Here is a 70146-nt window from a genome sequence, read left to right on the forward strand (position 1 = left end):
GGGGTTTATTTCAGTTAGAAACTCGTGGGGCGGTGGGGGGACATATTTCCGTTCGTGCACCAAAGGCAGACGGAGGACACGCGGCTCAGGGACCGAGCGCCTGACACCATGCACAGGGGACACAAGCTCTGAGCAGACACTTGAGCAGAGAGGTTGCGCGCCCGGGGCTGGGCACGCATCCCGTGGTGGGGACAGCGCGAGGCACCAGCGCCCCATGCCAGGCCCGTGCCACGGATGCGCTCGATGCTGAGCACACACCTTGGCCGCCTTGGGCTCAGGGAAGGAAGCCAGATGGCGTCTGGTCGCGTTGTCCGCGGGATCTGGGACAAGCCAGACCACAGGGAAGAGAGACCTTAGGGGCTTCAGGGAGTGGTGCGGGGGGAGTGCCTGGCCACCAAGGGGACTTTCACAGTGGGGCCGCTGGTCCAGGGCCAGAGGGCCCAGCTGGCGGCTCAGGGGAAACCCAGGAGCTGCCCAGCCCACGGCGGAGTTGTCATGGAGGCCGACGGAAAACACCAGAATGAAAATCGACTCTGTCACACTGGATGTCTGAGGTAGCTGCCTGTCATTGTGTGGAGACGGGGCCCTAAAGACGTCAGCCATCGAGGTGCCCTGAAGACCCCAGGCCCCCTGTGGCTGGATTCCGCAGCGCACAGAATGAGTGACAGAACCAGGTGAGGGAGGGCGCAGTTACGGGAGGGAGACGTCAGGCTTCGTGATAGAACATGGAAAAGTAGGACGTAACCTTTTTTTGGAGCCTTATTCAAACAAGCCAACAGTTAAAAATTATTTTTGAGACAGCCAAGGTAATTTAGAATATAGACCAGGTATTAAGTAGAAAATAATTACTAGTTTTGTTAGTTGTAATGATGTACACTAGTTAGATTATTAAAAAAAGTGTGGCTGGTGATTGGTGGATGGTGTTCGTGGTGGTGGATGCATACTTAAGTATTTGGGTAAAAGTATGTGATGGTTTGGATTTCTCTACAAACTTTCCAATAAGAAAAAAGGAAAAGAAATAAAGGGAATGAACAGATGAAACAGTGATCGGAAAATTGTTCTAATTTTTCTTGCTGAACAAAAGGACTCCCATGAATTCATTATGCTGTTCTGTCTCTAAACTTTCTGTCTGCAAAATTTTCCATAATCAAAGTAAAAAACAGAATGATTAAGAGATATTGTTTCTTGCAGTCATCAGAACCCAAAATATCACGGAGTGTGCACTTGATGCCAAGGACTCTGGGACAGGGTGGGGAGACACATGCTCGTCTTCTGAGACGGGATTGTGCGTGTATTAAGGTAAAATGTCCTAGGAAGGAGTCCAACAGTCAAAGAGTCCCCACGTGAAGTCAGGCCGACTGACTTTTGAGCAAGGGAGACAGCACCTCAGGAGAACCAAATGGAGGGATAGCCGGGGTGATCAGAGGACATGGAAAATGATGGGTTGGGGCAAAATTGAACGAAGCTGGGATAGAGATACTCTCTGCAGAGCAGATCTGCGTGTAAAAGTGCTTAACATTGGGCCCACTGGGGAAGCTGACTCAGAGTCCCCAAAAGTAAGATTAATGTGGGATGTTGTGTCCAAGACACCTCCCCCACACTGAAGCTCTGCATGTAGTTGGAAATGGAGGCTACTTCTTTGTGTCAGAGCCCCCCCACCCCGTGGCTCCGATCTTGCAGGCAATAGAGAGATGTTCCATTCTTAATGACACGGCTTCAGATGGTGGAGATTTATGGGGGCGGGGGGGGACTCTCAGCACAGTGTCCTTGATGTTAACAAGAACCACGGCCCAAGTTCACGGTGGTATCCCCAGGATTTACCAGTCGGCCCTGTTCCTCCTCAAGAGCATTCCCCACATGCACCCCTGCCCCTAGTAACAGTGAACTTGAACTGAGAGCGCAGCATAACACATGCACCAATAACAAGAGCCACAAGCCTTTCCCAGCATTTACCACTTTCCCGGGACTGGCCAAACACGTGACAAGGTGGGTCCCATTTCCTCTATCATGCGTGAAACCTTTAGACCCCGAGGTGTCTGGGCATGTTCCCGTTTGGGGAAATCTCAGCTTTTGGAGGCTAATTCCCCGAGCTCAACACCACCACCAAGCCCAGATGCCCTCACTGCCCTTGAACACGAGGTCTTCGGGTGGGCACAGCACTTTTAGAGGGAAGGGAAGCCTTCTGCCCTCCCAGAATCTCATCAAGCACGCTGAGTTCTCCTCCTTCCTATTTCTCCTTCTGCCTAACAGGTATTTACAAGTCTCCATACACACCTGGCCATGCAAGGACGGGCAGATAGGGTCCTGGTCTCTGAGGAACTCCGCCCTCCAGTGGGCATCCCCTAGCCCGAGTCGTTTACCCTCCATGTCTGGGTAGGACTTGTTCAGGCAAAGCGCATTCCTTCCTTAGAGGCAGGTAAAGAAAGCTGCCTGCTTTATGCTGGCGTTATGGTCACCGCGTGCTCCCAGGGCTCCTACTCCCTGCCCCAACTTCACCCGCGGGCAGAGGACCTACTGCCCCAAAACTTCCCTTCTGAATGGCGGCAACCCAGGGAGGGTCTGGAGCTTTGCTGCCCCCTAGAGGTAGGCCTAAAGAATATCACCTGGTGCTTCTAGGGTTATGCTTGCGTGCAGAACAATTTTTCATTTTTTGAAATTTGGTTTGCTTTTATTTTTGAAAAGCTACAGCAAAATATTGAAAGATGTCATCGCTGTATGGTAGCAAGAGCTATGGGACTGGACATGTGATTCCAACAATACCACGCTTGTATGGGTAAACATTTCAGCTCAAGAGCCCTGAGGATGAAGTTGATGAGAACTTAACTTTATCATTTTATGGAGTTCGTCAAATTCACTTGCAGTTGGTGAAACCAGACACCTTGTGTCTAGTCACTAACCTAAATGATCTTTAGGACATGCATGCACATTTTCAGGATTAAAATTGACTTTAAAACAAGGGTCAGTCTGTCTGGCCTCCTTAGGTGAGACTGCCCTGTCTTCGTGCGGGGGGCTTTGCGGCCAGGCCAGGCCTGAAACGCTCTGCATTGCCCAGACTCACCTCCTTTCCATCTAAACTTGGCTCACCAGGCTCTCTGGGAAGCCTTCCCTCCCTGGGCAGGCTGGATTGTTCTCCGTTCCGAGTCTCGCACACCCTTCAGGGGCCAGCTGCTTTGTCCCTGTTACTACTGGCGCACTGACTCGCCTCACTCGACCCCTCGCCCCTCAATCCTGGGCCCTTTTCTGCTGCCTTTGCAGCATTCGGGGGGCCCAGCCTTGTCTGAGCGCCTTAATAAAGACCTGGTGATCGAGCGAGGGGTAGGGGAGAGCCGAGGAGGCGAGCACACCAGGGGATGGGCGTTTCTGATTCCCATTAGAGCAATGAGGAAGAAAAGGCCCTGGTGCGGGAGGATTTAAAGCGATAGGAAAGGGGGAGGAAGGACATTTTGGGCTGTACTTTCTCCTCACATGTAGAGCAGACCATTGGCTCTCTGTGTGTGACCGTTGGGTCTCATTCCCCTCTTTTCACACGTCTCAGGCTGGTCCATGCCGGGGACGAGGGAGTCATGGGGACAGGTGGGCGGTACAGTGAGGTTGGCCTGAAGGCCAGAAAGGGGGCAGCGAGGTCGTGTCGGCACAGGACATGGCAGCCTCCAGGGACCGCTCCCCGTCCCACCTCCCTCTGCCTGCTGTCCTTCCTTCTCGGCAGTCGGAGGCAGGGCCTTCTCTAGCTCACAGACTAGGGCCTCACTCGGCTCTGGTTCTTACTCTTCCAAGTGTTTAATGTATTTTGACTAATTCTCATCTCAACCTGTTGAACTGTGCCCCCCGCCAAGCTAATCCCTAGTACCGGTGACTATGCCCTTAGTTGGACATAGGGTCTCTGCAGATCAGGTTAAGATGAGGTCATTAGGGTGGGTTCTGATCCCATATGGCTTGAGTCCTTGTAAAAACAGCAGAGTTTGGGCCAGAAAAACATACACAGGGAGAGCAGCCGTGTGAACACAGAGACTGGAGGGACACAGCCACACGCCAAGAGTGCTGGGGCTGCTGGAAGCTGGAAGCAGCAAGAACACATCCTCCCCTAGAGCCTGCGGAAGGAGCGTCGTCCTGCTGACACCGACGGCCGCCTTCTAGCCCCCAGAGCCATGAGAAAATAAGTTTCTGCCGTTTCAAGCTGTCCCGTTCGTGGTACTTTGTTGTGGCCGCCCCGAAAGCTATTCACAGCCCTGTTACGATTTATGATCTTCCCCGTGGCCACAAGGCCCAAGGCCATCTGTCAGCAGGTGGGAAAGCTGGAGCCCAGGCTGGAATCTCAGCCACTGCGCTCTACTGAGCCTCAAGACTAGACTGGAATCTTCTTTCATCTCTCGTGATGGATGAAACGGGCAGGACACTCAAGCTCGCAGAGCTGGTGCACGAACCTGCAAAGTGGGAACAAAACCCAGATCCGAAGGCCAGGGACTCGCAGGAGCTCGGCTGGGGAGCTCAGCGGGGGCTCGGCGTGGGCAGAGCGCGCGGAGGAGCGGGGCTCCCTGATGGGGCACGGACTCGCTGGTGGAAGGGCCCGAGCGCCCCACTCCAGAGCTCAACCCACTCCACCAGCCGGCATCCTCGTCCTCGTCTTCCCCGAAACTTTAACCTGAGCTCTGTAAGGGCTGCCCCTCCCAGAGCAACTAGCTTGTGGACCCCGGAAGTAGGGGCGGGGCAGGCCGGGTGAAGACGTCCAGTCGGTGTGGCGCGGGTATAGCTACTGGGTGAACTGGCTACCTGTGTAGGGGCGGGGCTCAACCACCCCCATAAAGGTTGGTCTGCGAGGCTGGCGAGGGGGGGGGAAGGAGAGCTGTCAGAAGAAGAAGAAGGAAGGAGCAGCAGAGAAGAGTCGGCGGGAGCAGCAGAGAGGGGAGCGGCGGGAGCAGCAGAGAGAAGAGTCGGCAGGAGTAGAAGAAGGAGAGTCGGCGGGAGCAGAAGAAAGAGCTGTGACAGCTCTTGTAAGAGCTATAGGAGCTGTCGCAACTCTCCTTAAGAGCTGTAGGAGCTGTGAGAGTGTGACAGCTCTTGTCAGAGCTAGAGGAGCCGCCAGTGGGCCGAGCCGCCCGCAGCTCCGACGCCTGCCCCCCGCCCACACCGCGGCTTCGGCAGCGGCGCCCCGGGGAGCTGCGGAGCCACCTGCAGCGGAGCCGCCGTTGCACCTGAGACGCCAGTGGTCCAGATCCCAGCACTCCAGCAGCAGTCCAGACGCCGGCGGTCCCAGCACTCCAGCGGTCCAGACGCCAGCGGTCCCGACGCCAGCGGCCCCGCTGACACACAGCAGGGAACGGCCTGACGCCGGCAACCTCGCTGCGAACGGCCTCGCTGCCAGGAGCGGCCTTGATACCCTGAGCCGCAGCCTCGCTGGAGCTGCGCTATTCCGGGGAGCGGCTTCATCTGGAAAGAGGCTTCCTCGGTGAGCAGCCCTGTGGGAGGCAGCATCATCAGGAAAGAGGCTTCCTCCAGAGTGGCCTCTTTCTGTGAGCAGCCTTTCCGGGGAGCAGCCCTGAGGAGCGACCTCATCAACTGTGGCCTCGTCCTGGGAGTGGCCTCGTCCAGAGCGGCCTCATCTACAGAAAGGCCTTATCCAGAGCAGCCACGTTGGGAGCGGACTTGCCGGGGTCTTCGTCGTCTTTTCGTAAGAGACAGCCCTGACCGGTCAGTTTGATTTTTGATGCTTGGCGTGAAATAAAGCTTTGTTGGATTTTTGCTTTAATCCGTCTCGTTCTTTGATCACGGACCCTAACAACCTCAAAGGGGCGAGGACGCATCTGGCCCGGGGGACATTCTGATTTATTCCTGATTCAAAATTCAGAAGCTTCTCTCTCTCAACCAAAAGCCCCACCCCAAGCCCCACCTAAAGAAATTAACTTTTACATCTTTACACCTTAGAAGAATAAATAGCTCCATTTCCAAAGGAAAACATTCTCTTATTAACTGAAGAGTCATTTCTGCATAATTCTGTAACTTTCCATTTCTATGCTTAGTCATAGTCTCTTTTCCACTGTTCTTTCTCCTGACCACGTACAACCGCCTCTAACAAAGCAGAAAGAGGGAAATAGACAAGATTTCTTCCTTATGCTTGTTATAAGAGGAAGCGAAGGTCTCAAAAGGAAATACTTTGGGCGCCTGGGTGGCTCAGTTGGTTGGGCGGCTGCCTTCGGCTCGGGTCATGATCCAGGTCCCGGGATCGAGTCCCACATCGGGCTCCCAGCTCCATGGGGAGTCTGCTTCTCCCTCTGACCTTCTCCCCTCTCATGCTCTCTCTCTCTTTCTCTCAAATGAATAAATAAAATGTTTTTAAAAAAAAAAAAAAAGGAAATACTTTCAGTCAGCAAATAACTACCATAAAACAAAGATTGAAAAGTAAAGACACTCATTACGTTCCTTTATTGTACTCGACCAATAGCTTCATGTATAAAAGTCCCTCTAAAAGTATTAAATAAAAATAAAAATTTATTTTAAATTTACCACTGGTAAGTGTATACACAGTATAAGGAAAACTAGACCCTTTCCAGATCACCACAGTCCATGAACAAATGGCTAATTCACCATGTTTGTTCTGGTTTTGTCCTGAGTCCCACGAAAACACCAGTTCTTCTGAGTCCTAAAGCCAGTCTTCCTTCCTGTTACCAACGAACGCCCACCTTTTGAGGAAATAGTTTTCTTTGTAAATACTCCACCAATTCCACTCTTGATTTCAGCAACTCAATCTCATAATAGGGGATCTGTAAAGGGAGGGAAATAAAAGACATCATAATGGGTCACATTGTGAAGTCACCTTGGTGTCCTGGTTTCCTGAACTCGCCCCCGTGGCAGAGTGCAGGCTCCTGGGGGGCGAGGCTCACAGTCCTTTGCTGTGTGGCCCCAGAGCCTCCAACAGTGGCTGGCACACAGTTGGCACATAACTGGGACTCCGGGAGCCTGAACACGTGGGAACAGTGGTGCTCTAGGGCCAGCGGGAGGACAGCCGGAGCCAGAGCATGGATACTCAGAACAGCAGGGTCCAGTCTGATGGGGGAGGCAGCACGGGCAGAGGTAGAGCCTGTGGGGGCACGGGGGGGGGGGAGGAAAGGGGCCACGGAGCTCGGGGTGGTGGGCCTCCTGTGGAGGGTCCTGACGCTCAGGTGCAGAGGGCTTCTCGCTTTCTCCCGTGAGCGGTGAATGAAAAATAAAGGCTCTGGACACGCAGTGGGGTGCGGGCTTGAGAACATCTGTCTGGGGACGCAGCTGAAACAGGGCGTGGGGAAGGAACCAGACAGGACAGCAGCCACTGGGCAGCTCCAGGCACCTTCCTCACAGAGCCCCTGGTGGGCCGCGGCTGACGCAACCACGAACAAGGGCTGAGGCACAAGGGTGGGAGAGGATCCTGGATTTAACGGGTCCTCTCGCCTACTCCCGGCCGTTGGATCGGGGGGAACGAAAGCAAAACAGATATTCTAATAATTTAGAAATTCTAGAAGCAGAGGTTAGCATAGCTTATGGAGAATACAGGGACAGAAGGTGTGAATGTTCTATATTTCACATATACATACAGAGATTAAGCCTAATGAACAGAGTTGGCATTTAAACTAGATGGAAGATTCTGTTGTCCACTGGGACCAGCGCCCTGGAAAGAGCCAATCGCAAGCAGCAACTGCTTTCCGAGCGAAGGCACCTGAAGTCCTACCTGCACCACGTGGAAACCAAGCAGGCGCAGGTGTCTCTGTTTCACGGCTTCCTTTCCCAGTAAGTGTTTGGTATTCAGAGAAAACCTGTTTGGATCATCAATGCACAGCGCTACCCTGAAAAATTGGAGGGAGAAACTTAATTTTTTATTTTTTAAAATTCTTTATTTAAATTCCGTTTCATTAACAGTGTATTATTAGTTTCAGAGGTAGAGGCCAGGGACTCCCCAGTCGCGTGCATCAGAGCTCCCAGTGCTCATTACATCGAGTGCCCCCCTTAATGCCCATCACCCAGTTACCCCATCCCCCTACCCACCTCCAGCAACCCTCAGTTTGCTCTCCAGTTAAGAATCTCTTATGGTTTGCCTCCCTCTTTCCCCTGCTTCCCCTATGTTCATCTGCTCATTTGTTTCTTAAATTCCACATAAGTGAAATCATACAGTATTTGTCTTTCTCTGGTTGACTTATTTTGCTTAGCATAATACCCCCTAGCTCCAGCCACGTTGCGAATGGTCATCCTTTCTGATGGCTGAGTAATACTCCACTGTGTATGTACACACCGCATCGTCTTTATCCATTCATCTGCCAGTGGGCATCTGGGCTTTTCCCACAGTTTGGCTTTTGTGGACATTGCTGCTATGAACATTGGGGTACATGTGCCCCTTTGGATCACTACGTTTGCATCCTTTGGGTAAATACTGAATAGTGTGGTTACTAGGTCATAGGGTAGCTCTATTTTTATCGTCTTAAGGAACCTCCTGTTTTCCAGAGTGGCTGCCCCAGCTTGCATTCCCACCAACAGTGGAGGAGGGCTCCCCTTTCTCCACATGCTCACCAACACCTGTTATTTCCTGTCCTGTTAATTTTAGCCATTCTGACTGGTGTGAGGTGGTATCTCAGTGTGGTTTTGATTTCTATTTCCCTGATGCCGAGTGATGTTGAACATTTTTTCATGGGTCTGTTGGCCATTTGTGTGTCTTCTTTGGAGAAATGTCTGCTCATGTCTTCTGCCCACTTCCTGACTGGATTATTTGCTTTTTGGGTATTCAGTTTGAGAAGTTCTTTACAGGTTTTGGATACTAGCTCTTTATCTGATAAGAGGGAGAAATTTAATTTTTAAGACAATCCAAAATACTTATATATTCTTAGTGGCACAGATTCGCTTGGGATTCGGTTATTCCTCTATGTCGGCATTATTTTCAGTCACTCACGGATGTGCTATCCTTTCCTGTGTTGCAACGGCACTCAAGTTTATTAACATGAATGTCTATGTTACACGGAATTTCCACAATCGGGATGCTGCATGCCAGTGTCTTCACTTCTAGAACCTCGTCTACTCTCCCACCCTGGGAAAACAGCATCGGTTACCAAGCCTGCCGAGTCTCGCCACATCAAACCACACCAGTTTTACCTCTTATGCACATCTTCATTGACTGTAAATGGCAGTACTAATCCTTCTTCGTCTAATTTAATTTCAACATCTGGTAAGAGAAGAAAGGAAACATTCTCCGTGTGATACCCTCACAAACACTACATGCCTGTCCTCCTCCTCCTTCTGTTCTGAATTCTTCCACACTGTGATGGACCAGCCGGGCTGAAGTCTGCGAAGTAATGACCATACCAGACCATGGTGAGAATTTCACTTTAACCAGCTCTACAATCACCCAAGTCAGCCTTAAGTTAAGGATGCTCCGCCATGAGAAAACCAGGAGTGGAGTCCTCTAGATACCGGGCATGACAAGAACCTTGCCTTTCTTCTTCTCCTTCTGTAGAAAGTGGCAGGAATCCTTCAACCCAGAGAGTGAAGGAAGCCCTTTAAGCGAAGCAGGAGTATAACCTCCGCAAGTTAAAACTTTCATCACTGCGGCTCCCAGAGCCTCCCAGAGCAAAGCCTCCTGCACCCTGATGTGTGGTCGCCGGGCACAGTGGACCACCGCTTCCTTCCCTCTGACATCCTGCCATTCCTTCTGTAGAAAGAGCCCATGTGAAGAAGGTGAGCTATGATCACCTGAAACCAATAAGACACTGTCACCTTTGAGCTGATTTTCTTTTATTCATTAATTAAGAAAAAAAAACCGTGACGGGCATAAGAACGTGAACTCTCCGGTCAGCCCCGTGCAACAGAACTTTCTGTTGCGAAGCAGGTATTTTCACCTTTGCTGTCCACCACGGCATCCACCAGCCTCCTGGGTGTCTAAGTGCTGGATGTGTGGCTCACGCAACCAAGGACTGAACTGTGGATGGGTTTTCAATCGAAGTTGATGGAAACTTAAGGAGCCACGAGTACTACTGGCCGCTGCACTGGCCAACGCTGCCCTGGACGACGACAGCAGCTAAGAGGGACGCAGCACGTACTACATTCCCGGTATCACTCTATACTCTCCCTTGGTCCTTATGCAATTCTGGGTCACTGTGCTTCTTACATTCATTTTACAGAAAAGAAGCAAGCAGAGAAAGGTTACTCTGCCCGAAGACATTCCACTACCACGTGGGACCCCCCTGACTGTCCGGACTGCACAGCCCTACCCCTACCCCGCGTTCCAATGTGCCTTCAGGGAAGGGCCACCTCTGCTACATTTCCAGACCTTGCAGGGGCGACTAAATCCCACAGATTCCCAAAGAGGACAGCATGCTGAGGCTGGTCAGGCACAGCAAACCCCCTACTACTTACCTATTGTGTAACAATACGGCGTTAACACTTTCGGAGCAAAATACAATCTTGCTCCCAAAAGGTCAACCAGTCCAATCTTCACAAATTTGTAAAGCTGGAAATCCACAGGCGTCTCCAGGGAAGAACATGGAGTAAGAAATGATCTCACTCGGTATTTAGGAAGAAGTTTCTGACCCTAAAAATTGGATGATTAAACATGAGAAAGGAAGAAACGATACAAAACAAGAAAATAAATCCAATAGTTCAATGTATCTTATAAATATGTTTTAAAAGTAGTCAGTGGGGGCGCCTGGGTGGCTCAGTGGGTTAAAGCCTCTGCCTTTGGCTCAGATCATGATCTCAGGGTCCTGGGATCGAGCACCATGTTGGGCTCTCTGCTCAGCAGGGAGCCTGCTTCCCCCTCTCTCTCTGCCTGCCTCTGCCTACTTATAATCTCTCTCTCTCTCTCTCTGTCAAATAAATAAATAAAATATTAAAAAAAATTAAAAAAAATAAAAGTAGTCAGTGGTCACAGAAAGAAAGGGAAGGGTGGAACAACAATGCTATTACAGCTCCAGAAACATCTTTAAAACTCTTAGAATTACTTTAAGGGCCTTGAGGACACTCATGTTTTCAATAGAGGACAGTATGAAAAAGGTGACATTTCAAATCAGGGAAAAAAGGATGGCTAAATGCTGCAACTGGTAATCCACCTGGGAACGAGCTAAGTGAGAGTTCCAGCGTGCACTGTGGACTATCATAAATTCCAGGTGAGTTAAAAAGCTAAATACAGAAAGGGAAATGATACTTTTGAAAATTTAGAAAAATATTTATACTACCTTAGGACAGGTAAAATATTCTCAGTGAGAAAAGAAACCTTAAAAGATGGATAGATTTTACTACAGAAAATTTAAAAACTTTTATATAGTAGAAAGATACCATAAACAATATTAAATTAAAATTAAAAAGTAAGAACTATAGGGGCACCTGGGTGGCTCAGTCAATTAAGCATCCAACTGTTGATTTTCAGCTTAGGATCTCAGGGTCCTGAGATGGAGCCCGCCACCGCAGGCTGTGTTCAGTGTAGGGTCTGCTTATGTTTCTCCCTCTCCCTCCCTCTCTGCATCTGCTCCTCCCCTGCACCACGCACATGCACACACGCAACCTCTCAAAAAAAAAAAAAAAAAAAAAAAAAAAAAAAAATTAACAACTACAAACCAGGAGCGCACCTGGGTGGCTCAGTGGGTAAAGCCTCTGCCTTCAGCCCAGGTCATGATCTCAGCGTCCTGGGATCCAGCCTGCATTGGGCTCTCTGCTCAGCAGGAAACCTGCCTCCCCCCCCACCCCCGCCTGCCTCTCTGCCTACTTGTGATCTCTCTCTCTGTGTCAAATAAATAAAATCTTAAAAAAAAAAGTACTACAAACCAGGAGAAAAAATGTACAACATACACAGATATACAGGAACTAATATCTCCATCTCACAATGTGTTCTAGGATGAGACAAAGAAAAAAAGGACAAGCAACCGAACAGGAACGTGAGTCAAGAAACGGATTCGAAGAGGATTCGTAGCAAACGTAAATGACCAGGAAGCACTGTGGAAATACATTAAACTCTTCTTCATGGAGCCGAATGGTAACAATTAAAGGACTGATAACACGCAGCGACAGAGGGGCAGGGCCATGGCCGGGGAAGGGACATCTACAGCCATCAGGCCCAACAAGTGTGTGGGTAACTCAGTCATCTCACTTTCAGGAATCCAGTCTCTAGACTGAAAAACAAAAAGGCTCCAGTAGGGAAGGACACATAAGAATGTTCACTACAGCCTGCTGACGGAGAGAAACGCTGGGGAAAAACCTGCGAGTCCAACAATGATGGAAAAGAATAAATATCTGGAAATGGCATGCCATTCTTAAGAACAGTGCATGTCACCTTTGTGTACTGTGCCCAAGGAATGTCCATGATGTACTGTGTATACATAAAAGTATACTGTCCTTGCAGTAGCCCCATTCCAAGGCAAGAGAGAAACCAGGACAGTGTTCGTGCCTTTGTGTCCATTTGGACATAAAAACTGCTATCAACACTGCTCCTTCAGGGATGGAAGGAGGCTGGGGTAAGTCATTGCTCTTAATATGCCTTAGCACTGCTCAAGTTGCTTTAAACAAAATAGTTGGCGGTGGGGGGGGGGAATGGGGGTGGCCCGGTTGGTTAAGCATCTGCCTTCGACTCTGGTCATGATCCTGGGGTCCTGGGATGGGGCCCCGCATCGGGCTCCCTGCTCAGCAGGGAGCCTGCTTCCCCCTCTCCTGCTGCTGCTCCTGCTGCTTGTGCTCTCCCTCCCTCCCTGTCAAATACGTAAATAAAATCTTAAAAAAAAAAAAAAGAAGAAGAAGAAAATAGTGGTATCTCCATTCTTACACCTTACTCTGAAATGAGCTACTCTTAAAGGTGAATCAGTGTGGCCCGGAGGACCAGGCAAAATGAGCAAGTCCGGAGATGCCATCTGGGATCCCACACAGGGGGCCTGATTAAGTCAGGACAGTGAGTCCCTAGAGGTCTAGACCGGAAGCACAACCTGCACCTCAACTGAACAGAGAAGAGGGAAATTTCTGGTCTGGCCTAAAAACGTACTTGCAATCGTTTAGGATTTGCTCGGTCCAGAGATTCGCACGTCTGTATCCAACAGCTGTGGGAGCGCTAAAGCCCTTCGCAGCCCTCAGAGGGAATCTAGGGGCGCTCTGACTGCGGCACTTGACGAAATCTTCTAAGACACCCCGCAGCAGGAAACGGTCCTTCAAAGACCAGACGACAGCAATAGGGCCAATTTATCAAAGAAAAGGTTACCTGGTGGCAAGTAACTCCAAGTGAATGAACGTCCTGCTTTCTGACGTGGTTACTGAGACAGATCAAAAGAGGACAAGCTTCAAAACTGGGGGTGGGGACACGAAGAACGCTGCCTCCACGGCAGAATCAGGCAGCACGGCTCTTGCTCTTACCTTATAGAAAGGGCATTCTAGGACCGAGGTTAAGAACAGTTGGGTCAGCTGTGCGAGGCTCAGTCTGTCCAAATAGGATTCTTCACCTGAAATAAAAAGCGTTCCGGTTGTGGTTACTTTGGATTTTGATCTGTGTGATGAAAGAAAGGAACATCCAGGAACGTACAATGTCCACTAACCGCTCCGGAAGGCACGTACTTTTAAACGACCCTGGCAGAAGAACGTGTCAGAGCTAAGTACGCTTGCCATCCGTGCGATCTCGTTTTAACTTCCAAGGAACTCAAGCTCCAAACGACAAAATATAATTAAAAGAAACAGGTATGTTAAAATCAGTACGGAGTCCCTTGAACTGGAGACGTGGACACCTGACATGTCTGGGTGGCCATCCACTGAGATGACTGACGCCAGCCTGTCAAAACCGGGAAGTCTCCAGTTGCCCTCACAGCTTCTGACACGTTGTGACTATGACCGGGGCCACGTCATCCCACAAGACTCAGGCTGGCAGTCTGTCGAGCCGAAACTGTTTTCCCTGTGTGTATTCCATCACCCTAGACCTCTGTGTTTTGATTCGCACCTGACACTCTTATTAAGGTTATTACGGAAGAGGAAAGAGGGGCACATTGCTCAGTGTATGGGCAGACAGGCGCCTCAAAAACCTCACATGTTCCAGGGTTAATTTCCCCACTTGAAGTTATAACCAACCCACCTTGCAGCTTTTGAAGAAAATAAGGGCTGAATATTTTTGCCATGAAGTTGACCGGATGGCATTCAATTAGTGAACATGAATGGAGAATTTTCAGTAGTGTTTTGGGTGGAAAATAATTGAAATGAGTGAGCAACGTGTCTTCTAGCTTTCTAAAGAAAGCAGAGGCATTCGGGGGCAAGTAATTGAGTTTTCCAAATGGTTCGATTAACTCAGAGATCTGATGAGGTGAAAATTTTTCTGATTGGCAAACAAAGGTTTCTGCCACTGCATCGAGGATGGGTTTTGAAAGAATCCGCTTCCTACCGCAGTACTCCGTGACCTTGCTGACAACCTCAGGATCCAAAGTGAGACACACTGAGGCTACATGCTGCTCGAGGGCTTTTGTAAAAAATCTGTCGTTGTGCCCAAAGTATATGAAAGCCTCTAAGACTTTTCTGAGCTCTTCATTAGTAAAACGAGGGATATGCCTCACAACATATTTTCCCAATTTTATAACCAGAGGAAGTGCCTGGGTTTGATCAAGAACCACCAGGGCACTGAGGATTTGGCTCATTGATGTTGGAGTCAAGCTGTAAACTACAGACAGAGAAAAGTTGTTTAGCTTATTAAGAAATGCTTGGTGTTGGCCCACTTTTTCAGTACAAGCCTGCAGGATTCTATAAAGAGCCACGATATCCTCAGGGGTAAATTCTTCCAACTTTTCCCTTTTCAGCTGACCTATCACCAGTTCTAGCGTCGCGCAGCCCGGCCCCTGCAGTATGATCAGACTTTCCCCAAGAATACAAAGACTGTGGACTTCCAGGCCACCCCCTTTGAGGCGACGCTGGCATTCTGCCACCAGGCTCAGAACCAAGCCTCTGTGGGGATCCACATGCAACAGAGTCAGAGCTTGCAAAGTGGTCACCAAAACCGTGTCCGGCAGACCTGAAGGTTCCTGTTCACACTGAATGCACAGCGCCTGAAAGACACGGTTCTTTAGTATTTCTTTTGGCAGCTTTTCATCACCATCTTTTCTCCCCACTTCACAAATCCGCTGTAAGGCGCCTGCTGCTAGAGTATCAGGCAAAGTCTGCAGTTTGCAGCTTATAAAACTCAACACTTCTTCTGAGGACGTGAAGCTGTTTAGTCTCCTGTAAAACGTCGGCTCATCCACACTTGTAAGACTTTGTTCAGGCCTATCCCAGACATGTGCTTCAGAGAACACGGGCTCACCAGCCGGATGAAGGTCATTTCCGTTTTCTGAATGGAAGTTTTTACAACAGCTGTGATGGAACCTGACCCCGAGAGGCTCAGCCTGCGGTGAACAGAACCACGGACACAGACGCTCCTCGGCTACCTTGTGAACATGAATTATAGGATGGTTTTTCAGAGCGGCCAGAGCTCCGTGGATCCGAAAATCAGACAAATGGCAAAGGTTCCTCCACAAGGTAATTAAGGCCATGTCATCAGATCCTCCACTCTTCTTGATTTACAACTAAAGGAAATTAAAAAAAAAAAAAAAAAAACATGGTCAAATATATACAGCGCATAATCCAACCACATGAATGCTTAAGAAACCGAGCAGGAGTACTGGTGACAAGTGACTCATAAACACAAGTACCCAAACATCAGTCTCTGCATCGGCAGCTTGGAAAAGCGGCTGGCATCTAAGAGTAATACCCCCCGCCACCTGGCATCCTCCCACCTCCCCCTGCTTTGCCGGTAGAGCTAACCCTCACCACACAAGGCATCAAGTACTTCTACTCATTCTACAGATGAGAAAACTGAGCCCAAAGAGGTTATTTTATCCGGTTTGCACAGCTCATCCGTGGCAGAGCTGGGACTCACACTCGGGCGGTCTACACCCCAAACACGCCTCCTGCGTGTTGGCTGACAGCACTGCGTTTGGTAAAACACACCCAAAAGGAGCAACGGGTAAAAGGGCCCAAATCCGTAGAGGTCAACGCAAAGCAAGGCTCAAACACGTGGAAAACGCCCGAGGCGTCGCTTTCCTCTCCAAGTTAAGATCCTGCCAGGGCCGAGGAAGAACGGGGTCTAGTTTGGGGAAAAAGGCAGATTTGAAAGAAGTGAAACGATGCAGCGCACAAATGGGTAAGATGAGAATTCCGTGTCCACCTAAAGGCTCGCGTGGGACTTGGGGACACGAGTGTGCAGGCCAGAGAGACGGGGCGCCCCAGGAACCGCGTCTTCTAGGAGTGAAAGGACCCCACGCGCCGGGCGCCTGTAAACCCGGCGACCCGGGAACCTGCGCTCCAGCCCGGGGAGTGCAGGGGCGGCGGCCGGAGAGGAGCGGGAGGGCCATGGCGACACGGACACCTCGGCAGCGCCGCGGGCTCATGTACGCGGGGCCGGGACACCTACCAGGCTGGGACACCTACGGCGCTCAGACCGCGGGAGCTCCGAGCGGCGCCGAGCCACCGGAACCTCGTGGGCCTCCGTACGCGCATTCCGTAGCGGACGCCCCCCCCCGCCCCCGGCAGCCCGGCGCATGCGCAGAGAGAAGGCCACACCCCCGCGCCGGGAGCGCTGTGATTGGCTCCGTTCCTTCCCGAGCTCCTCATTGGTCTTGGGCGCCAGAAAGGTGTTCGCCGTGACTGAGAGCGCAGCGCAGGAGCAGGCTCGCGTTCCTACTCTTGCCGCGGGTGTTTCCGGCTGGGCACGGTCAGGTGAGACCGCTGGCTGCGGTTCCCCGGGCTCTCAGTCCGCCCAGTTGGAGCCCGCGGGGAGGCGGTACAGGTGGGGGAAGGCACGGGCCTCTGCGCCCGCACGTCCCTCTCGCGGCCGGGCTGGGCCCTCCCCGGTGGGTCAGGAACCGGGCCCGGCTGGGCGGACAGCGGCTGGGCGGGCTGCGCGGGAGGCTGGGTCCTGGGTCTCCCGTCGCTGCTCGGCAGCTGGTCGGGCCCCTCAGTGGCGTTAGCACGAGCGGCGCAGGCCCCGCAGGTCCCTGTGGGCGCCTCCGTGGGCGTCTGTGTCCCGAACACTTCCCTAGACTGGGGGGCGAGGGGACCCAACGGGGCGACCCCAAAGGGGTGCGGCAGCGAGGGTCACGCGGGGTGCTGCTCCCCCGCTTCTCCGCCTGCGGGTGCCGGGGATCCGTCTCTGAGTAACGGGGGTCACAGACCTTTGTAAGGTGGTGGTGGGCCTGAAGGGGTTCCTCCTCCTCGGGAGCGCCCGGGGCTGTGCATGGCGCCCAGGAAGAGCTCGAGGTACTTAGCTGTGGTGACGGTAAGCGGTGACATTTCCATCACTGCATTTCCACAGTTGTCGCTGAGCCCAAAATGTGTGTTGTCTTCGTAGCAGGCATTTATTCGTTGGTTCGGCTGACTTACTGAACGCCTGCTCGGTGCCAGGCAGTGTCCTGTTCCGTAAGGGCATTCCGTGCGTTCAGTGTTCCCTAACACAATCCTTTTAATTTCTTTGTGGCTTAATTTATCCCTGGACGTAACTGGTCAATGACATAAAGCTGATGGTCCATTCCGAAACGCCAGGATTTGATACTGATTCATTGAAATCTGCCCCTACAAGTTGGCAGTCAGTCCCCTGGTTTTGTTATTATTTTTTTAAGTTTAATTTACTGAGTAATCTGTACACCCATTGCGGGTGCTGGAAGTTCACCACCCGGGGATCAAGGGTCTCACACTCTGGACTGAGCCAGCCAGGCGCCCTCCAGTGCCCCAGCTTTAGATCCTGGATGAGGATAGGAAAACAAGTCTGAGAGTCCCGTGTCTTACTCCTGGTTTTCTCTTCAGGAAACACATTTTGAACTTGAGTGGATTGGAAATATTTCCTCTCTCTCCGTACATGTATACGTGTGCACTCGCGTGTGTGTATCTGATACTGAAGTAGAGCGGGGTATGTAGCTTGATTAACTGCTGTGATTAGCGTATTTGGCATTCAGAACGGGTAGGAACAGAATCGTATACTTCCAATGGAATTTTTACATTTAAAAAAAAAACATGTATTCATCTGAGAGCGAGAGCACGCGTACAAGTTGAGGAAGAGGAGAAGCAGACTCTCTGTGGGCGCTGGGAGACTGCCTCAGGGCTCCATCCCAGGGCTCGGAGTTTATGACCTGAGCTGAAGGCAGGTGCTTAACCGACTGAGCCTCCCAGGCGCCCCATTGCATTTGTTAACATGAAAACATCAGATTTATTGAGCACTGCTGTGTCTCCGCTGTGGCTCAGATCTTCACAGCTGGCACATCTTTGTCGGGGGCGGGGGCGCTGTTAACCCCATTTCAAGGGCGAGGGAGCTGAGGCACAGACCAGTGGAAAGGCTTGCCTGAAGTTCTGCCATCGTGCATGATGGACGCCAGATTCGAGTGCGAGGAGTCGGACCCCAGCATCCGGTTTCTGAGCCGTGGATTTAGAACTTTACTCCTGTATTCTCCCTGGTTGGATGAATTCTCTTTTTTAGACTCGCTGAGAATTACGCTAACGTACTTAGAGAAGCCTGCGTCGTATTACGTGTGCATATTGTCGGAGTCTTTTAGAAAGACTGTGAGGGAGAACACCTGTGGTGTATGCCTCAGTTAGGAACAAAGAACATTCCTCTGTCTCTTCTGTTCCACAGTGTGTTGAAGCTGTAGCACATGCCGTGAGGCGATGAGGAGGTTTTTGTTACTCTATGCTACACAGAAAGGACAAGCGAAGGCCATAGCGGAAGAAATATGTGAAAAAGCATTCGCACATGGATTTTCCGCAGATCTTCACTGTATTAGTGAGTCAGATAAGGTGAGCGGCTACTCATGGATTTTACTGTGTTTTATGCTCAGAATATGTTGGTTGGGAGGTGACGTTAAACAGCAAAGTAGGCTGCTAAATGTCTCCATACTCCCTTTTCTCTCAACACTTAGAAACTTATTTTATCAACTCTTGTTAAGATTTGTCATTTTTTTTAACATACAAGTGTACATTTGAATTTGACCCAACAGTTTCAAAAGCCAAAACAAGTAACCACTCAATTGTGAGGGGTAGTAGTAGCACTTCCTTTCTCTCTCGGCTGTGAGAACTAAACAGATGAGTGCTTGCACTTGTGTGTTTCCCAACTCACGAATCCTAAGTGCCCCTTTTGCATTTCCTCAAAATAAAGACTTTGCCATTCATGTCAGAGTTCCTCCAAGGGAAGGACTATGCAGTTCTTTTGTGGACTACAATTTAAAGCAGGAGTGGAAGGTTCTAAAGAAGATTCAGCTTCTTTACGGCAGGGAATGCTTATTTTTAGGCTTAGTCTCTGCAGAAATTCCTACCTTAGGTTATGGAAGATTGTAACAGATCTGTCTTCTTTCAGTTAGTGTGATTGAGTTTTCTGGATTTTACTGTCTTATACAAGTCAGTCTGTAGCAACGAGCAGGAGCTTTTTATAGAAGGACAAGTTCATGTGCCAGCCACTAACACTTTAAAAATGTCCCTCAGTACTTTAAAAATTAACCTCGGTGTAGCCGGTATACTCAAGTTCATAGTCTCCTCTGGCCTTTTCCACGTCTGTAGTTCAAAGGACTAGACTGTCAGCAGCACAAGTGAATGAGAAACTCCCCTCATAGGAGAACCTTCATGTTTCTGTATGTGTCAGGGTCAAGATGACTCCAGATGTAGCCACTCACCCACCAGGGAGCATCCTGGAGGATACTGCCAGGCCGAAGTTTCTGTAATCCTACAGCAGCCTCGGTGTTGGTCTGTTAATACTCCAACCAACTTAGAAGTCAGTTAACAACATTTAGCAGGGTGCCACATGCTAGAATATAATCTGAATCTGTTATTGTAAACAAAAAGTTGTCAGCACCATATAACTAGCCCTGATTTGGCCCCTCGGGCTCACCTCACCGCCTCGGCCAGCAGCTATTTGAACTTTAGGTGAATGCTACCAGTCATGTTAGCAGTCCTGTTTGCTCTCCCCAGCTCATTGGTTTCTCTAGTCCTTGATCCAAGTTTAAACAGATAGCTGTCTACTTGCTAGGTCATGGTAGTCCTTTTTAAGACAAAGTTATGTGAACTGTAAAAGTTCACTACACAGGGTGCGCTGTCTCCTGTAAGCATTGAATCACCTGGTAATCTGTTACCTCAAATCCTTGTATCAGCATGAGGAAGTGGTGAATCCCTCAGTCAGATTCGATGATACACATGAGCAGTAGAGATCATGGAGTCATTAGGAAGAGAGACAGTGAAGTGTCTCTTTGGAATATTTAAATTAGATCAGGTTTAGAGTGAAGAAACTTATCTGTAAGTTGCTGAGTTTTCTGCCGATGGTTTCCATTTACCCCCTCCGTATTCCCAGCTTCCAGGATCCGGAGGGGGTGAGGAGTGGGCCAGGTTCCATGGTACCTGAGGAGTAACGCTTGCACTCCCCCCTCTTCATCCTCTGTGCTGTGAAGCCTCATGCAGCACAGATGCCTGGTTCTGGATAGAGGAGACCTCGCTGGTTGCCTTGCTGATGTGTTAAGTCAGAACTATGTACAGCCGTAGATCCCTGACACGTTGTCCTCATTTTGTAGTATGATCTGAAAACTGAAACAGCACCTCTCGTTGTGGTTGTTTCCACCACGGGCGCTGGAGACCCACCCGACACTGCGCGCGAGTTCGTGAAAGCAATACAGGACAAGGCCCTGCCGGGAGACTCCCTTGCTCACCTGCGCTACGGATTACTGGGTATGCACCGTGTTTGCGTTCTGCCTGTCCTCAGTTACTCCTGGTTTAATTCTGGTATCTGAATGTATCCTTCAAAACCATGACAAATAGTTGTGTAGATTTTGTTGTTGGTTTTCTGTTTACCGTTCCATGTTTTATATTTCTATGGTGTCCTGTGTTCTGTGAATGCCTCCCCTGTCTTCACCCCATAGCAGCTCCTCTGTGGAGCCCCTGGAATAGCATTTTTTTTTTTTTAAGATTTTTATTTATTTGACAGTGACAGAGGGAACAGAAGCAGGGGGAGTGGGAGAGAAGGAAGCAGGACTCCTGAGCAGGGAGCCCGATGCGGGGCTCGATCCCAGGACCCTGGGATCATGACCTGAGCCGAAGGCAGACACTCAATGGCTGAGCCACCCAGGCGCCCCATTTACATTTTTTTATTCAAGTTTTTTCTAATTTCTGTTTTCAAGAATGAACATGTATGTGTTGCTTTAAAAAATTCCTCAAAAAAGGTATCAACCATTCTAGTCACTGTTAGGCCATTTATGGACCGCACCCCCCCATGCCCACCACAATTGCTTACCCTGTTCTTTTTGTGAAAGTATGTGGAGATGATTAAACAACTGAGAAATTAACACTTTTAACCTTAAATTTTTAACCAAGTATGAAAATGTTAGTCCATTTTCTTGCCAGGAAACATAGGAGTTCCTAATTCACCTAACACAGAAATACAGGAAATAATTATGTTGCAGACGTACCTGTCTATGCTCTCAATTAGGGGTCAGTAAAATCAATAAAGGGCCAGAAGATAACTGTCTTAGGCTTTGCAGACCATGTGTTCTTTGTAACAACTACTTAACTCTTGTTGCAGCTGGAGAGCTGCCGTAAACTATGTGAACAAATGGGCTTGGCTGTGTTCCAGCGCGATTTTATAAAGACGGTCCAGGGGGCACCTGGGTGGCTCAGTCCAGGAGTTGTATTTGGCCCACAAGATGTAGTTTGCAGACCTGTGTGCATGAGATCAGAAGTCTGCAAATACAGATACTATGTTTTTTTTTTTCTTAGACCTATCTAATTCTTCTTTTAAGATTTCCATATTTTTTCACAGATTCATGGAAACAAAAATGTGAAAATATTTGTTAACAGTGGCCAATAAGTGTTTCTGTTTTGATGGGTCTGTTACTGTAATATTGTAAAATAGAAGGCAAATATTTGCATACTTAGTATTTACCCAAGGAAAACCTCAGGAGACATGAAGGTGTGCATTATTAATCAGAGCATGGAATGGTATTGTTTTAAATATTTGTTCTGTATATCTTCTTTAAATTTAAACCTTATTGTGTGTGCACTGGTAACCCGTTTGGGCTCCCTAGGGCTGGGTGATTCGGAATACACGTACTTCTGCAACGGCGGGAAGATCATTGACAAGCGACTTCAGGAGCTGGGTGCCAGACATTTCTACGACACCGGCCATGCGGATGACTGCGTGGGGTAAGAGCAGTGTGCTTCCCCTCCACATTTCCAGTCAGCCCCTCTCTGTACTACATGAAAGCTTGTGAGTTTATGAAATATGATGACTTTTGATTTAGCACTGAAGCTTTTATTTTGAAAGTTATTTTCCTTTTTTTAGCTTTTTTTAGCCCTAGGACCAAAGATCAGCCAGGGCTTGATTTCCATATTCTGTTGACTTTAAGTGCCTCCAGATTCTGCTAAGAGAAGACATCTGTAAAGATGCCCTGGGATAGTTAGCTCTGTCACGAAATGTGGAGGCATTTGTAGAAGTCCGCATTTTCTTTAGGAACTTCGATAGCCTGCGTGTTGGCTTTCTGCCGTGCGCACACAGGGACTGGATGCGGGTCCTCGCGTGGAGGCCTCCCATCACGCCCGGCATCCCTGGCAGTGAGCACAGGCCAGAAGCGTTCACGCGCCGGCACGCTGTGTTCCCTGGCTCTCTCTTTACCGTCTTAATGGCCGCTTGCCCTCATGCCAGCCAGAAATATAATTCCTATTTCCATTAGTTCACTGGTGGTTTTACAGCTCAGCATTTCACCCTCTGTGCCACCTTTGAAATCCTCTTGATGTGTTTATTCAGAGATCGAATGGATGTTGTCCTATGACTAAGTTTATCATTCAGCCTCTGGCTATTTCAGCAGATGACAGCTGACCACCTGACCTTTTTTTTTCCCTACTTGGTGTGCATATTCTCACCCACTTGATCTTTGTTTATGAATGACGACAAATCCAGCACATGCCGCGCTTTTCTGCATAGCACCACCTTGCTCGGGTCTGCTGGAAACACTTCTCTTTCCGCTTAGCCCGCCCTCCGCTCCGTCATGCTCCGTGAGGGCGACGTGCTGGTCTTTTCCCACGGCCCAGTGCGTATGTTCTTGATCGTGACGAAGCTCTGCCGTGTTGCCTCGCGTGTTCACCTTCTAGTCTGGTCTCCCTTTATGTTGATTTCTTTGTGTTTTTGTGTTTTCTGTTTTTTGCCGGAGTCATGTTGCCGTTATTTATTGTCTTGTATGAGCCATGTGCTTGCTAACTTCTTACCGAACCGACTGGGCCTGTCACTGAGTCCACATTTTCCTTCTCTTCACAGTCTTTCCGTTGCCCTGTTCGTTTACTGGATCCAGCGTTAAAATTCTTGAAAGTGTTTTTATCAACCTGTAGCTCATCAATTTTCAGCCTAACTACCTCGCTTGAGTTTGCCCTCTTCTAAAATTATTTTCAAGGAGATACTCTGGCTTAGCGTAGCAGCCCCCACACTGATGGGGACAAGGATGCAGAGTGGGGTCCAGTCGCCTGCCTACAGATTCTTGATAACCAACCGCCTTCACGGAGCACTGAAATCTTGGTCGTGTTACTTACTTGTGTGCTCCACTTTCTCCCTCTGCGAGAGGGGATAATAGTGTGTGTCGTGGAAAATTTGGGGGAGGAACAAATGACTTGATGCAGGTTGTCCTCTTAGAGTAATACTTGCCCTGTTGTAAGTGTGCCGTGAACATTAGCTCTCCTACTGGAGGTGTTAGCGACTTAATATTTTTGAGCTGTGAAAATGGCGTTTTAAACGTAGCTGTCATTGCTGAACTCAGAGTTTTATGTCCTTGCTTTCCCAAAGGCTCTGAAGGATGTATGTGTACTAATGAGATTATAGCCAGAGTCATAATAAGGCAGAAGTCTGAAATGTGCCTTTTCCTGTCATTTAACTTTATGAATTAGGATTTACTTGATTCTTCCTTTGAGTTGTGATTAAAAATGAAAAGGCTGTGATTTCCAAGATTCTGATGCATGGTTTCTTACTTGTTCAATTAAAGTTTCTCCGTTCAGGGAATATAAGGGTACTATTGTTGGCTTGCCCTACTTTGTCTATTAGTAAATACGCTACCACATTCTAAAACTTATCTATGATTCATTCAGCTTTCCTACAGGAATATTAGGTTTTCTTTCTCTTGTGTTCAGACGCCCTGAAAATTTCATCAGAAATGTTCAGAACCAGTTCAAGGTTTGAACTCTTTACTTAATACCTAGCATTAATCCAGAGGGATTTCTTGGTGATATTTTAATCTGTAGGGGAAAAAAAAAATCACTAAATTAGGGGGAAGAAATGATGTTGCATTTGACATATGTAATTATCACGTGATACTAGAGTAGGCTTGGATTTGGGATAAGTTCTGTTAGCCTCATCAGAATTTCACAGGCCTACTTAAAATTACAACTTCTTAAAATAGTACCAACTATATTTTAGGAAGTTAAGAGCAATCCCATTCCTGTTACTTATTATTGAAATGGCTTCATTTCTGTCCTGACCTTTATCTATGCTCAATTTTTTTTACAGCTGAAGTTCTGATGAACACACTGTAATGTTTTTAACTTAATCATAGGTATGTTTTGTATTCTGAATAGTCATTATATTTATTGTTTTTAACATTTGCATAGCGTTCTGCCAAGTAGACTGCCATTATCCCATGATTTTGTATTTAAATGGAGAACTTAGGCATTTTTTTTTCTTTTTTTATTGCAACAACCCAGTTTAGAACTTGTGGTGGAGCCATGGATTGATGGACTCTGGGCTGCCCTCACGAAACACTTTACATCCAGTAGAGGAAAAGTGGAGAGGATCGGCGCTCTCAGGGTGGCATTGGATGCCTCCCGAAGGATGGATCGTCTGAAACCAGAATTACTACACATTGAATCACAAGTTGAACTTCTCAGATTAGGTGATCCAGGGAGAAGGGATTCTGAGGCGTGGGGACAGAATGCAGTGGACGGAAGTCGGTCAGGTGCTCCAGCGGCTGAGACGGAGTCCGAGTCCTCGCTCACCTGCTCGGAACCGCCGCTCTCACAGGCGGCCCTGAGCACCCCCGCCGCGCCGCCCGAGTACCTGCACGTGCGCCTGCAGGAGTCTCTGGGCCCGGTAAGTGCTATCACCCCGGGCCGCCGGCTGCAGAACGTCCGCTTCCCAGAGCAGCCGCTTCGTCGTCGTTACTGCATTGCAGCAGGGGTCCGCGAGCCGGCCTGTTGGGCAGATGCGGCCCCCCGCGTGCCTCGGAAGTAAGGCTTACTGGGACCCAGGCCTGCGCATCCTTTCCCGTGTGGCCCGTGGCTGCTTCTGTGCCACAGCGGCGGGGTTCGGGGTGGGGGTCCCTGGAGGCGGGTGCGCCTGAGATGGTTACTGTCGGGCCCCTTCCAGAGAAAGTGCCTGGGCAGAAGCGCTTGCATAACGTCACTTCTGTCTTTGAAGCAGGAGTAGTTAAGAGCTCAGTTTCTCTGTCATTTTGGAGAATTAATTTGTTTCTTCATTTCAGTGTGGGTCGGGGGATGGCAGGTGTTGTGGGCACTCAGGAAATGACCTCAGCTACACTTGAAGTGTGATTTCACAGCAGAATCACTTTTCCAGCAGAGGCTTTGTGCCCTGGGTGCCCTGGGATGCTCCACTTTGGGGATTATTCTTTTTCTTGGTGACATTTTACAGCATGGTTTTTGCCTATATTAAGTCATTTTTTTGTCAGGTGTGTTTTTTCTCTTAATAAAGAAGTGTCCTTAAAGTAGTCTCTAAATTTTGAGCATTAAGTTGATTAACAACTCATTTCTCCTCAGCACTGCCAGCGTGCGGCACCCTGACACTTCTTCCGTCAGGCCGAGACTCGGTTTCCACCACAGCCCATCTTTCGGGGGAGCCACGCCCTCCTTCTCTAGCGTGGCTCACAGTGGTGCTCCCCGTGGACTGTCTCCCATAAACCTCCCCGCGGCGCAGGATTGCGATTTCTTGTTTCTGGATTTCTTATTTTAATGAAGCAAGGCTAGACATTTTAGAAGCAATTTAAGTACAACTGTCTAGCCCGTTAGAACTGTTGGCCAGCACCTGATAGGATAATGGTTTTTTAACATCTGCTTATGGTGTTTTCCTAGAGCATTCAGGCAAACGTGTTTATAGAAACAGCTGTCAGGTGTTTTCCACTTACGCTCCATTATTGTGCAAATTGTTTAGTTAAGTGAGGTACTTAGGGTAAGTACATTTTTTCAGGCTTGGGAGTAGGTGGGAGTGATGAGTGAGCCTCTGGCTGGACAGCGGGTGAGGGTGGCACGGGCAGGGTGAGAGCCCCCGTTGCAGGCCGCAAGGACAGTGCATGTGGCAGAGGCACGTGAACATGGTTTGTCCGACCAGCCGCTTCAGGAGGAGGGTCTGAGAAGCCTTGGGGTATGGCACAGGTCATTGAAGAGGCTTCAGTTGCTGGTAATGTGGTGGAGAGAGATTAAGATCTCACCCAGTTAACGCGTACTCGTGTACATCTGCTCAAGGGATATGCTTAGACGACAAGGGGCTGGAAAAAGATTTGGGGGGCGTCCTCTTGGGATCCTCACATTAGGGAACTGAGAAGGGGAGGAGGAAGCAGCACTGGGCAGAGCGGGCATTGAGCCTCCGTGTCCTCTCAGCCAGTCCCGCTCCCCACAGCGTCAGTTCCCCAGCGCTGGTGTCTCATAACCTGTGGGGTCTCTGGATCTTGTGGTGCAGGCCGCAGGGGCTCTCGTCCGCACCATCGCTCAGACCTGCCGCACAGCCCTTTCCTGCTTGGGGCCCCTGTCACAGCCGGCTGCCTGTTGTGTCACCAGGTGCGCGGGTCGGCACTGTCATCCCAGGTGTGGAAAGTGCTGCCGCTTGCAGGTCCTGAAGGGCCTACCAGCTCTTCTCCCGCTCTCCACAAGACGCACTAGCGTGTCCTGTACTGGAGGGGGCGTCCTGACGTGCCTCAGGCTGCCGGACTCCTGGAAACTGTGCTTAGAGCACTGGCCTCTCAGTCTGCACAGGGCCTGGGCCTTTCCAGAAACTCCCACACACTGGCCACTTTGCACGTTGCGTGTGAGTCGGTAGTGGGTAGTTCGTAGCGTAATGTTCCTGATGTCGTGGGCTGGCGTGACCTTCTGCTGAAGGTCCAGATGTTCTGCGTTGATTCAGGCTGTGCTGAAACAGCTGGCAGGAGCATTATCACAATCTGGTGGCAAAATGGTAAATGGAAATTGTTGCAAGTGAAAGTGTGGTCCTCTGTAGGGATAGAGATGGAAAAGAGCCCAGCGCTCACTCTGTCCACATGCCCTGTGCCTGAGGCCATATTAATCCGCTCTAGCAAAGGAAACCATCCGTCGTGGAGGCCGTCACTGGGGCTACTGCTTGTGTTCCTTGCGGCTCATTGTTCTCCCCCAGCATCCGCCGGTTGCGTGCAAGGACCGGGTTGGTGAGTTAGATGGAGACCGTCCCTGGTCCTGTACGTTTTTAGGGCAAGTATTGATATAGTATTGATACCTGCCATTCCTCAGGATGGAGTATTTTTCACTTTCTACTTGGGTGAGGGGAGAGGACAGCGTCAAATTTAGAGGCTTCCTCTTGGCCTCTCCACTGTACAGCCCTTAGCCACGGGCCAAGAACTGAGTGGACCCATGGAACCAGACCTGGCCCAGGATTCCCGTTTATAGCCTGGCCCTATAGGTCCCACTCTAGTATGTGGCCCATGATGACACTTTGGGTTCCTGGATAACAGCATAGCTGGACCCTCTTCTAGCAGTTCCTGGAGTATCTGGGTATTCCCCTTGGCCCAGTGTATGTTACCCCCTGAAAGAACTTTACCAAGTATGATCTCTGCGATATTGCTACGTCTCCCCCACGACCTCCCCTACACGTGGGAGACTGCGTTCAGCCACCCCTCCAGCCTTCCTGCTGGGATACTTAAGCCTCCCTCCAACACCCCGCAGGACTTTGCTGACTAAGTGCTCCCACGTCCCTCTGTTCTTTGGTGGTCCACCTTTCCCCTTACTCTTGGTCCAGTCTGTTAGCTCTGGCCAGCAGAGCGGCCAGCCCTGAACTTCTCCATGATGTCGGTGCCCCTCACCAGCACTGTCCTGTTGGCCTTGGCAGTGGAGTATGCTCTGGGCCCTCCAGGGAGCATCAGCATCCCATAGGTTTTGGCTCTTCATAGTTTCATCTGCTCTACTCTGTCCACTTCTCTGAGCCTTTTACTCCTATCATCTGGTGCTGGCCATGGAACTGTCAGCAGTTCTTCCTCATTTAGTGTGGACTTTAGCTTCCTCCTTGGCCTCGTAACCATCTCTAGAGGCTGTTGCCAATGTGTTAAAGCCAGTATCCTGAGATCGTGCTCCCAGTGAGCAAAACTTCTCTGTCCAAGTTGACATTCTCCCCTTGTTGGCCCGGGACCTCAACGTTCCATCTTATGCACAACGTTCCATCTGGTTTTTGCTGGTGCGGTTGCTGTGTCCTGCACTCTCTTCAGAGCATAGTCCCTCTCCTGCCTTAGCTGGCCCAGCCCATCTGAGGCCTAGTGTGTCGTGACTTAAGCCTTACTGGCCCAGCAGCCAGGAGAGGAGATGGGATGCAAGAGTGGGGATATGGGCCTGTCTTACAGGACGGAGGTCTGAATGCAAGGAGGACATTCTTGCTCTTCATAGGAAGTAGTCACTTGTGCAGGCTCAGCAGGTTCAAGGAAATCTAGGGATTCAAGATTTTTAACCCACATGTCCCTCTCCCAGCTGCCACAGGTCGTTCTTTGCCTGTCCGAGTCAGGCCTTAGCATTCTAGCAGGCAAGAGATGAGCAGTTTCTTTGTGTGCTACAGAGCTGTCCTCTGGCTTTCACACTTAGTGCTTAATTGTTAGTTAATTTTTCTCAGTTTTTTTGCGTTTTTTCCAGAGGTATCATGGAAGGCTGGCAATGCCCACAATTCTGCAGGCCTTATCAGTGCCATTTCCCCATAGATCTCAAGCACCAGCTACTGTGTACACTCTAATGCCTTCCCTCTTATGGTGTATCATCCCACTTAGCTCTTGCACTGTCGTCGCCTTGTGCTCCCTCTCTCCCAACCGTCACCAGTGTCGTGTGCTCATTGTCAGCCAGGTGGGTGACACAGCTCCAGATTCCCATGTAGCACCTTCCTCGAAACCGCGCTAGCACCAGCTGTCACCGACTGGCTTCCTTTGAATCGAACTGCATGATTATTTCTTAGGTTATCCCTTTGGGATCCTCACCTTGGGGAATGGAGAGGACAGAAGTAGGAGTGGGCACAGTAAGAAGTGCACTGTGATGTGTCCCAGCAAAGGCCCCGGCTAGCCTCAACAGGGTTCTCCAGAGCTGGGATGGCCCTTCAGCATTGTCCTGAGTTGGGGCAAAGGGCTGGGCCTTTATAGTCCTCGATGAGCCATTGGATATGGGCTGCCTCTGAAAGGAGGTGTGACCTGGGAATGCTGAGGTCACTCTCTGAGATGACTCTGAGCTAGTGAGGGCCATCTGCTGACAACGTTACCAGCAGCCTTGCTGAGGTCGGTCTTAGGTGGCATCTCCCAGTGCCCCATATGTCATGACTGTCAGGCCCTGAGTTTGATCGTTTTTCTAGTTTTTCCGCATAGCCATTTATCCAGTATTAACTGATGAGCATTTTGTATGTTTCTGTCTTCAACAGAACTTAGAAACATCAAGTTAGAAAAGAAGTAGACGTAGTGCAACGAATTGGGTTTCTTTGCGGTTTTCCAAGACCTATGCTATCTAATATAAAAGCTACTAGCCATGTGTGACCACTCGATTTCAAATAAATGAAAATAAAACTAGGAATTCAGGGGTTTAGGCACATCTGGCTAGTGGCTCCTGTACTGACTGATGTAGGTGTGGAACATACCCGCGCCAGGGCCCGCCACTCTGCAGGTTCTTGTGAACCTCTCTTCAGGCGTCTTCTAGCCCTAAATATGTCCTTCCTTTTAGAATCTCCTTCCTGAAATTGTGCATGCATATGGTCTCCTTTTGCATGGTTTATTTTGGAATACTCTTGGACCTTCACAGGAAAATGTTGGTATCTGTTATTTTCAATATATATTTTCCAGAAATTTAGTCAAGGAGTTTAAGTCAAATGATAGTCAAGGAGTTTAAGATACGGATGAGCTATCTCTTCTGAAAGATTGAGAGGCCTATGTCTGTAGCCATCTGCCTTAGATAAGAATACTTAAATATCTAGGACGTTTTATAAAATCCTATTGATCTTACCTGGTCACTAAGTGAAGCAATGGCAAGTAAAATGGAAAATTGCATTTAGTAATATTTTATCACATTTGTTTCTCAAGGAGGAAAGCCAAGCATCTGTGACTTCAGTGGATCCAATTTTTCAAGTTCCAATTTCAAAGGCAGTTCAACTGACTACAAATGATGCCATAAAAACCACTCTTCTGGTGGAATTGGACATTTCGGTAAGTTACAGAATTTATCTCTCAGCGCTGTTGTCAGGAAGCACAGAGACGTGCGTGCTGTCGTAGTCCATACACTCGGGAGGGAGGAGCGCCTCTACAGGACCTCTGGCCTCCGTACTCTTGACCCCTCATTTTTCCTCCCCACCTCACACCCATTTTTTTCACTTCAGGAAGGGGCTTAACGTGAGGAGTGACCCTGCAGGTGACTCAGTTTGAAAGAACAGCGTTGTTCCCTTACCCAGTAAGCCGCGGAAGAGTAATGGAGTCAGAGCAACATTTTCGGTGTGAGAGGAGTCCTGAGAAAGGCCCCTGCTCACCTGAGGTCAGCCAGTAGTTGGAAGTAGAGCTCAGGCCAGACAGGCCTACAGTGCTTCATTTTTCACAGTGGTGGTCTCATTCCTTTGAGACTCTGGAAGAAGTCATGGCCCGCTCCCCACCCCCCAGGAAAATAGTTCCATAGAAACATTTTTCATGAAGCTTTGGAGGCTCACGTGCTGCCTCTCACCTCCGTCCACAAGCCCACCCCTGCCCCAAACCACTGGCCTTGGTTAAGAAGCCACCTGCTCATCCTGTAATCTCGGTAAAGCTTGAGTTACGTCTTCGGAGTCACTCAGCTGTGTGTTTCGATAGAGGTCCTGGGAAGAGGGTTGTGCTTGCAGGAAAGGGTGTGTCAGGGCTGTGCGTGTAGATTTCAGTGAACCCCTCATGGGGAACAAATGACAGGCATCAAGACCAGGTGGTTTTGCTTACATACTGTTGAGTAGTTCCACATTCCACATTTTAATATCCATATTGTTAAATATTCTTTGTCCACCAAAGCATTTGTTTTTTTATTCTGTTCTATACTTTTGTCATAAAGTGGTGAGGGTTGGCCAGTAGGTGGGGTCAGGCTGTGCCCTTCACAGGCCAGGGCTGGGAGCACGTGTGGTCAGAGGCTCTCTCCTCTGGAGACTCTGGAGGCTCAGTCCTCCATAAATAGCCGTGTGGTGGAGGGTGGCTCGTCCAGCCCTCGTTCATGCACGTGCCCAGCCAGGTGCTGTAGTGTCCTGTGCGCAGTAAGGAAAACTAGTGTCATCTCCGACCCGTCTTCTTTCCCTAAAGAAAGGAAATTGAGTACCAATGCGGACAGCCCTAAATGGTTTCTCTCCCTCATCATGGATGTTTTTATAAGAGGGGTTTTTACATTGGTAAAACATTACTTACTGAGACACCTTAAATGAGAAAGCTTTTAACTAACATTGTAAAAAATACTGAAATGATTTAAAGCAAAACACTGGATAACTGGAATTTTTTCTTTAAAGTAACTCTTTGGGTGCCTGGCTAGCATGTGACTCTTGACCTTGGGGTTATGAGTTTGAGGCCCATAATGTGTGTAGAAATTACTTAAAATTAAAAAAAAATAATTTGTAATGAAAATAGATTCAGGGGCACCTGGGTGGCTCAGTTGTTAGGTGTCTGCCTTCAGCTTGGGTCACGATCCCAGAGTCCTGGGATCGAGCCCCACATTGGGCTCCCTGTTTGGTGGGAAGCCTGCTTCTCCTTCTTCCACTCCCCCTGCTTGTGTTCCCTCTCTCACTGTGTCGCTGTCAAGTAAATAAAATCTTAAAAAAAAAAAATAGATTTGTTCAGTTGGGCTTATTTGTTTTTTACAGTTAGAATCATTTTGTTTCTAATTCATATTTTTAAAGGATCATATAATAAAAGACATGCTTTTGTTACCCCACAACTAAAACTCTTTAACTCTTGGACTTTTTTTTTTTCCTCTTTCATGTTGGTTGTTTTCTAGAAAACAGATTTTTCCTATCAGCCTGGAGATGCCTTCAATGTGATCTGTCCCAACAGTGATTCTGAGGTACAAAACCTTCTCCAAAGACTGCAGCTCACGGACAGAAGAGAACACTGTGTCCACTTGAAAATTAAGGAAGACACAAAAAAGAAAGGTACACCCCTGATCTCTTCTTAGAATGTCATTGGGCTAATGGTGACAAGTCTAAGGACCCCCTCCCCAGCCCTTTTGTGATGGCTGCACAGGTGGTCCGAGGTTGGCCACGGGTTGGTGGGCAGAATCCCAGCACCCTCTCTGGTTTGTGGGTTTCTTAACTTTCACATCAGGTACACTGAATGAGAGGATGGTGGATTTTATGCTTATTTGGACACTACTGGACAGTAAAAATGTCCAGTAAGAATGCTGGACACTGTGCATCCAGAATGTAGCTGTAGTCTTGGAGAAGCCGTTGGATTCCTTGGGCTCATTTGTTAGTTTGCTTTTTGAGTTAGCATTATTTTGTTTCTGAGTTATACAAGAGTAGTCCTAAAATAAACGTTTAATATATGAACCTTTTTTAAAGTTTTTTTAATCATGTGTATTTATTTGCTTAGAATCTTGAACTAGAGTTCCATCAGTTTGAAATCCTTTTTGAGAATAATACGCAGTGTTAGTGGACAAGTGCCATCTTTTGGCTTTTTGTTCCTTGGCTTTGGATAATTACCCTCTTGTTTGGTATACTTTGATTAGGTATCTTTATGAAACACACCAAAGATTTATCTTTGGTAGATTTAGGATGAGGCTAATAATGCTATTGAATTTATGATTCTTTTATTATTTTTTTTTTGTGTTTCTCCCACCCTGCATTCATTTTGAAAATTTTTTTGACTCCGCAAACATGGCTGCAAATCATGTTTACCTTGCTAGCACTGTAATGTGTACAGTTATTTGGTTTTTTAAGAAAGCAGAGATGTTTTGTTCTTTACTTTCTGTGTCACGGACTCTCTTCCTGTCTGTCTGAAAAGGAGCAGCCTTACCCCCGCATGTACCTGACGGACGTTCTCTCCAGTTCATTCTGACTTGGTGCCTTGAAATACGAGCAGTTCCTAAAAAGGTACTTTTCTTTGGGTAACTATTTAAAAGTGTACGAGCACTGTGTAGGATTTATTAAATCTGATATTTGCCCTTTGAAGGCTTCAAAAATAAGGCTTTCGTACCATGTTTTCAAAAATGGATCCTAAAGGTACATTGTATTTTTGCAGTTGTCATAGATATTTTTGTGTTGCACTTGTATTGAAATTTTGTTTTCTATTGAAAAAAGGTTTTTAAAGTAGCGCTTTTTCTTATTTTTACTGCATATCCACTTGATGTGCTACGTTAATCAGTGATTCAGGTGACCCCACATGACCTTGTGTCAAGCAGCTGCCCTTCACCCTGACCCTTTCTGTGGCTGATGACAGGAAGCTCACGAGAGTTCAGGCTTTCCCCAACTTGTCACCCGTTTAATGTGTGAAAGCACATAATTCTTTACTGTTAAGTACGTAATTCTTTGTGTGTGAAAGTACGTAATTCTTTACTGTTAAGTCAGAATTCATCAGGAAACATGAAAGGTTCTGGGAGATTCGATTGATGTTTGGATGAACGTGGAGAGAATGAGGCACTAGATGTCAGTAGGGTTCCGGGAGCGGGCTTTTAAAATGTGCTCCTATCTGAGCCTGTCCCTCATGTGGGTATGAATGGGGAGACCTCCCAGCTGTGCTTTGCCAAATTCGTATTGCCAGTGCCCATAAATAGTGCTGTTATCAGGCTGCCCTCCACAAGGCCTTTTTTATGCTCTATCTTATGAATGTGCTTTGCATGCAGTCTTTGGGAAGCAAACTCCTTTAGAGAGAGGCTCAGACCTAGATAGGATTTGAATAAATGTGGTAGTCACTGTGATGAGAACTTCTTGAATAAATACAGTCAGTTTCACAATTTTAGTTCAGCTTTACCTGTCATAAAGCATTGCAGGTAAACATGTTTTTCTTACTATAAAAGTAATGCACTGATAAAAATTCTGGACCCAGAATTAAGTAACTTTGGAAACAGAAGTCCTTTATAATCAAATCCTCAGGCTTAATGCTTGAATTTTGTTTTGCTAAGAAAAAAACGAGATCTTCTAGTATGTACGCTGTTCTGTCACGTCTTCTTTACCCAAATAGAACTTGGGAGTTTGTATACCCCAGCACGGAGAAGGTCTCTTACCAGAGGTCCGCGCAGAGACACGGGTGCACATTCATCCCACGTGGTTTCCCAAGGTTGTTCCGCGTTTGGCTCTGAGCCCGGCATTTTGAAGAAGGCATGCGATGTGCTGTTCTCAGGGTAGTTTCGGCAGGGCTTCTGAGCGGGGCCATGGGGACCTGCGGCCCTGACAAGGAGTGATCCCTGGTGAGGGAGTCCAGGACACAAAGGTGCTTGAGCCATGGAATAAAAAGTCCCTGTTAGCATTTCACTTAGCATTTGATGTAGATTGTGTGCTTAATTGCTTTGTTCTTAACCCTTGAGTGGTCAGAGCTATATGTGTCGTATTTGGACTATGTTGAAACCAGAAGTCGTTATTAGCAAGTTTGGTCTTTCGTCCAAGAGTTTGGACTTGGCTCTGTCTTTGGCGCTTGGGATTCCAGAAGTTATTGCTTTGCTTTCTTCGTTTATATTCTCGTCCTCTTTCTCTAGTGAGTCTGAGATGACTAAGAGTCCGTGTGCAGGAGGCTTCTAGAGGTTCTGGCCCTGCTGGTCTTTTCAGCCTTCGTCCCATGTCTGCATTGCCTGGGGCCCACATGGAACTGCGTGTGGCCCTGGGGGGCGAGCCTTTGCCTGCCTCCTGCGCGTTCCCGCAGCGGGGCCTTTGGCTTATTCCTGCTTCACACTTTCTTCTGTGGGCAGCCCTCAGCCCACGCTTGCGCTCTGGTGCACCTTCGGCTTCAGAAGCCCCTGACCTCCTGGGTGTGCCCCTGTTGGGGTAGTTGGCCTCTTGCACGCTGTCCCTGGCCCGTGAGCCCTTGTCAGCAAAGGAGCTGTCATGCCCACTGCCTGTTGTATAAAGAGCACTTAGCAGTTGTCAGATGAACGCAGAAGTCTGGCTTGTAATCATCCGCTGAGAGAAGAACAAGCATTTTGTCTTGAGTTAAAGCTCATCACTGTCACTGAGATATCGGACACGTAATTTGAGATCATACTTGGGACTGATGAGGTTGGTTTAGGAAACAGAAAAGGTGGCTAAAAGGAGAACATAGAAGGTGATTTTTCTTAACAGGCTGACATTAAAGCAAATAAGTTAAATTCTCTTTTCTTGATCGAACTCCAAAGGGCGCTGTCACTTTTTCTTGGGTCACTGCGCACATCCCCAGCTCGATCCCAACCAGATTCTAGCAGCCTGACCACACGAGGTACTTTCAGTCTGCTCCCTTTGTCTTGGCCGCAGGCGTTGTTACGAGCCCTCGTGGACCACACCAGTGACTTGCGGGAGAAGCGAAGGCTGCAGGAGCTGTGCAGCCGGGAGGGCGCGGCCCATTACAACCGTTTCGTGCGGGACGAGCGCGCCAGCTTGTTAGACCTCCTCCTCGCTTTCCCGTCCTGCCGGCCGCCGCTCCGTCTCCTGCTCGGTGAGTGCCACTCTGCGAGCCCCTGCGCCGGTGGGCCTTCTGGTGCACAGCCCTCTGCTTGTCGGCCTCCCTCCACGGGCTGTCTGGCACGTGGGGACATGTCTCACTGAGGAAACATCACAGTGTGTTCAGGGCCTCCTGCGAGTGGGAAGGAATCCCTCTGCCAAGATGGCCTGGCTCCTATTTCTTCCTTCTGCCATCGTCACCAGCCCTTGCTCTCTCACGATAGCCAGCCCTAATTCTCTTTCCTGGGGTCAGCGTGCGGCATCCTCTCTACTCAGTTAGCTGGTTTTCAGAAAGTTGTTGTTGTTGGTTTTTTTTTTTTTTTTTTTTTAGTCCAATGTAACCTAAAAATGAGTTTCCCAATGAAAAAAAAAAGACTTTTTTTTTTTCAAAGCTGACGAAGATTAGATGTAATTGACAGAGGTGAATGCAGTGTGCTGTCTGTGTGGAAGACAGAAAGGCCGCATCTGGCCAAGTCCATCTCTGGGTTTGGTGAGGGCAGCGGGGACCCCCCCCCCCACCCCCGCCATGCCAGGGCAAGTGGCCTTGTTCAGAGTGCTCCAGGCTTGAAGCCGGGGCAAGACCTGTCACCCAATGCTCATATGTAAGGTGATTCTGGTTTTTGTCCTCACTGGCTCCTGGGGTCTTCATGCCCACAGAAGAGAGAAGATCTGCCTGAGGCACTGGGGTCAGCAGAGGGGGTTACCAAGGCAGCCTTGCTAGGGATCGGGGACATTTACGACTGTGAGAACTGGACAGGATTCTTAAACCTTGAGTACTTCTTGCGCTGGTAATTCTCTCCTCTCCTCTCTCTTTTCCTGTAGGGATAAGTAATAAAGTCTCCAAAATTTGAATTTATCTTCGGTGATAGGAAAATGTGTATTGTGCTTTTCACTCTTAGGCTCCAGGATCCCCCGATGTCCAGTACAGTTCAGGGTGCTCTCCTTTATTAAGTCAGATCCTGCTTTCTCTCCCTTTTATTATTCCTTTTCCCCCTCAAAATGGCAACGTTACTAAATGATGTGGCTCTTCCCACTTGCCTGTATTCAAACACACACTCCTCCCCTTCTCCATTCAGAATGAATGCAGGGGTCGGGAGAATAATCAGAACAGATGTGGGGAAGTTTTTAGAATTCTTGTAAAGCTGTCCTGCATATGACAGTGTTTCAGTTCTTTGTGTGGATTTGCTGTCGGTTTTTTTTTTTAAGCTTGTATATAGCATTTATTATGTAGTTCTATAAAAAACTGATAAAAGCATTGAGACTTAAAGAAATTGAATTTCCACTTCTTTAAGTAAACATACCTAGAGCTTAGTATTATGTTGAGCTCTCTATTAAGCTTATTCTTTTATTTATTAAATTTTAGAAAGGTCTTTCTGAATCTTTGCCAGATAACTATTGAAAATATAGGCTTGAACAGAAAAAAATTTCAGAGTTTGTGGGCAGTTAAGTATTCAAAGATTGAGTCTTTGACCTGCTTTTACTTATTTATTTATTAAAAGATTTTATTTATTTATTTGACAGAGAGACAGTGAGAGAGGGAGCACAAGTAGGGGAGGCAGGAGAGGGAGAAGCAGGCTTCCTGCTGAGCAGGGAGACCGATGATGTGGGGCTCGATCCCAGGACTGTGGGTTCATGACCCAAGCCGAAGGCAGGTGCTTAACCAACTGAGCCACCCAGGCACCCCTTTGTCCTGCTTTTAAAAGAGCTCCAATGTATCAGAAACCACTGGGGCCTGGGTAACTTAAAGGTTTTATCACTATGCTCTCATTTTGTTGTTATAGAAATATAAGAAGGAAAAATATTTCCTTTTTTTATTAAGAAGGAAAGATACTTTAAGCTTAGGTATTTCCCTTTTCCCATAATCCTTAAAATAGTGATCTTTAACCTTTTGGGGGGTCATGATCTTATTTCAAATATGAAAATTCTGGACACTTCTGCAGAAAACTGTGTACACACAGAAAATTTAATGGGTTTCTTGATTCTGAAACCCATTCGTGGATGCTTTTATTATCCTTCGGCTTAAGAAACCAGCCTTTAGAATGACACTGATTTTAGGTAAAGAAATGCAATATGTCTGGTTTTTAACGTGAGGAATTGGAAAAAAATAATCAGTAGAGACTTAGGCACAGTGAATTTATACTTGCTCTAAAATATGATTTAAATTAAAATGTTATTTTGGGTGTTCTAAATAAGAAAAATCCAACTCAGGCTTGAATTTTTACAAATCCTTACATATAATTCTCAGTGGCAGTGAATTAATTGCTTGTGTGTTTTTTTTTCCCCCCAGAACATCTTCCTAAGCTCCAGCCCAGACCGTATTCATGCGTGAGGTACTGATGTTTATTAACATACAACATCTTAAAAAAAAAAAAAAAATAAATAAATAAATAAAGCATCTTTCTCCCAAAATGTTGTGGATCTCTGGCTTCCAAATCCTTATTACCCAGTGAAAACGTACCTGATTTGTGGACAACAGCAGGCATGGTAAGGAATGGAGGAGGCGGGTGTTGGGACTCCCGTCCTGTGGGCGTGCAGAGAATGCAGAGTCTCCAGCAGCACAACCACATTGTGGTCCACAGCCACGTTTCCCCAGTTAGGCTGCGAGTGCCCCGCTCCTCTACCTGCTGCCTTTATGGCCGTGCCAGGCCATCTCCACTGGGCAGCAGAGGCGGGTGGTGGGGAGATGAAAAGTTGTATCAATCTTACGGAGTCTTAAAGCAAACAGGTCGTTGGAAACTTTTCTGAATATCACAAAACGGGGGGCAGGAGAGGAGGAGCTTTTAAGTAGCAACAGAGCTCTTTCCCCTGAAAAGTAGATGGTAGAGGACAGCCCACAGGAAAAATCCTTCAGTTTAGGAAAAAAGGCTGCATCTGGCCTGTATGCATTAGTCCTGATACAGAGTTTAAAACTGACCTGTGTGTCTCTGCAGCTCAAACCTGTCGCACCCAGGGAAGCTTCGTTTCATTTTCAACATTGTGGAGTTTCTGTCTAACACCACAAAGGAGGTTCTGCGGAAGGGCGTGTGCACAGGCTGGCTGGCCGCGGTGGTCGCATCAGTTCTTCGTCCAGACATGCGAGTGTCCCGTGCTGAAGGCGGGAAAGCCCCGGCTCCAGAGGTACTGAGAGTGCACGGTTTGGGCGTTACTAGAACTATGCTGTTTGCCTAGTTAGGAAGAACGATGTGGTCTCCCCTGTGTTGCCCGTTACCATCAAGTTTATTCAAAGGAAAATGTTTGTCCTACTTGAATTTTAAAATCTCTGTTGGAAAGTCAGGAAAACGTTACTTTTTTCATTTACTATTATTTTTTAAATTTTTTAAAAGATTTTATTTATTACTTATTTGACAGACAGAGATCACAGGCAGAGAGGCAGGCAGAGAGAGAGGGGGAAGCAGGCTCCCTGCTGAGCAGAGAGCCCGGTGTGGGGCTCGATCCCAGAACCCTAAGATCATGACCTGAGCCGAAGGCAGAGGCTTAACCCACTGAGCCACCCAGGCGCCCCATTCATTTACTATTAAAATCCGTGTATTTCTCGAACATATAAAGTGTGAATTTTCCATAATACTCTTTTCTCCTTCCTCGTCATATTCATAGAAAAGACGGTCTTTTTGGCTAATGAATGCTCTTGGAAGACGGAGCACAGGAAAAGAGCCAAGTGAAGACTGAAGGCCGGGGTTGAGAGACAGCCTCGTCTTCTGTGTAGACCATACCGTGTCCCAGATGAACCCTTACTTGGCAGTCCGTTTACAACCAGAGTAACTTTGTCCTTCAGCTTGGGGTAGTAGGATTTTTGCCCTGTTTCTTCCCTTTTTGTCATAGTATGGTGTAGAATCCAAATTAGCGCTCTTCGTGTGAAGGCATAATGAGGGGGAGGCACTTTTGAAACACGTAGGAGATGCATCCTCCTTGATAATTATCGAGTGAGTGAGTGAGTGAGTGAGTGACCAAACCGTGGACACATTTACATGCGGACTTAGTGCCATCCTTCATGCTTTGATACAGTACTTGGCAAATCTCACTCAGGACCACAGCATAAGGAACAATTTAAAGTCCCTTCTTGCCCTTAAGGATGGTTGAAATGAAACAAAACCTTTCAGGTTTTATCATGAAGTCGTCTTTTTCTGTGGTATTGAAAAAAATGAACATGTCGTTTGTAGCATTATCTTAGGACTGATTTGGTTGCTGTAAGTTATTGGAGTTGAAAAGTTCATGCCCTAAGGGGAAAGTAAGACTTCAGTATACACTTGAGAGGGCTCATGGGAAGCTGCTGCTTGAAATTGCCCTTTTCCGTGATATTTTCCCATAATGCATCAACAAAATATTAAGAACTTGAGACACTGTTCCTTTTTTGAAAAGAAATATTATGGTATGGATATAAAAGTATTATGTCATTTTATGATCCTATAAAAATGGATGCTCTCCAGAAAGTTCAAGAAATAGATATATCCATAACCTATCCCAAACACCCAGCATGGGTGCTGTCCATGCATTCATTCTTTCCTTCCTTCTGCCTTTTTCTCTTTTCTCCATTTTAACAGATCTTCATTATAGACTGCCTACTATTCAGGCATTGGAGGTCTGGGAATAAGGATACAATTTAAATTGGCGCTTACTGCCGTGCGTATTTTATAGGAAGTGTGGAGAATGTTCACATTCACATGACCCACCCACACTCTCCTCCAGCTGGTGGATGTTGACGGATACCCCGTCCTTGGGAGGCACAGGGTGCCCCGCCCATGACGTGCGGTCTGGCTGTGGCCCCTCTGGGCGGGAGGCCGCGCGCCTGCTGGTGGGGCTTGTTTCTCCTCTTTGACGGAAGGATGGGAGGATGCAGGTCAGGGATGCCCCTGGGGCTTGGCTGCAAGGGGGGGGGTACCTGGGCTACAGAGCTGTAGCCTACCTGTGGCCTTTAAGGCGAGCCAGGCAGTAGTGTTTGCTGTTGTCAACCATTTGAGGTGACTGCGGCGAGAGTGGGCCAATCCTGGTCTCCTTACAGTCCCTAGAACGCAGGCGGTGTGCTCTCACTGCACGCTGCGGTCCGACCAGGGTCTCCTGCTCTGGTTTGCTTCATGGATCTTATTACCAGTCATTTTATAGATAAATGTTTGATTATTGTCTCTTCCTCCCAATAGAATGTAAGTCCACGAGGACAGGATTCTGTTCTTTGTCCGTCTGTAGTGCGTGTCGTACTGAGTACCATCCGTGAGACTGGTAAGTGGGTGCGTCAAGTGAGACTCGTGTGAGACGAATGACAGTCTCATTGCAGAATGCCAGGACTCATCTCCCATCGCTCTGCCAGTTCTTTCCTGTCTGTCCTGTCAAAATTCAAAAGGTTTTCTTTACGTTAAAGGTTAAAATGTGCGCCATTACACCCAGAACAGATTCCTGTGACTTGGTGTAACTCACTCATATGGCGAAGTGACACGGGAACTGAAATATATTTAGATGGATTCCTCATACGTATCCCTAGCACATGGTTTAGGAGAAAAATCTTTTGAAATTTTAGCGAAAAGATTGATTGTCTTTATCTGTGCATGCTGCTTATTCCTCTGGTTTTGCACGAACATGTAACATTGAACTTAGATTAACAAACATAACACAGTCCTTCAGTGTCTTTGGAGCGACCCCCTCAGTTTTCCTTCAGGTGCCAGTTTGCCCTTGAAGCGCTCACTCCATCTGGATGCTCGTCTTCGTTGACCCTTTATGTGCAAACACAGAATCCTAACCGCGGTTTGCCGTGCACTTCTCCATAGTGCAGACGGTGGGTTGCCTACTAGAAGGTGTGTGTTTCTCATGGGCCTAGGAAAAGGATTTGTATCAGTGTTCTCCCTTAGAAATACGCTTGTGATTTTTAAAGCACTTTTGATTTTGATGGAAAAGAAAAATTTGCGGGGCACCTGGGTGGCTCAGTGGGTTAAGCCTCTGCTTTTGGCTCAGGTCATGATCTCAGAGTCCTGGGATTGAGCCCTACATCGGGCTCTCTGCTCAGCAGGGAGCCTGCTTCCTCCTCTCTTTCTCTCTGCCTGCCTCTCTGCCTACTTGTGATCTCTGTCTGTCAAATAAATAAATAAATAAATCTTAAGAAAAGAAAAATTTGCAAGACAGATTTTGTTTTTCTCTGTAATGACAAATGTGTTCATGGTTTCAGTAAGATTTAATGCTGCTGTTTTCTTTAGCAAAGATCATCTTGGTTATATGCTTTTGCCTAGGTTTTCTTTCAGACTTATGAGCATTGGTTTAACATTCCAGATATCCATCTCTCCTCGAACAACCAATTTTTTCCACTTACCGAGTGACCCCTCTGCCCCCATCATAATGGTGGGTCCGGGAACTGGCGTAGCGCCCTTCATTGGTTTCCTGCTACACAGGTATGTGCTTTCTTTGACTGCTGAGAAAATGTATCCCTTGTGACCCTCAGTGGAAATATGGTAGACTTTTTGTCTCTTTAGTGATTTTCTTTAAATATCAGAGTTCAGTTGTGAAGTTTTTATTTTAAAAAATTACTATCAAATGTGTGATAGCATAGCATAATTTGTCACCATGGGAAAAGTAAGCGTGATGTCTTCCAGAGGTTTTGTTTTGTATTAGAACTTCCTTTTTTACTGTAGCACTTTTTTTCCCCCCAGCTGCTCTGTAGTTTATAACGTATGTAGTTGGGGACAAATTTCAGGCACACCTTTTTGCTGTGATGATGCACAGGCTGTTCCTTGACTAGATAAAATTGCTACTAACAGATCCAATTACACCAGAAGTTTCTAAGTTAAACCCAAACATTAGTAATTTTCAGCCGATTGCTATTATAGAACTATATGACGTAAAAGAAATTGTGCTTCTCTCCCTGTTTGTGAGATAATGAACAATTCTTCATGTGCTGGTCCACAGATAGTGGTGTAATATCCTTTGGACAAGGTCTTTTTGTTGTTTTTATCCTTAGTTTTTTCTTTTAAGGAAGCAGAGAATAATGGCAGACATACTCAGCGAGTCTCCTCGCTGTGTCATTCCTGAACCCGTTCACGGCAAATCATTCTACCTTTTAAAACCCTGGGCCACTTTCTCTTACGTTGATTGAGAGTTAATTCCATTCACAAAGTTTCTATTAATTTTTAATGTAGAAATTAGTGTAGGTTTCACACTGGGATATTTTGAATTATCCTTATAGATGTCGTACAGAGCTTGTAGGTGTCCGTAGCCAACAGATGCGCGTGCTTGTCGGCGTGTCTGCTGGGGCGCTTGGAGCCCTGTGGGCAGGACGACGTTACCTCAGTGGCTAAACTCACAGTGACGGTGAATCCTGTCTGGATTGGTTGGTGACGTTTCTGACCAAATAGATGGGTTTTACATATTCTTTCTATCCTATCTCTGCTTTCTTTTCCACGTAGAGAGAAACTCCAAGAACAACATCCAGATGGGCACTTCGGAGCAATGTGGTTGTTTTTTGGCTGCCGACACAAAGATAGGGATTATTTGTTCAGGTACTGTGTGATTCTGGTACTGGAGGACTCAGCAGCGGGCCTGCAGTTCTCATTTCAGACCTTGTAACCGTCAGTGACAACCTTTCAGTGTCCCGTTACATGCTGTGTTTCAGAGAAGAGCTCAGACGTTTCCACCAGCGCGGAGTCCTAACTCACTTGAAGGTTTCCTTCTCAAGAGATGCTCCTGTTGGGGAGGAGGATGCCCCAGTGAAGTACGTGCAGGACAACATCCGGCTTCACAGCGAGCAGGTGGCGAGGCTCCTTCTTCATGAGCGCGGCTGCATTTACGTGTGTGGGTATGTGGCCGTCACCCAGATGCTGGGTGGACTGAATGAACCAGGACCGTTAATAATCTAGACAGGGACGAGAGGTTTGATTCTTAAGTACTGGAATAGAAATACAAGTTCTGAAATGACTTTAATATACATTTCATAGCCAAGACGTTATCGTTATCAGGGAAATAGAAGTGAAATCAGCTCTTGCGTTTCAGAGTACATGGTGCCGTATGGTACATGTTTTAGCCTCCGGAAGTTCTGTTTGGTGTTAAGATGCTAATCATTGAAGTCTCAGGATTGATTTGTTGTATCCAAGAATATGTGATTATGCATTTGACCTGGCTAAGGAAAACTGTGGCTTTGACTCTGAGAATGTGGATCTAAAGATTTTTTTTAAGGCATAATTTGTAATGTCAAAATTGGCAGTAAGTCAGGAATCATTTTTATGTTAAGTTTTATATGCTTTCTGAAGCAAGATCTGTTACAGAAACTCAAAATTGCTCTATTCTCTACAAAGTGTAGATAAAAATAAAAAATAAAAGTTTTAGAAACTTACCAACTTGTATTAATGGAATTTAAAATATATACTGTGTTAATTAAAAAGATCTTTTGAGTAAGAAATAGCTCTTTTTAATTCTGACACATCCCAGGCATTTAAAAACTTATATACATCACCAAGTTAGGTGTGGGTTTTTTTTCTTTCTTTCTTTTATTTTTTCAACATTTTATTTATTTGAGAGAGAGAGAGAGAGCTCACAAGGAGGCAGAGCGGCAGGCAGAGAGAGAGGAGGAAGCAGGCTCCCCACTGAGCCGAGAGCCCGATGTGGGGCTCCATCCCAGGATCCTGAGATCATGACCTGAGCCGAAGGCAGAGGCTTAACCCACTGAGCCACCCAGGTGCCCCCTGTTTTGTTTTTAACTGTGATACCAAAAAAGAAATACTGGTACATGATCTAGAACAGATATAAATATAATAGAAACAGGTTTTATAAAACAGAACTTTTTCTGTTTACTTCTGTGACATAGTGTGATAATTTCTGTTTCATTGTTTTTTTTTGTTTTGTTTTGTTTTTGTTTTTTTGTTTTTTTCTTTTTTTTTTTTAGAGAGAGAGAGAGATCACAAGTAGGCAGAGAGGCAGGCAGAGAGAGAGGGGGAAGCAGGCTCCCCACTGAGCAGAGAGCCGGATGCGGGGCTCGATCCCAGGACCCTGAGATCATGACCTGAGCCGAAGGCAGAGGCTTAACCCACTGAGCCACCCAGGTGCCCCTGTTTCATTGTTTTTTTAAACACTGATTTTACCTCCCAAGTTGACTTTATGACCTGATTTTTGACTCTCAGTTGAGAAACCCTACTTTAGGTTGATAAAGGGCACAGATTCTGGACATTGTGTTGGTTTACATTTTCAGTTAGCTTTTAAAGAAGCGTCTGACCTTCACTTCGTAGAGGATAGAGCTGTCAGTGTTAAGAACAGGCTGGAGTTTTAAAGATTTATTTATTTATTTGAGAGCGAGAGCATAAGCACAAGCGGGGGGAGTGGCAGAGGCAGAGGGAGAAGCAGACCCCCCATCTGAGCAGGGAGCCTGATGCAGGAATTGATAACAGGACTCTGGGATCGAGACCTGAGCCGAAGGCAGAGGTGTAACCGACTGAGCCCCCCCAGGCGCCCCCAGGCTGGAGTTTTAGATGTGCGTCTAACTAGTAGAGGCATAGTCAGTTGTACAAATACACGAATAACTGGTAAATGACAGCTTGGGAATATGTCAAACGTCCCAACACGTTAGCCCAGAAATCGCTTTACAATCCCTGGTGCTTTCATTCTTCCATCTGCACAGCGGAGTTGATAGTGTTCATGGTGGTCAGTGGTGCGGGCTCGGAGTGAGACCCCATGGCACCCTAACACGGACCAGCCCCTTGGAAGGAGTGAATTTGTCCCTGAGTCCAGGGGACACTCCCAAGCAGGGGAGCCTTATGGTCTGATAGTCAAGTAAGAAGACAGACGGGCTGGTAGGTTTGGCCGTTGGTGGCCGCTGGTGCCGGGGGAGCAGCCGTGGGGCTGGCCGCTCCGTCGTAGTGCTTGAGGGGAAGCGTGATGGAGGAAGTCGTGGTGGCCTCTGGAGACCCCTTTTTCAAGAAATGGCACTGTATTGGATAGGACAAGTTCTCTTGCTGACATATTAGTGTCCTGTCCAGTTTTCCTCATTCAACAGCATTCGGTGCCTCCCGAGTGCTCTGGCCCGGTTCAGGTGTTGAGAGATGCAAGGTGCAGTGTGGCCCGCCCCCCACCAGCAGACCGCCCACTCTCTGGTGGGAAAGCATGTGCCATGGCGGGGCTGCAGGGGGACTCGGGGGCTCCTCCGCAGTCCTGTGAACGAATACGCTGAAACCGGTCAGCACTGAGAGCCAGGCCCACAGCTGGAGTGTCAGTGATTGTGTCTGTTGGTGATTGGACGCATGTGTGTGTGCACACGTACGTACATGAAGGCTTGTAGGCGTAAAACCCTGTTGCCCTTGGGAACGCAGTTTCCGCTGTGTGCCCGGGGGATGAAGGGCAGGGATGAGAGTGACTCGAGGAGCCAGGTCCGTGAGGTCCCTCGACACTAACTGAAGACTCAGCTGCTCCTGGAACAGGGATGCCTGTGAGGGGCTTTCAGCTGTGAATGATGGGGTCGGCTTTGCGCATTGGGTTGGTCCCTGGGGAGAGGGCTGACGGATGACAGGCTGGGACACCTGTTGGGACGCTTCCTGGAGAAAAGGAGGGCCAGGGTGGGTGGTGGTGGAGTCAATGGGATTTAGATTTGTGAATTATGGAGGCATCGGTAAAAATTCTTGTTTTCTGAACACAGATGCTGTTCTTTTTTCTAGAGATGCTAAGAATATGGCCAAAGACGTCAATGACACCCTTGTGGAGATAATCAGCAAACAGGCTGGAGTTGAAAAGCTAGAAGCACTGAAAATGTTGGCTACTTTGAAAGAAGAAAAACGGTATCTTCAGGACATTTGGTCATAAAATCAGAAAATAAAGGAAGAGCATGATGCTTTTTTTGGCTGAAAGTAGTAAAAGACTGTTTGGCTGAAACCGACTTTCCATTTTTAAAATTAAAAAAGAAAATTTTGGAGGAGATAGAGTGGGAGCGGCCACCTTCCCGTGACAGCAGCCTCTCGATCGGGTTTTCCCGCAGCGCTGGCTTCAGCCTGGAGGCCGCCTGAGCTGAGGGGCGGCCACCGTGTCCTAGAGAACGTCACAGGTGCCGCCTCCGGGTCACAGGAAGGTGTCTGTCTGCGTGTGATGAGGCTTCCCGGCGTGGACATGGGCACGCGCGCCCATCGCATAGATGGTTACAGCCTGTGAACTTATGTTGCCAGTTTTTAAAATAAGGAAAAAAATAATTTATTTTTCTATGAACTCTCCCGTAAAGAATGCCTATTAATGTATTGAAATTAACTCGGTACAGCGTATCTGATTACTTGTTCATCTGGACAGTCCCGGACGTGCGAGTGACAACGGTGTAAAGCCGTACGTGGTCAGCAGAGACAGCCCGAGTTCGAGTGCGTGTCCCTTCCCGGGCTGCTGGCGACTGATCACCTCCGCTCTCCTGACGCTGAGCAGTGGCGCCGGTCTCCAGGCCCAGCAGCCGTCGGCGCCCACACAACCGTTCTGTTACCTCCTGCGGCATTCAGTCAGTAACATGAGATCCTCCCTGTTACGTGACTGCGGGCTCCCGTAAGTGCTCTGAGCACGTGTGAGGAAGGAGAGGCCCAGCTGTGATGTTCGGTGTCTTAAGTGCCCTTTGACCTAACAATACTTTCAACTTACCATGGATTTATTGGGATGTAACTTCACTATAAGTTAGGGAAGATCTGTATAACTTTATCAAATGGTTGTTTATTACCAAAGCTATATTTCTAATAAAATATTAAGGTAACACCTAGAGATATTTTTAAAATGACTTTAGAAATGTAAAATATATTTTAAAATTCTTTTATGTGATTTATCACAATTGATAATATCACAGTTCTAGAATTTAGGAAATTTGTATCCTGTGTATAGGTGCAAGCCTGTACATATTTTAGTAAAACTATAATCCCTCCTATTCTTCGTCTGTGCTCTTTTTGGCATATTTTTTTAGTTTTTCTACATTAACCCCATGATATCAAATTGTATCCTGGGCTTAAAATGCCTGCTTAAATTAGTATCTTTGTATTTTTCAAAGTTCCTACCATTCTGAATATTTACTCCCTCCAAATTCCTACGTTCCAGTCCTAACCTCCATTACGAAGACCTTAAGAGGTGGGGCCTCTGGGAGGTGCTTAGGTCATGAGGGGGGAGCCCTCCAGCTTGGGATCTGTGCCCTGATGGGAGGCCCCCCAGAGCTCGGGCTCCTTCTGCCCATCCCACCCACACCCCACTCCTGGACTTCCAGCCTCCAGGACGGAGAGAAAGAAATCCTTATTTATGAACCGCCACTGTCTGGTGTTTTATTTCAAGCCACCCAAATGGACTATGACAATTCCTCGTGACAAATTCTCTTAAAATTTGTCAGAACAGAAGACAGTGTAAAAGGGTATGATTAATTTTTCTAGGCTCTGGTGTATATTGGTTTTTTATTCAAGAGATTGGCATTTCAAAAACATCTACCTGTCAAAGGTTTCTGGTCAATTTTGAAAAAATAACAATGTTAAGATTTGATAAAGCTTTATGGCTGTTTAATGTCTAGTCATATTTCTTACATCTTGTGATGGAAACAGATCTACAAGGTAGAACATGTCAAGCAAATGTGGTTACAGACCTAATTCTGTGCACATGCTGTATCCGTCAGAGCAGACAAGATGAGAACATTCAGAAGGACAAGGTTCTTTACTGATAAGTGTAACAAAGTGGAACAAGAACTTGTGTTCACCTGCCATGTTGTCTATGAACGTGGCCTCAAAGCTGACCTGGAAAGAGAAACTGACAAATACGCCTTCCCAGTGGGTGCTGGCACCTGCCCTTAGCCGTCTCGTCTCCCTCCAGCAACCCCCTTACTTCCTTAGACAGCGGTAGACGCCCAGCGTGCTTAGGTGTGCTTAGTGGAGTTAGGTCTCTAGAAGGTCCACGGCCTGTCTTTCAAGGTGGTTTCAACTTTCCAGGGGCAGGATTATGTCCCTCTTACCACCGTGGGCTGCCCCCCCGAGCCCAGGGGCTGGACACAGTGCTGCTGTAGGGCCAAGCCTCAGGCACTCCCCAGGGGCCTCACCAGGTAATCTGAGCTGTGTGTAGCGGGGGCGGGGGCAGCGCCCCCGACTATCCAAACTCCATCAGATCTTGAACACCACTGGTTTCACCAACAAGAGATCCTTTCCAACCTCAGTCATTCTAACAAGCTGCTGTCGGACCTGTGGTTTTCAGTACCAATGCTGACCACTGAGGAGCTGGGCGGCCAGCTGTCTGCAATGTGGGTTTTTTTAATAGAGTGCTAACTACACCCAAGCATTCTTTACTCTGCATATCTGGGCCAAAGTATCCTATACTGAGTCAGATAAGACAGAATTCGAATTTGACAGTTAAAAAACTAGATGTATATGCCACATCTGGAAAAATAGTTCCCTCATTGCTTTCCAATATACTTGATTGGAAATTGATTATGAACTAGGCCATGGAGAAAACAGTTGCATAAAATAAGGCATGTTCTCTGACCCTAATGGAGTTAACACTAAGCTGTAGAAAGCAATCCACAAAGCACATAATAAAAACAACAGGCCATTGACTTATGGCGTAGGAGGAAATAACGGATCACAGGATATTTGGGACTGATTTAGACTACTAAATGTGAATGTGGGGTACAGCCAAAACAATACCCAGAGGGTGGGTTTCCTGCATGAGAATGCTTTGTCAAGTACTGCTCAGTACCGCGGGTAAGCCATGAGCGAAACAGCTTCTGTTCTCAGGAAGCTCACATTTGTAAGTGGAGAAGAGACCTCTCGGTGAGTAAACGATGGACTGGTTACATGTGTCTGAGGAGGTGGTCCAGGCTGCGGTGGGAAGGAGGTCTGGTCCACAGTATTCCAGGGGCCAGGCAACCTCAGGGGAGTCGGGTACAGTCTCACTGGAAAAGGGAAAACTTGAACAAGAGAGCTGATGTGGGAAACAGGCAAAAAAAAAAAAAAAAAAAATGTTCTTATACTTACGCCCATTGACAGGTCCTTGAAACAGGCAGAGTGATGTTCCTCTAGGAGCTCAGATCCTCAAAGTTAATACCTTGCTAAGGGCAAAAGGCGATCTTGGCCAGACTCTCCAGGATCCCGAGTCCACTTTAATATATAGAAATTCCTTTGGGAACTTCGATTATCTCTACCCCCAAGATACATGTTGGCAGTCATCCCCGAAGTATATGACCCATCGATACCTGAAGGGGCTCCGTGACCTGGGAAACAAAGGCGGAAGAAAAACTTAAATTTCCTTACTACCTACAGCCCGTTGACAAGTCCTTGAAGCAGGCAGAGTGACATTCTTCTAGGGACTCAACTTCGTTGATGTTGACCATTTGCTAAGGGCAAAAGGCAATCCTAGCCTGACCCCTGCCCCCCCAAGATACATGTTGGCAATCATCCCCCAACCATATGACCCACTGATACACATCTGAAGGGTCTCATGACTTAGGGTTTTATCAGGTAGTAATAAAATGACCTTTTCCCAACAAATGCTAGCCCCCTCTGGTCCTGAAAAACTTGCTTCCAAAATTCCTTAGACTTAGGAAGTCTATCCCTAACCCCTAAGTTTATCCCTATCCCTAACCCCCTCCCAACTTGAAAGTGTACAATCAGCCACTAATGACCCCAGTGCAGCTCTTTCTGCCAATCGGTGCTGTCCCTGTGCTTTAAAAACACCCACCACCTTTTTGCACCAAATAAATAGTTCTTTTCTGGCCATTGGTTTCCAACCCTAACGTCTTTCCTACATTAGAGCCAGCCACTGTGGATTTCTTCAGGCTGAGGGGAAAGGACAAAGGCCCCGAGGGAGGACAGTGTCTGGTCATGGGAGGAACAGAGAAGGGGAGGTCTGATGGTGCGCCCCTGGAGGTCATTGCAGGTTAAGGCGTCTACCCTGAGCGTCCAGAGAGCCACTTGCTGGGAGGAGGAGTGGGATCTAGCTTCCACCCTGGAGCGCTTCCTCTGGCTGTCCTGGGGAAGCCAAGGATCAGAGCAGCAAAACCTCTTGGGGAGCTGACATGATGCAAACAAAGGGTCAGATCATCGAATCAGGCTCACGAGATCGATTGTACCTTTACTAACGCCAGGTGTGTGTAGGTAATTTCAGGACACAGGTGAAGGGTGGAGAACTCTAGGACCCCCTCCACTGCTCCCTCGTTCTTCCCTCTCAGATCCTTAGGTCCTGGCTGAGAGTTAACATATCCATCAATCACAGAGGGGGCATCCCTTGTACAAAAGGAGTTATTTAGGTCATGAAATGTCTTCATTTTACATGAGAACAATCACACAGTGAATTTAACACTTTCTGGAAAGCCAAGCCTCATAAATTTCCCATCCTAGGTTTACTTATAGTGTGCGTACTGGACACCCTGAATACACCCTGCCCAAAGTATTTAGTAATTGCATTAAGAGTATGAAACAATCCAAGGAAAAGAAAGAATGTGAAGCAAACCCACCCATATGCTGTTTAGAAGAGACAAGCCCTACTTTATGTTTAAAAGCCTGGAATGGGACATGCCGTGCACACAAGAGAGCAGATGCACTTAATATAAACAGGAAACTTTAAGCAAGAAATGCTAGTAGAGATATTTTCATGGTGATTAGAGTTAATAAGGAAGACAGGAAAAATCCCAAGTATGCATTAATAACAAAACTCCAAAATACATAACATTTGTCAGAAAAGCTAAAAGGAAGAAAAGCCAAATCTAAAATCCTGATTGGGAAATGCAATACACCATTCTTAGTAGTGGAAAGCACAAGCAGACAAAACAGTAAACATTCCGAAGATTTTTAGCAACAGAACCAATGGGACTGGTAGACACAGAGAGCATTCTGACACCGATCCCTTCCGAACTTCTGTTCTACTTTACACTGAGTCTCTGCCAGAGTTGACCAACTTCCAGAAAGATGGAGACCATACAGTGGATTTTCTAAGAATCGAAAGTCAGTATCTAAATGAAACTAGAAAACCCCCCAAGTATTAAAAAATAAGTAACAGCTCCCAAGTCAAAGAAAAATCACAAAGGAATTTAGAAATTATTTTGAAGAAGAAAAAAGGACATACCAAAATTTGTAGTTTGTGGCTCAATCAGTGCTCTGGGTCTCCATGGGTGGGTCTAAATTCTTATTAAAAAAAACCTTAGAAGTCCATGATTTAAACTCATATATTGGGAAGTTAGAACATGATCAGGAAATGAAACACCAAGAATATGGAAGGATATAGCAAAGGTGAGAGAAGAATGGAATAGAAAAAAGTGCACAATAGAAAACAAAATCAGAAAGCCAAAGTAAATTGTTCAGGATATCCCCAGCTTTACTGAAGTATAATTAACAAATAAAATTGTATGTATTTAAGTGTACAGTGTGATGATTTGATACAGTTGTACTTTGCGAAGTGATCACATTTACAAAGGGTATGAAGGTTATGAAGGGGAACACGTTTTTCTCCTCACATGCTTACCACTTGTGTGTGAGTGAGATGAGACACTTGATTTACTCTTTTAGCAAATTTCAAGGGCACGCTGCCATATTATTGACAGTCACCACACAATGCGTGAGATTCCCCAGACCCTATTCGTCTTATAACTGGAGACTTTGAACCTTTGACCAGTGTCTCCTCATTTCCTCACTCTCCAGCCCCTCCCTGACAACCACCATTCTACTCTCTATTTCTATGACTTTGACCTTCTGGGTTACGTTAGATTCCACATATGAGTGATGTGTGTCTTTCCTTGTCTTTTCCTTGCTTACTTTAGGCTTACTTCACTTAGCTGCATGTCCTCTGTGTACATTCGTGTCGCAAAAGGCAGGATTTCCTTCTTGTGGCTGAATAATATTCCCTTGTATAGATTTGGTAAAGATAAACCGAGGCATAGTGAAAGTTTTAAGATTTTATTTGAACAAAAATCAGTTCAAATCAGACAGCACCAAAACAGAAGTTGTTAGGAGTGCTCCCCAGGCTGGAGCTAGGAGAAAGGCTTTTCCAGAAAAGACAGGGAAGCAAAGCGAGGACATTATTGGGTTGGCTATGGCTTCAGGCACTGCATTATTTGGGATAGCCTGGCTGCCTGTGATTGGCTGTCCTTCGATTTTCATTTCTTAACCCTGAGGCATTACAGACCCTTTTCCCAAAGAGCCCTGATTCCTTTTATTAGGGAACCCTGACGACCACTGATCTCTTTTCAATACCTCCCATTTTGCCTTTTTCCAGACTGTGATATGATTAGAATTATACAACATGTGGCTTTTTGGGTAAGTCTCCTTTCATCTACCTAAACGGCTTTAAGGTGCCTCCATGTGGCTCTGTGAATTGGTATCGAGTCCCACTTTATCACCAGGCAGGATTCTGTTGTGGGAATGCATGACTGCTCACTCATTCGCCGACTGAAAGGCATCTTCTGTGTAAACACAAGACTTCAGTTCACTTGGAGAAACACACAGGAGTGGGATTTCTGAGTCAAATATTCAGTTTTCATTTTATTTTCCTTTTTTTAGAAACACAATCGTAAGAAACTGCAGAGCTGTCTTCCAAAGCGGCTGTCTCATTTTGCATTCCCACCAGCAAGGAGCGAACGCTCCTGTGTTTATTGTGAGAGCAGACTGGTGGGAGCTCAGCGCTGTTAGATCTCGCTGTGGGTGCCCTCCAGGCCCGCAGCCGCACAGTGACGGACTGCGGCATTTAAGCAGGGAATGCAAAACTTGACATGGCAGCAACAGTCATTAGAAACACCAAGAAGCAGAACTTGGGTTCCTTCAGTGCTGTTCGTCTCTATGACCATTTGAAGTTTTCCTTCCTGGTGGCTCTTTTTAACATTTGGAAAACAATCATTTATTCCTTTCCACCTCTTTTTGTAAGTGGAAAATGCTCTCAGGTAGAGGTAGAATCATGAAGAGGCTCCCGCTGCTGGAAAGATGTGCTCATTACGGGGCTCCCCACAGAGAAAGGCCAAGGTTGAAGTCGGGCTGCGCCTTGCAAAGGCGTCGCAGCCTGAACATGGGGAGGCCAGGCCAGGCCTTCGATTTTGTTCTCTGCTCTACGCCATGTTTTCTCCGAGCCATCTTTTTTTCTGATGTGAAATTTTAAATCAAGTAAATCAGATAAAAAAATACTTACAAATATCCAGAACCGACCCTAAAAATCAGAGTGAAACCCAAGCTTTGAAATCGTTCCTCGAAGATCAGCTGCACAGACATGGCGGAGAAACCCATTCACTCTGCAACCCAAAATAGGAGCAAATGGAAATTTACACAGAAAGAAAAGAATCAGGTTTCAAGGCAGAATGTCAGGGGAAAGGACAGAAGGTGTTGGCCTCGCGATGGCAGAAGGAACGGCGGGCTTGTTTGAATAGCTTTATTAATTAATTATTAATTAAGGCCGCTTCTCCCAAAGTGACGGCTTCAATATTCTCAGTGTCTGTCAACCTTCAGCCGTATTCTCAGATCCTTTTGGATGTTTTCCCTTAATAGAAATCGTTGGTGAGGGGGTGCCTCGGTGGCTCAGTGGGTTAAAGCCTCTGCCTTCGGCTCAGGTCATGGTCCCAGGGTCCTGGGATCGAGTCCCGCATCGGGCTCTCCGCTCAGCGGGGAGCCTGCTTCCTCCTGTCTCTCTGCCTGCCTCTCTGCCTACTTGTGATCTCTGTCTGTCAAATAAATAGATAAAATCTTAAAAAAAAAAAAAATCGATGGTGAGGTTTCCGGGGCAGATATCTTCCGGAAAATGCTTAATGGCAGAGACATCGGAAGGCTGTTAGAATCAACCCCAAAGAAACAGAGATACCAACACTATTGCTGCTTCTGGAAATTATTGTGAAACGTGATTTGTATAAATCTCTGACAAACTCATGCTTGTATTGGAGACTTGTTCTAACAATTCACATATCTGTTCCCTCATGTGAAAAAATATTTTTTTCAAAATTAGGATTTAGAAAGTATTTTTCGATTAGCTATGGGTGAAGAGGAAGCACAAATCTTATTTTATGTCCGTTGAACATGAATGTGCTAAAACGTTAATTTTGACAAATATATAGAACTTAAGGATCAAAACTAGACATGGCAGTGTAGTTCATTCAGGTGTTAGACCAATATGTAGCTACAAGTCTCCCTTGTTTTTCAAAAAATATATTAGCGTCTTAGTGTATTTTGTATTATAATATTTATTTTACCTTCTTTTTAATTGGCATAATTATATACACATATCAAATTCAATAAAGGGGAATTTTCTCTGTGTTTCTTTCCTGCTATTATTATTATGTGTTTCATTAACGTAATTACTGCTGAAAATAATTTGCACAGAGGAGGTGGGATCTGCTCGGGGTGTGAAACGTACTAGGTAGGTCACTGCTGGCCCAAAGTGTGGTTTCAGAAAGAGGACGCGGCCTGGGGTCATAAGAATAAATAACACAGTATTCTGAGGCAAGAGCTTTCTATCATGTGGGAGGGAGAATTTTCTTAAAAAAGAAAAAGAAAGAAAGAAAGATGAAACATGTAAAAAGGCTACCATGCTTTGTTTCATGACTGTGTTAAAACACAGAAATTGAATACAGAGCATCTAACACGTGACTGCTACTGATTTCGTTTTTGTCACGGACAAAAATTGCACTTTTTTCATTGTTCAGCATCTGACATTGCCTGAAGAATGACAGATGGCGAGTGTGAGGGGGCTGAGGTCTGCTGTCATATATGAGTCCCACAGTGGAAGGGGATTTGGTCGGGAAGCCTTCATTCTCTTTGACTTGTCATGTGGCCATGTTGGTCACACCAGCTCCAGTGAGCCAGCTGCCAGGCACGAACACCAAGGGGAGGCATAGGACTGCGCACGGTCACGCATGTGCTTTCCTGAGACCTTGCCATGGCATGGCCTGCTTGGGGGAACACAAAATACCAAGGTCCATGGTGACCGAGTGGGTCTCCGCTCCCATCCTCTGTCCTCTGAGAGCAAAGCAGACAACCCAGTATCTTTTAAGTCATCCAAGTGAAGAGAAAATGCACAATGTTACTTCTGTGTGTATTAAATTACACTCTGATTTCTGAACCTTTTTTAACTTCCGTTTTCAGATACATTTAACCAAAGCTGATCTTTGTTGTAAATATCAGACTAGAAGCCAAGCACATACACAATACTCATTTTCCAACGGGGTGTGAGGAACACGGCTTTAAAAGGCCAGGCGAGTTCGTGTGGTTTATGGCTTCGAGTTCTGCTCACCGTAGCACCCACACTTTGGGTATGGGTTTTCTGAAAACAGACAACAAACCAATCAGCCACACACCAAAACAAAACAAAACAAAACAAAACAAAACAAAACAAAACACCAAAAAACAACCCAGGACACTCCTTGACTCTGACCACCCAAGATAAGACTTAATTGCACAGTATTTCTTCAGTAGTTAATGATGTATTTAAAGTTAATGATGGATATAAAGTGACACGTCTGGTTCTTTTTGTCTGAACAGAATCCTGACAGCATTGTGAGCTGGAGGCTCCAGGGAAACAAGACACGGTGAAGCCGAAAGATACACCCGCCTCTTGGTCTGCTTCTCACGACTGGGGCCTCTGACTTGCAGACTGGGCGAGTGTCTGGGTCACACTGTCTACTTTATGAGAACATTTTTATACCCGTATCGATCTTGGCAAGTGGGTAGGTGTTCGAACCTAAGTGAGCAAGAGTTTTGATGGCGGCCCGGGAAAGTAAGCATTTAAAATGGTGTTAGTGTGGGGGCTTCTGGGGGGCTCAGTTGGTTACGGTTTCAGCTCTCGGTTTCTGCTCTTGGTTTCAGCTCAGGTCATGACCCCAGGGTCCTGGGATTGGTCCCTGAGTTGGGCTCCACACTCAGCAGGGACCCGGCTTGAGAGTCTTTCCCTCTGCCCCTCCCCCCACTCACGTACTCTCTCTAAAAAATACAGAAATCTTAAAAAAAAACAACAACAGTGTTACTATGCTTTATTGCTACTGTTGCTACTCCAAAAGGATTACTGTTGCTGCTACAGTTGTTCCTGGAGGAACATTCTGGGGATGGGTGTGCTCTGAATTTCAGAGGAGCGTTTGACGTATGGCAAGGTCATTCTGGTATGTTTTCCGTTCCCTGGCGTGCGCCCAGCCCACCGCATGGCTCCGGAGCAGACATCTGTCTCCATGGTCCTTGATTCAACAGCAGTTAACTCAGCACCTTCCGCCGGCTTTAATTCACTTTCCAAAGGTTAACAGGCAAAGGAACAGGTTCAGAAAAGGTCTAAATCATGTTTCCATTTTTCCGGACGGATGACTTCAACACAAGAGCGTGACTCCGTTGTGTACAAGAGCAGTTAAATTTTGCTTTTATTTCAGAACATATCTGGAGGTTGTTAAGATTTTTTTTCTTCCGGATTTTCAAGGGGAGGTGAGATAGTTGTATTTTCTTTGTAAGAAGTTTCTAAGTAAAATATGTGAACTCTATCACAAGACCTGCTACAGCTATGGGACTTTTCCACATGGAAGAATTGTTTCCTCAAGTACAGCCTTGTTTGATAGCGACCACAGATAAATGCGCTGCAGTGGGGCGGCTTGCTACTGACCTGCATCTGTTTGTCTAATTGATGGTCAGAAGGGATGGGCTGGCAAGGGTCAACTTGAAGCTGGACTAGAAGATTCCAGACCATGAATCTGACTTGTTTTATGGTAATATAATCTGATAATCCCCCACATCCAAAATTTGGGAACACAATGCTATTCAAGCAGCCTTGTGGGTCCCTTAGTGATGCATGGAAGTACTTCAATAATTCTGGACCACGTGTCCAGCACTTGTATACAATTCCATGAGACAAAGTCATTGACTATTAAATCCAAGAAGTCAAAGGGAAAATGGAGGGAGATACTTCTGGTCTACTTTCTTTCTAGAATATCAGATCTGCAGTTCTGCTTGCTGGCTAAATGAAATTTTAGTAACCAAAGCTCAAAATAGTCCCCCCTGCCCTGGGAACTCTGTTTTCCATTTAACTTACATACTCATTCATCCATCCATTTGTCTGTCCATCCACCCACCCATCCACACATCCCCATCCATCCAACATCTATGAATTAATCATCCATCTGTCATCCACTATCTACCCACTCATCCACCCACCCATCCACTCTTCCGTCTTCCATCCTCATCCATCCACCCATCCGTCATCCATCCATCTGTCCACCGTTCTCCTCTTCACTCATCTACCCATCCGTCCAACAAATGCTCATTGAGCAACTGTTTACAAACCTGCTCCGTGCTAGCTGACCCTCAGGGAAGGCTCACTCTTGAGCGGGAAACAATTATATGAATTGATAAATAATGTGATAATCAATTCATAAGTACTACATAAATCATAGCACAGTATACTACTAAGTACCGGAAGGATTGAAAATATATGCCCCTAAAAAAAAAAAAAAAAGAAAAGGAAAGAAAGAAAAGAGAAGAAAAAGGAAACATACGCCTCTGCCTATCTGCTCCGTGACTTTCACAATCACTGCTCCAATCTCGTCTCATTCTCCAGTGCGACAAAATTGCTTGTACCTACCGAAAAAGAGGTTACGCGCACAAGTTTCTCTGTACCTGGTGTTTGGAATGAACCCTCCCCCACTCCACACCCCCCCTCCTCTATTTGGCCAACTCCTGCCTGTCCCTCAGGCCCCAGCGAGGGATCACTGATGGCTGTCCCATGTGTGCCGGCCTGTGCAGGGGCTCCGGGTGTTGCAGTGAGCAGGACCATCATGGAAGTTCCTGCTGTTCTGGAACCGTCATGGGGCAGAGTCAGAGGCAATGTGCAGAGCCCTATACAGTGCACAGGTGGCCGTGAGGCATCGATGAAGGGGTCTTGGGTTATGGGGAAGATCAGCTGTTAGTGAGTCAGGTGCCAGGGCTGCTCCCAGGGCTCGGCAGGAGGAGCACAGAGAGGGCTAGCGCACCGACGATGGCAGCCAGCCTCAGGACTGCGTGTGCACGCAGCGACCTGTCCAGGAAGACAGACGCTCTTCCCGCTGATGGCTGGAATCCCCGTGGGCTGCAAGGCAACGTCCAGACAACTGGAAATAATTGCTAAGAGATGGACCGAGAAACAAGTGCAAAGGAGCACAGAGCAAAGCGTCCTTGCACGGGGAACAAGCATAAAACTGACGGGGCTCTCAAAGCTCCATGGTCACCTGAGCACTGGAAACAGCGATCTCCCTAGCTTCTTGGATTTAGCCCCAAGGGCAGTGCAATTGAAAATGATAGCTGGGTAGCGTCGTGTTGACTTTGAACTTCACATGTGGGAATGATTTAGGAACTGGATTGTGTTACAAATGTCACATAAACCTCTAGGGCTCCTTCTTTCTGCTCACATTTCACACAGCCCTACGCTCCGCGTCCCCGGGAAGCCACTTTGCACGGGGGAATGGATTTCCAGGCTGCAAGACCGGGGAGGAGATCTATTAGGTCAGATCACTTACAAACTGGTATAAGTATTCCTTGAAAAACGGATTGGGATAAGCACTGTTTGGAACGTCACAGGGGTGACTGGATGCGTCAGCTGTCTCGCGAAAGATCTACCGATTGTAGAAAGATCATGAACGCATACACTTATGCTTTTATCTCTAGAGACATCATGGGATTTAGAAGCCAAGGAACCCCAAATTACAGGGCTGGTTCCAAAGTGGACTCTTCTACTGTCTCCATAAGTCAATAAATCCCTCTGAGACCCCGGTCCTTTGTACACTTGTACACTCAGGCAGCCAAACTCTATGACCCCTGGGATTTCCCTCCCATAATAGCGGCAATGGTTTTCCTGCTCCTTAGCATGTGGGTGATCAAGCTTGAACTAATATTATAGTCAGAGGGGAGAAAAGCTACCAGCAAATCTTCTGTTGAGATAGAATTTTTTGTGGGATTGTTTTTGAAAATTACAAAATTCTAGGCAAACGCTTGTATTCTTACTACTGATACATTTGTCAAATGTTTAATTCCTCCTTATTTTCTTACATATATTGTTAGTTAATAAAAAGTTGAGTAGGCATTAGAAAGGAAAACGTTGTCAAATTCTGCAAGTTTATGCAAATTATTGCAATAGTCTCCCAAGGCTGCCTTAACACAGTTCCACTAGGGGCTTAAAATAGCACATTCTGGGGTCATGGGTGTTAGGACTTCAACACAGGAATATTGGGGAGACATAACTTAGCCCATAATAGTTATTGAATAACAGACCTTTTACTTAGGAAATAAATTACCTTTTTTTTTTTTTTTTGAGAGAGAGAGAGAGAGAAAGACAGTTTTGTAAAGTGGGAGAGGGGCAGAAGGAGAGGGAGAGAGAGAACCCCAAACAGGCTCCATGCTCAGTGCAGAACCCAATGTGGGGTTTGATCTCAGGACCCTGAGATCATGATCTGAGCCAAAATCAAGAGTTGGACACTTAACTGACAGAGCCATCGAGGCGCCCACCCCCCTTTTTTTAGTTTTATTGAAGGTTAACACACATCAAATGAAGTGCACGTACTTTATGTGAACAATTCGATGACCTTTGACATATATGTACACCTGTGAAACTATCAAAAAATCAAGATAATGAACTCCCAAAATTTTGTTGTGTCCCTTCGAGATACATGCCTCGTTTTATACCAATAGCCCTATCTCAACCACTGAGCTGCTGGATGTCATTATACACTACTTTGCATTTTCTAGAACTTTCTATAAGTGGAATCATACATCATATACTGTCTTTTCTTTTAGATTCTTTTGGCGACCATAATTATTTTGAAATTTATTCATATTGTTGAATGCAATCAATAGGTTTTTCCTTTTTCCTTGCAGAGTAATATTCCACTGTATGGATATACCATGATTTGTGGATTCATTTACCTGCTGATAACCAGTCATATCTTTCCAGCCTTTGGCTCTTCTGAATAAAGCTGCTATGACATTGGCATACAAGAACTGTGTGGACATGTGCTTTTCTACTCTTCAGCAAATGCCTAGGTATCAAATAACTGGGTTATACGAGGATGTGTTTAACTTCTTAAGACTCTACCAAAGTGCTTTCCAAAGAGATTATACTGTCTTATGTCCCTTTGGCAGCATGAGATCCCCAATCCCCAGTTTTTTAAAGACTTTGTTTTTACAGCAGTTCTCAATTTACAATGAAACTGAGGGAGGTACAGAGATTTCTTACCGCCCCTGCCCTCCCCACCACAGAGCCTCCCCCATCATCAACATTCCTCAGCAGAATGGTTCATTTGCCTTAGCCTAGGATGAACCTTCACTGACACAACACTCTCACCAAAGTCCATGGTTGACGTAAAGATTCACTCTTGGATTAGGACAAATGCATAACGGTGTTCATCCATTATTATAATAGGGTGCAGAATATTTTCACAGCCCTAAAAATCCTCAGTGCTCTGCCTATTTCCCTCCACCCATCTTCCTCCCCCCATAACCACTGATCGTTTTACTGTCCCCATACTTCTGCCTTTTCCAGAATGCGTTAGTCGGTATCGTACATTATGAACCTGTTCAGATGGACTTCTTTCACTTAGTGGTATGCACTTCAGTTTCTTCCATGTCTTTTCACGACTTGATAGCTCATTTCTTTTTAGTGCTGAATAATATTCTATCGTCTGGATATACTACTAATCCATTCACCCACTAAAAGACATTTTTGCTGCTTCCAAGTTTGGGTGATTATGAATAAAGCTGTTCCAAACCCGTGTGTACAGGATTCTGTGTGGACATGTTTTAAGCTCCTTTGGGTAAATACCAAGGAGTGTGATCACCAGATTGTAGGGTAAAGGTCTGTTTAGTTTTGTAAGAAACCGTGAGACAGTCTTCCGAAGTAGTTGTAGCATTCTGTGCTCTCCAGGAATGAATGAGAGTTCCCGTTCACATCCCTCCCAGCATTTGGTGTTGTCAGATCTCTGGATCTGGGTGATACAGTAACCGTGTAGTGGCCTGGCCTTGTTTGCACTCTCATTCCTCTGATGACATCATGTGGAGCATCTTTTCACGGGCTAATCTGCCACCTGTGTATCTTTGGTGAGGTGTCCCTTCACGTTTTTGGCCCATTTTTTAATCAGGCTGTTTTTTCTCTTACTGTTGAGTTTTAGGAGTTCTTTGTTTATTTGGGAGAACAGTCCTTTATCAGATGTGTCTTTTACAATTTTTTTCCCCCAGCCTGCGGTTTGTCTTTAATTCTCTTGATGCAGTCTTTTGTGGAGCGGGAGTGTTTGTTTTTCATGCAGTCCAGCTTATCAGCGACTTCTTTCATGGGTCACGTCTCTGGTGTTGCATGTAAGAAGCCACTGCATACCCCAGGACGCCTGGGTTTCCTCTGTGATCCGCTGGGATTTTCAGTCCTGTGTTTTACATTGAGGACTGTGATCCGTTCTGAGCTGATTGTGTGAAGGGCTTGAGATCTGTGTCTAGCTGCATTTTCTCATTGTGCTTGTAATTTGCATTTGTCTAATGAGTAGTGATGGTCTGCTGATTTTCAGGGGCATCTTGAGATCTCCCAGTCCGTTCCCCTCTGGGGGCAGTGGGGCAGCAGGGCTCTGATGAACCAAAGAGCTGGGGCAGGGAGCACCGTCCAGGATTGACAGCTGGCAGTGAGATTCTACCAGAAATCCAGCGTGGGGGATCTGACTCCGGGGCCATGGTTTCAGCCCCAAAGGCAGCAAATGGCCACATCCTCCTTCTCTTTCCTCAGGGCATTCCTGACCAAAATCAGCCATAGAAGCACAAACATAAAACACAAAGTAGAAAAAAGTATCGCCACCTACAGATTGTAATTTTTACCATAAAACAAGCTTCTAGAACTTCAAGTCATGTAAAAAAATAGGTGTTCTTTTACACATATATATTTTTAAGAGGGAGATAGAAACTGGGAAGGACAGAGGGAGAGAGAAAATCTCAAGCAGACTCCACACCGAGCACGGAGCCCGACACGGGGCTCGACCTCACATCCCTGGGACCATGACCGGAGCTGAAATCAACCGTTGGATGCTTAACTGACAGAGCACCCAAGTGACCCCCAATATAGGTATTCTTAAAGAGAAGCATGAAAGTCATCACCCTTCCATGACTTTGTTCTTCCAGAAGGATCTGTGGCAAAGTCCGGGAGTAGAAGAGAAGAGGCTTAGAGGCAAGTTTTTCCCTCAAATGTGAACCTACCTTCTGACACTTTCTGACCATTCCCCACCCCCCACCTTTTGTTCCTTCTTCTAGGGACCAGGACTGACAGAATGAAGATGCCCCATGGACCCCAAAACCTCGTATATAATTGTACACATGCCGGTGCAAGTGCTTGGCCTCTAGAGAGCACCTGGGAGTGAGACGGCACCGAAGTGTTTAGGGACACGTACACGGAAGATCCGCGGGAATCCACCGATGTCTCCAGTTTGGTTGTGAGAATTATAACAGGGCCTGATATGCAGTAACCTGTTAACTTACTGTTAACTTTCCATCGCCCCGGATGGCAAACAGCACGCTCGGGTTCAAGTCCACTGTGACTTCGGACTTCTCAGACTGTGCCATCCGTAGGGCACCTGAGCGCTTGTGCGCATCTCACGCGTGCCGGGTAGGAGGGCTGATTGAGCCACAGACCACCCCCACTGGCTCACTCGGCGGTACGACACCGGAGTCCAGCAAGGGCCTTGCCTACCAGGACGACCTGCTGCAGAGCCCACTCCTGTCCCCAAATGCTGCTTCTGAGCCAAATACGGGTACGGCCTGGAAGTATGCCTCGCGGCGATGGTGCCTGAAGTTACAAGAACTTCACAATCGCCGGAAACGCTGCGTGACCACTGAGGCTGCTCATGTTAACATATCCACAGAGGCTGGCAGGAGGTCAGTGGATCTCACTGTAAGCCCGATGGGTGAAAATAAGCAATTATTCAACAGTGCTGGTTGAGAAGGCTTAGGAAGACAATATAAACTTCTTCCTTTTTTCATTGAGAAATAAATCAGACTTTGCTCAGAAAATCAGTTCCCTACACACTTACCAGTGCGGGTAGGGGGTGGTTCCAGGTCAGCTTACTGACCAATAATAGCAAAAAAGCATATTTAAAGGAAAGAGCCTCACTAAGCAAATTCAAAAGAGATTCACTTGGCACTATTTTTCCCTTATCCAGAAAAGTATAGGCCCTAGTGAAAATTTCCAACTTGGCTATTTTTAGTTGCATAGACTATATAATCCTCATAAAGATGTCGGTTGGCCCCAGCCTCCCCGGGCACCTGCACCCATGATTCATCGACGGATGACAAAGTATCCGCATACGGCGAGCACCATACGTCTCCGCACATTATAATCAAATGCCATCAGTGCCGCAGAAAGCACTCTTCTCGGTCGGTGGCGTTGACCCTGGGGACTCAAGAGTGGCTGGAGTATAAAACGATGACAGCACATGTGACATCGGCTCCCGAGTGCCTTGAGCACAGTTTCAATGTTCTAGTGGACACCTCTGGGGTGGCTGGTGGGCTGCCCCCTGGGTGCTTGGTCCAGCCTGTCCTGGGGGTGGGGCTGTCCAGCTCTGGAGGCTTCAGACAAAATCCGGAAAGGTCAGAGATTCGTGAATTGCTTCCATTTTGTTAGACCAGGGACCAGAGAATCAAGAAGCGAGAAACAGGTGGAGGTGGGGGAGGTGATGCCGTGGAATATTCTAGTAACGTCCGGCTGGATGATCCAGGGCCTGGAGCTGCCGGCTTGGACACCCACGTCAGGAATGGGGGAGGAGTGGGGGCTGCAGCTTCCAGTGCGCCCCGCCTCCGTGCATGCTGGCCGCTCACCTGGGGAGGCAGCTCTGTCTCTCAGGGGTCCCAGGAACGCGGCATCCGGGGGTAGTAAAGGGACACGGCACAGAGGGAGACGTCAGGGTGTGGAAGGTAGCCCACTCCTGCTGTGGATCCAAGTGAGGCCGTGGCACTCCCCACGGGCCTCGGGCTCAGGAGGGACTCAGCAGAGCCCTGGGGCCTGTGTCTCGGGCACCTGCACACATCTGCCTGGTTCTGCACCCGTGGACGGAATCGTTCAGGGAGGGAAGGGTGCACATAAGGGAACGAAGGATTAAGAGGCCACCAAGGTCAGGGATGCGCATGAACGCCTGCCGCCAGGTGTGCAAGGAAGGCAGGTGGACCCTGGTGGCAGCTGGCAGAACCCAGTGGTGCAGGTGACAGGGTGGGAACCGTAATGCCCCCCGCCCCGCCCCCGACCAACTCCCTTTTTAGTTTTGCTTTGCTCATGACACCATGTCATGCCACCTTAGTCGCATACATTTAAAAGAACAAGCGAAACACAAGAAATGAAGACTTCCTCAGTGTTGGACAGTTGTCCAACGTCCAGATGTGTCTAAACCCCAGACTGAGGTGCTTCTGGGCAGAAGTTGTGCTATGCTTGCCCGAGGCCGGCAGGCCTGCCGCGCGGTTGGGGGCGAGGAAAAGGGTGTCACTTCAAGGACTGTCCCCTAGATGGCGCCGTAAGACAACGTTTGCAGTATTTTCCGCGGCATCAACATCTCTCCAAGTGCAGCGAAGGTTCTCTGCACACTGTAAGGAGATGCTTCTCATTTCTGGGGTGAAGTGGTGCATTTTGCTATTTCTTTTCCCAGTGGGCAATTAAACCGCGAGTTTTTAAACCAGACAGTTGTGTAGACGGCCAGTCTCCTAGTTCCCAGGAAGAGGTGGGGGAGGGAACATTAACTTTGGACTTGACTGACCTGCATAACCTTGAGAAAGCCGCTTGCACCTTTGGAGCCTCCATTGCTCTGTCTATAAATTGGAGATAATAGGGCCCGGCTTCCAGGACGGCTGCAAGCATCAAGTGAGAAATTCTCTATAAAATTCCTCCATCGGCGTATGGCGCATGGATGCTCGTTAAACAGGGGGTCGGGATTTGAGTGGTGGTTCAGAGCACAAGGCTTGGAGCAAGACTCTCTACTGTCTTTTCTTTTTTTCTTTTTTCTCCCCCAGTGGTCATTTCTATTGTGGTGCTGGGTAACTTATTTGGCTTCTTTGTATCTTGGTTTCTCCAGGTCTAATAGGTGCACCACCATTTAGGACAATAACTTCCATATTGCAGTAAGGTTTAAATGGGTTCAGTTCATAAAGCCCGTGGCCAGCAAGGAGGGTCCAGCCTTGCTACTAAGTGTGCACAAGCGGTGATAAATGTCCTTGGAAAGGCATCAAGGACGTCCAACCTCCACTGCCACATACAGGAGAGGGGAATTTTCCGGAATGGAGTAAACTAAATATTGATGTTCTATTTCATTTGATGATTCAAAAAATACTCAAGGAGTGTTTGGACGCCCTCTCAGTTCCGCCAGTATCATTTCTCTCCCTTCCAACCCGTTTGTGTTTCCCCGCAGAGCCTCTGAGGAAAACAGGACCCAGAAGCCACGGGCTCCTCCTAGGAGTCCGACAGAGGAGCAGCAGGGCATGAAGCCCTCCTGTGAGTAACATGCTTCTCACGGAGCCCCCGCAGTATGAGGAAGAGGAATGAACTCACCTCACGGGGGAGGGGGGGGCGCCCACACCCCACACCTAAAGGATACTGCGGAGTTGTCCAGAACTTTCCAAATGAATTTCCAGAATGATAAAAAAAAAAAAGGGGGGTTTGTCTAAATGGGATTCCAGCAAAAGGGTCGCAGACCCCCATTACGTTGGGCATTTGGGCAAGTGATTCGCTGGTCCTTGGGGCTTGCTCAGGGCACAGGAACCTTCAGAGTTAAAGGGAAATCTTAATGCAATTTACATTAAAATCTCATCTACATCTTTGTGAGGCTTCTTAGCATTTCTTTTTACTGCTGAATAATAAATGCCCCATTGTACGGATGTACCTTGGTTTGCTTATCCGTTCACCTACTGCAGGACACCTTGACTGCCTCTAGGTTTCCGTAATTATGAGAAAAAAAAGCTGCTATAAACTTCTGAGTGCCAGTTTTTGTGTGGCCCTAAGTTTTAGAATCAGCTGAGAAAAACCCAGGAGGAGTACTGCTGGATAATGAGATGAGGCTGCTTGGAGCTTGGTATAGCTCTGCTCCCCGTCTTCCAAAGCGGCTGCAGGACCTCGTTCCAGCCAGCAATGCATGAGGGTCCCCGTCACTCCACATCCCTGCCAGTAATGCTACGGCCATTACTTATAGTTTAGCTGTCTTACTGGGTGTGTGGAGGTGTGTCCCTGTTGTAATCTTTTGAAAGGATGCCTTGGGGCGCCTGGGGGGGCTCAGTCAGGAGACTGAGGGGGGTCAGGAGATCACGGGGTCAGGAGATCAGGCTCCGCACTGACTTGGGATGCTCTCCCTCCTTCTCCCCCGTCCCTCCCTGCACATGCTCTCTCTCTCTTTCTCTCTTATATAAATAAATAAATAAATAAATAAATAAATCTTTTAAAAAATAATAAACAAAAGGATTCCTTAACAGAAGAATGATTGGTTTAGAAGAATTTTAGCTAGGGGTGCCTGGGTGGCTCAGTGGGTTAAGCCTCTGCCTTTGGCTCAGGTCATGATCTCAGGGTCCTGGGATCGAGCCCCGCGTTGGGCTCTCTGCTCAGCAGGGAGCCTGCTTCCCCCTCTCTCTCTGCCTGCCGCTCTGCCTGCTTGTGATCTCTCTCTCCCTGTCAAATAAATAAATAAAATCTTAAAAAAATAATTAAAAATTTTAGCTATAATCAAAGCATTTTCACTCCTGTGGAGTATCTCTGTTTTCCCATCCTTGTAGAGTGGCTGCTCACGAGTCTGTGCCTGGTCTCCCCACCCTTGGTGATTCCTTGAGCCCCAGGTGGGCTTTCAGCGCTGGCGTCCGCCACTTCCACCCACTCCTTCACAAAGCAGCTCTTCTTTGGCCTGGAATGTTTGGGATCCCTGCCGAAAACTTCTGGGACGCTTGTCACATTTTTCATTTCTTTGTGACTTTTTCATTCTTTTCTCTTTTCCTTTGTAATTAATTTTTTTTTCCAACATGACAGCTGCGCTCCTTAATCTTCATGTATTTCCGCCATCGCCCCTCCCCTAGGGTAACCATCCATGTGTTCTCTGTAGTTAAGAGTCTGTTTCTTGGTTTGTCTCTCTTTTTTTCCTTTTGCCCATTTGTTTTGTTTCTCAAATTCTACATATGAGTGACATCATATGGTATTTATCTTTCTCTGACTTATTTTGCATAGCATAATACTCTCTAGTTCTGTCTAGCTTGTTGCAAGTGTCAATATTTCATTTTTGATGGTTGCGTAATATTCCATTTTATATGCATCTTCTTTATCCATTCATCAGCTGATGAACACTTGGGGTCTTTCCATAGTTTGGCTGTTGTGTAAAGCGCTGCTATAGACATTGGGGTGATTATAGACTTTGAATCAGTATTTTTGTATTCTTTCAGTAAATACCTAGTAGGGCAAATTCTTGGTCTTAGAGTAGTTCTATTTCTAACTTTTTAAGGAACCTCCATACTTTTTTCCAGAGTGGCCGCACCAGCTTGCATTCCCACCAACAGTGTGAGAGGGTTCCTCTTTCTCTGTGTCCTCTCCAACACCTGTTATCATTCTTTTTTCTTTTTACTATGTGAAACACAATTGGAGAGTAATACTTTCAAGCTGCACCAACCAATTTAATCCTGCTAAAGGAAAAATCAAATGCCATTAATATCGAATGACACTAATCACAGTTTAATCTCTAGGGTTATTTCTGGATACAGTTGAAGTTTTTCTACTTTTCATTAGGAAACTGGCTTTCCTGGGGCTCACATTAAATTATTTGGAAGCAATTCCCAGGGGCAGGGCTGCTCAGGGTTTTTTCTCCAGACGGGACAAGTCTCTGTCTTGAGAACACAGACTGTGGAGGCCACCATCCTTCGGAGGGAGACCGCAGCACAGCTTTCTCAGGGAGCACTGTGGGCCAGCAGCTGGCATGAACATGGGTTCATCACCCCTGAGTGACGGGACTGTGACTTGGGAGCCACTCTGCCCCACGGAAGCCCCTCTGCCAGCAGAGCCCGTGCTTCTGCGTGCGGTTGCCAGGCTCGCTGGAGGGCCATGTCCGTGATGCTTCGGGGAGGTCTCTGCGCCCCACTCCTGCGGGAACGTCCAGCAAGCCCACTCAGGTGTGTCCTGACGGCGAGTGGCTCTTCCTTGCGCGCGCGCCGGGGCGGGCGGGGCTGTCTCAGGGCCTGCGGAGGAGTGGACGGTGGGGGACATGCATCCCTGCCCCAGAGTAGCCCCTGTCTCTGGGAAGGGGCCACCCCCGTGCTCGGGGTGAACCAGGGTCTGGTGCCACGGACTCACGGAGTGATGCCAGAGGGCAGAGAAGCAAAAGTGAGAAAAGGTGAAAATGGGAACCCAGTGGCTCCCGAGCTGAGTGTATGGGCCGGTCCCAGGTGGGGAGCACAGTTCTGTGGGATGTGCGCACAGTTCTGTGGGTCCGATGCTGGGACTCTTCCAGAACCGACTGTCCTGAGGGCGGGAGTTTCAGCCGAGGATGGCCTTATTTCCTTATTTATCTGTACAGGGGTGAGAGTCATGGGACTCGAAGTCCAGGACGGTGAGGGTTTCCACTGGAGGCTTTGGCAGAATCCATGGGTCAGACTGCCTTCCCAGTTAGGGACACAGTCTTAGCGGGGGAGTCCCGTGTCCCCAGAATACACCAGGGTCTATTGGAAGATCAGAGGAGATTTTATGTTAAACATGTATCAAGTCTGCACTCAGCTAATCATTTTGCATAAACACTGCCATAATGCACACTGAAGGTATAGTCTTGGTAGCGTCTGAGTTCACAAATATCCTGCTGCTTCTTTATGACATTTTCCTTGCTTTCAGAATAAATTGTGAACCTGTCTTCAGCACTGTCAAAACACTTTCAGGATAGACTTTGCTGACGGCCGTAGACTTTCTTCAGCCCCAGGATGCCTTATATACTCCATAAGGGTTCTTTTTTTTATGCATACGTTTTTTGAAGTATCTCTATTATGTAAGAATTGAGCATTTCTATCTTAAAAGATAGCTCTGGGGCAAATAACAGGTGTCATGTTTGGATACAGTGAACTCTCTTTGCCTCAAAGCAGCTGCTCTCCATGTGGAGGGCTCATGCTGTAGTCTCATTGCTACAGTAACCAATTTCTACAGAAGTATTCAAATGACACCGTTAAATGAACTCATTTGCAAACTCTTTGCTATTCTTTTTTAAGATGATTGCTTTGGTCACACCCAGTACATCCATTCATTCATGGTGTGCTTGGCAATTTCTACTGACGTAGCATGGCCAATATTTGATTATTCATCTGTGAATTATCTATGGCAGATACCAGAAGGCCATTCTGACTCCCTTGCTTCCCTAATCAGGGCTCGTGAAGTGAGATAACATAAAATAATATTTATTTGCACCTAAGAAGTGCACCAAAGGTAAACCAAATATTGCACAATGCATTCCCATTTGGGTAAAATATTTGCAG

The 70146-nt window shown here is 47.2% G+C and overlaps 2 protein-coding genes across 8 annotated transcripts; one reads left to right on the forward strand and one right to left on the reverse strand.

Annotated features, from left to right (window-relative positions):
• Positions 1–6441: 6441 nt before the first annotated feature.
• Positions 6442–16473, reverse strand: LOC111153466 (FAST kinase domains 3). Of its 4 annotated transcripts, none has more exons than XM_022512492.1 (7): positions 16406–16473; positions 14045–15518; positions 13339–13424; positions 10366–10540; positions 9106–9175; positions 7697–7811; positions 6442–6755 (listed from the first exon to the last, which is right to left on the reverse strand). In XM_022512492.1, the coding sequence occupies exons 2-7, from the start codon at positions 15483–15485 to the stop codon at positions 6657–6659; spliced, it is 1986 nt and encodes a 661-aa protein (XP_022368200.1). In that variant the 5' UTR covers positions 15486–15518; positions 16406–16473; the 3' UTR covers positions 6442–6656. The 4 variants fall into 4 exon arrangements, 3 of the variants coding, with proteins under 3 accessions (XP_022368200.1, XP_022368201.1, XP_022368199.1); XR_002641001.1 differs by having other exon boundaries at positions 6705–6755; positions 9106–9702; XM_022512493.1 differs by lacking the exons at positions 6442–6755; positions 7697–7811 and having other exon boundaries at positions 8772–9295.
• Positions 16474–16650: 177 nt separating this feature from the next.
• On the forward strand, positions 16651–47652 carry LOC111153446 (5-methyltetrahydrofolate-homocysteine methyltransferase reductase). Of its 4 annotated transcripts, XM_022512466.1 has the most exons (16): positions 16651–16710; positions 18617–18777; positions 20535–20688; positions 22041–22158; positions 24697–25081; positions 30282–30404; positions 32191–32344; positions 33195–33283; positions 35630–35810; positions 38103–38145; positions 38746–38932; positions 42065–42183; positions 43195–43287; positions 43401–43583; positions 46426–46545; positions 47016–47652. In XM_022512466.1, exons 2-16 carry the CDS (start codon positions 18649–18651, stop codon positions 47071–47073), a joined length of 2136 nt encoding a protein of 711 aa, XP_022368174.1. In that variant the 5' UTR covers positions 16651–16710; positions 18617–18648; the 3' UTR covers positions 47074–47652. The 4 variants fall into 4 exon arrangements, with proteins under 4 accessions (XP_022368174.1, XP_022368176.1, XP_022368178.1 ...); XM_022512468.1 differs by having other exon boundaries at positions 46426–47081; XM_022512470.1 differs by lacking the exons at positions 43195–43287; positions 43401–43583; positions 46426–46545; positions 47016–47652 and adding an exon at positions 40948–41026 and having other exon boundaries at positions 42065–42177.
• The last annotated feature ends 22494 nt before the right edge of the window (positions 47653–70146 follow it).

The sequence above is a fragment of the Enhydra lutris genome, unplaced genomic scaffold (genome assembly GCF_002288905.1).
Source record: "Enhydra lutris kenyoni isolate GAN:26980312 unplaced genomic scaffold, ASM228890v2 scaffoldscaffold32, whole genome shotgun sequence".
Lineage (NCBI taxonomy): Eukaryota > Metazoa > Chordata > Mammalia > Carnivora > Mustelidae > Enhydra > Enhydra lutris.

Bases quoted from the DNA above. Each gene is read 5' to 3' on its own strand.
- LOC111153466 (XM_022512491.1), bottom strand. From the start codon at position 15,485: ATGGCCTTAATTACCTTGTGGAGGAACCTTTGCCATTTGTCTGATTTT. The intron at 10,541-13,338 runs GTAAGAGCAAGA...TCCAATTTTTAG, and splicing joins TAGAATGCCCTTTCTATAAG to GGTCAGAAACTTCTTCCTAA. The intron at 9,703-10,365 runs GTAAGTAGTAGG...TATTGGTTTCAG, and splicing joins GCCGTATTGTTACACAATAG to GTGATCATAGCTCACCTTCT.
- LOC111153446 (XM_022512466.1), top strand. From the start codon at position 18,649: ATGAGGAGGTTTTTGTTACTCTATGCTACACAGAAAGGACAAGCGAAG. The intron at 30,405-32,190 runs GTAAGTTACAGA...GTTGTTTTCTAG, and splicing joins TGGTGGAATTGGACATTTCG to AAAACAGATTTTTCCTATCA. The intron at 43,288-43,400 runs GTACTGTGTGAT...GCTGTGTTTCAG, and splicing joins GATAGGGATTATTTGTTCAG to AGAAGAGCTCAGACGTTTCC.